The sequence below is a fragment of the Anser brachyrhynchus genome, assembly GCF_964034855.1.
Source record: "Anser brachyrhynchus genome assembly, chromosome: 2".
In the NCBI taxonomy this organism is placed as follows: Eukaryota; Metazoa; Chordata; class Aves; order Anseriformes; family Anatidae; genus Anser; species Anser brachyrhynchus.
This window is the reverse complement of record NC_137695.1, coordinates 143,984,853-144,056,941: the sequence shown is the minus strand read 5'-3', so window position 1 is coordinate 144,056,941 and position 72,089 is coordinate 143,984,853.

The window sequence follows — 72,089 nt, the reverse complement described above, 5'->3', positions numbered from 1 at the left end:
CTTTAGGTCATCATTACGTAGCTGTGAATATATTTTGGCCCAGCTACAAGAATATGGCTTGCTAAAGGCACTTTTAATCCTAAACAGGAGGCAAAGAGGCAGATAACTAATGTTACAGATCCTCAGTCTGCTTAATTTTTTTCTACATTCCCATGATGCTCAGAACAGTGTGACTCCACAAACTTCAGTGTAAGCAATAGGAAAAATTTGAGCATTTCATCAGCGCCACTAATTACAGCATCAAATTAACATTATATTCATGCTAGTACACAGATCAAACTTCTGCTTGTAGAGCAAACTATGAGGTGAATAGCAGGTTAATATCAACTACAGTAGTCTAAATATTTGATTATGTAATGGAGCAAGATAGTGCTCATCTTGGATTTAAAATAATTCTTGCAAAGGTAAGGCTGAAATCAAAATAAAGGAACATCCAAGATTGCTTAAAAATATTTAATTTACACATTTATTACCTTTTCTTAGGTGGGGTCAGGACGTGTACATTGAAAAATATCTGTGATGAACAAGTGCATATTAGCACTTATTCAAATGAATAATATTCTTGAATTGATAGTCATCTACCCTTTGCTGTCAGGGACTATGGTTCAGAATACATAGTCTGGTTTCAAGACCCTGCTTTCCCTAATGATACTGTTTTTGGAGAGTTTGGGAAAGTGCCTCAAGTAAAAATAGTTACAAAGTAGTAGAACAGTATTTTTCTAGTTATTTCTACAGCTTGGAAGTGCAGTCTCTCTGCTTGAAACAGGTAAGTGAGAGGATTGTTCTACTATCATACGTACTTCCATACTTCCTGAGATGGTGAAAAATATCAGACAGGTCTATTAAAAGGAGTACCTTTCTTGCCTAATGACCACTCCATCTACAGTAAAGGGACAACCATCTTTTCTCACTCTCTTTTCCAAGGTCCTATAATAAATCTCTTATCTCAATTATTTATTTCAGTTATAGAATGTGCAACTAAATTTTGCTCAGAATTCACTTTTTTTTTTTTTTTTTGTAGTTTCTTCAATTAGTCTCAAAGTCAACTATTAGTCATTACATATGGGTGAGCTTCATTGGCTTCTTTAATTCTGAATATAGGCCTGTGAGTCACAGTATTTCTGCATATCGTCTTGTCCTAGAAGGACTAGAATTAGCTCTCCACCAGTTTGGGAAGTTCAGCTGATCATCAGTGTTCATTGCTAAGAAATATTTATTTTTCCTTAAAACAAACTATATGAAAGGTTATTGGGTTACAGATTGAAAGTTCTTAGAGCGAAAACCAATCCATATCATGTTTTAAAATTCATAAAGAGCCCATGGATTTCAAAGCTTCCATCTTTTCCAATGTCTGTCTTTCTTTCCTCGTGTTTTTCCTCTTAAATCCATTCTACAGCCTTTTTTTGAAGCTCACTCCAGGGAGTTTCAATGTTAAAAGTTAATGTCCATTGCCTGAGGATTCTCACTGTCTCAGCCAAGTCGACTCTCTAAAATAAAAAAGGCGCTGATCTCTTCTTTCTGGTGACCAATGAGAGGACTCAGGGGAATAGATTGAAGCTGCGACAGGGGAGGGTCAGGCATGATCTTATGAAAAATTTCTTCATTGAGAAAGTGACTGGGCACTGAAACAGGCTCCCCAGGGAAGCGGTCACAGCCGCGAGCCTGCCGGAGTTCAAGAAGTATTTGTACAATATTCTTAGACATATGGTTTGATTTTTGGGTGGTCCCTTGTGGAACCAGGAGTTGGACTCAATGGTCCTCATGGATGCCTTCCAACTCAGTCTATTCTATGATTCTATGAGTCTATGATACTAAATTGACTATTCAATTCTAAAGGGACATTCAGTTTCTGGTTAAATAGTTAGGTTCATCTTTTTCTCTATTTGCCTGTGGCAAAATTTTATTCCATTCCTTTCCCATTAAAAAGCATTTGGAAAGTTGGGAAAACAAGCAAACAAACAAAAATATGTAGTAAATACAAAACCAATTTAAATATTTTCTTATTGTCTACATTTCCTTCAGGTGTTCACAAGATATAAATAAATCATATGTGTGTGTGTTTATAAAATTTGAAAATATATATATATAACATATATAGAGAGAAATATCTTCCATAATGTATCTTTTCCTTGACTTTTGATGCTTAGGAGCAGAAGTGTATATTCAAAAGATAAAATGAAGTGTTAAGTGAGAATACAATAGCAAGCAGTTCATGCTGGCTGCTTTCCATGCAAGTTAGTAAAGAAGGTAAACCCTTTTTTAACATGGAGCAAATACACAACTCTCCTCTGCATGGTCCCTATAACTACATCTGTACTACTAAATTAAGTGTGCAAAGGCATATTCCCAGACACAAAGGCCAGTGGGTCCAGACCAGTGAGCATATATTCTAATAAACTTTCTCAGCCTCCAAAGACAGTTGGGGATAACTCTTTGACTACTCTAACTTCTGAAATGTGCCTGAGAAGCATTTGGGGGAGTGCTAGATTTAACAGTCCCAAAGTCCTAAATGTCAAGGATGTTGTGGTTTAACCCGGCTGGAAGTTAAGCATCACAGAGCTGTTTGCTCATCCTCTCCCCTACCTCTCTGGAATGGGGGAGAGAATCAGAAAGAAATGAAAGCCTGTGGTTTGAGATAAAGACAGTTTATTAGGACAGAAAAGAAAGGAAAATAATAATAATAATGATAACAGTACTACTGATAATAGTGTGTAATAATAACAAGTGATGCACAATGCAATTGCTCACCACCCGCTGACCAATGCCCAGCTTATCCCTGAGCAGCCATTCCCCCCGACGCTGGCCAGCCACCCCATATTAATTATATTAATTGTTCAGCATGGCATCAGATGGTATGGAATAACACTTTGGACAGTTTGGGTCAGCTGTCCTGGGTCTGTCCCCTCCCAGGTCCTGATGCACCCCCAGCCTCCTCGCTAGCAGGACAGTGTGAGAAGCCAAAAAGTCATGGGCTTAGTGTAAGCACTGCTCTGCAACAATTAAAACATCAGTGTGATATCAACATTATTCTCATCCTAAATCCCAAACACAGCACCCTACCAGCTACTAGGAGGAAAATTATCTCTATCCTAGCTGAAACCAGGACAAAGGACTATTCTGATCATTCAGTAGTACAGAAAAAAATAAAATAAAATAAAATAAAATAAATAAAATAAAATAAAATAAAATAAAATAAAATAAAATAAAATAAAATAAAATAAATAAAATAAAATAAAATAAAATAAAATAAAATAAAATAACGATGCCCAATTCTGTTTAATTCACTAATCCTGACATATCTCAGGGACAACGTGGTGCCACCTAGGTTCCCCCAAATTGTGCTACAACTCAAGCCATGTCTGAGCCACTGAACCCAGAAACAACATGCACTAAGGGAAGAACATGTTAGTAATGTTGACACTTGCCTGTTTAGCTTGGATCATCAACCTTGGCAACATGACGCTCCATGAATTCATCATATAGGCTGTTTTGAGACTGATTTACAAAGGAAAGCCTCAGCAGGAATAACCATACTTGGAGCTAGATAAAACAGCATGAAGGTAAGCAAAAGTAGAGAGTGAAATTATCTATTCCTAGTTTTTTATTTGTACTAGTAAGTTATCTCATGATGTTCATTAACCAATTAGGAACTTCACTTGGGCTCTCAAGGAGGCCATACTACTCTACAAATTATGCAACTGGCAGGGTTTTTCTCCTATTTTATTTTATTTTTATATATATTTTGCTCTGATATAGCATAAGCCTTACAAAAAGAAGACAGAAACGTTTCCAGATTTACACAAAGTATTTAGAACAATTTACACAAAGCACAGGGATTTATATATATGCATTTATACACACATACATGTGTATGTGTATGTATGTTTTTATACATATTCATAAGGTAAACATCATTGTCAGAACCCTCTCTGTATTAAAAGAAACGAACAAACCCACAGATATTAAAATACTAAATTCTATTGCAAAGGAGTATTTATATTGAGACAGAGAAGAACTCTGATACAGTACAATCACTGAAGGGCTTTTTTGTTTGTTTGTTTTTCAATATTCCTCATTTCAAATATAACAAATGTAGCTGGAATCATCAGTAGCTCTAGAACTGTGATGACTTCCATGTCAGGATCCTAAGATCACCAGTGGGCCTAAGTGTCCCTGGTTAGCCTCCCCATGGTTCTCCTTATTCTGCCCGGGACCCCATTTCAACCCTAAGGGCCATCAGCCCCTGCCACAGTAAGATGGTAGCAGGGCTGATCTCCAGCTTCCCACCACCATGTCCTTCCTGGCCATGGGCATCACTGAGTCAGGCCCACCTTCAGGTCCACATCTTGACTTGTTCCTGTACCTGTCCCAGCTGTCCCTTGGCTGCCCCACTCCAACTGGTGCAGTCGGATGGGCCATGTCTACCAGGCCATGCCCTGCCCAGGGAGCCCCCATAGCTGCCCTTGCCAGGCCCCCAGTGAGGTACCAGTCCACCCAGGAACCTGATATATAGCCCTTTTGTACATATATCCCTTGTAGAAAAGAACTGGATCCTACTAGCCTGTATATAAAATGATAAATAGGGTGACCATTGCTGTATAAGGAAACAAACCAGGTACCAAACAGAGATGTGTGTATTGCATGATTCTTAAGGTGATTCTGGCATTAGTAATTACATTTATTTAGAAATGTCCCCAGGCACTGAGGCTGATTGCCACCAAAAGGCCTGAATTTATGATCATAGAGTATGGACTCCACCAAAGGCTGGCTGCATGCAGCCTGCCTAATAAGAATGGTCCTTTGAATGGCCTGACTCCTGAGCTGCTTCTGGGAAGCTTCTCTTATATATGTAAAGCAGCTGAATATTTCTCATGTTACAACACATGAAAAGAATGAGGTATATGTATCACTGTACATCTCTACCTTTCTCGTTACACATAAAGGACTATAACTGAGAATAATTTAAAAACTAGGTCAACCTTCCACCCCAACACAGGCATACAGAACATATAGTCCTGAATTGGATTAATGAGTGACCTAGTTGAGCCTTGTAGATAATACTATGTTGAACATTCATATTTATATGTAAGTTAAGAAATTAAAAACTTCCTACAAAATTGGAAGTATGCATAATGAATTCCTTCATTTATTGTTATATAGTATATTGTTAAATAAAGGTACCAATAACTTACTGGATAATAAATTTAAAAAAAATATTATTTCTATAACTAACTACTGACACTAGTACTTATTGAATAGCAACACCAAATCAATATGAAAACACCCATTTCTGCAAAATGTGACCATCATACTTGGTGGCATTGTAGCTAAATTTGCAACTCTTTCGTTAGCTGAGCTATTAAACCTCGTGAATGCATTATACTATGTTTTAACACCTGTATACTCTACTATATTTTAACACCTGTAAGCTGATACAGAGATCTCCATTTAGTTTTTGAATTTACTTTTGGATGTACAAGTAGTGCCATCATTTATTAATAAAATAATAGTATTGGAGGCATGGTCATTTGCATCTGCACTGGCTAACCATAAATGAATAAACAAATAAATTCGGAATGAAACAACTTTAAGAAAGGCTTAAACCTTTGTGTTGGCTGATATCTGCTATTTCATTTACATCCATGTATATCCAGTTATTAATAGATTTCTAGATAAATATTTTAGCTCTGACAAATTAAAGTTAAGGATCACATAATATATTTAAAATATATCGTTTGATTACTCTGAAAATATAAAGAAAAAAAACTTAAAATGCCAAATAGTATATATCATGTCACTCAGTTGTATACCTCAAACACTACTTACATAGGTCCTCAGAAAGAAAGTCTTATTCATCTGACTGAGTTTATATACTCAGTTAAATTTCTTATGTTAATAGAATCATCTGTTTAATTGATACGGAGAAATAAGATTTTCTAGAAATCACTGTAGATTTTCTGAAACCTTCAATATTCAGAACAGCAATTCCCAAACTTACTTGTTAGAACCAGACTTCAAGAAAAACACTATAAAGGTCTGAATCCTGATCCCTGATCCTCAGGGATCTTCCCTTAGTCTGTCAGAATAATCCTTTTGGGAGAAGACAACAGTATTACCAAAATAGACAAGATGTTCCCCAAGTCCTGTCTGTAGTGGTACCTTCTCCAATATAATTAAATGGCAATTTATTCTTCTTTTTCTTCCCATCCCTCTCTTCTGTTTCTCACAGCTTGTCTCACCTCTGATCTTTTAACTGCAATCATTACTGAGGAGAACTAACTGAAGACAGATAGACCCCAGAAGCAGAATCAGTTCTCAGGAATACCATACATTACCCTAACAAAGTGTTATCTTCTCCGTCTACCCAGTTACCAGTGTGGGGATGGTTATGCTCTTCCTGAAAAATAAATAAATAAATAAAATAAAATAAAATAAAATAAAATAAAATAAAATAAAATAAAATAAAATAAAATAAAATAAAATAAATAAAATAAAATAAAATAAAATAAAATAAAATAAAATAAAATAAAATAAAATAAAATAAAATAAAAATTGATGAACTTGGCCTGTGAGTTTCATTCAGCTCACTCTGCTCACTTCCCAACCCCTACAAGATTTTCTTACATGTAACTTCTACAAAGTCCTTCAACAGTCACATAGACAAAGGATATACCGGTTTGATTTCTCTTTAGCATTGGGAAAGACTGCTGGTTACACTGTAAATAGCTTTTTTAGGTTATACGTAAATCCTTTTTGTTTTTCCACTGTGCTTGTATTACCTAAGGAGTTAGAAGTTTCTAGAAGAAAATATTCCTCTGAAGCTTGCTAACAGTTAAGCTTGGATCCAAAATTTTGAGTTGCTTTTTTCAGTTGGTGATTATTTAAGTGTGCAAATTATTGAATCTAAATTATTAAGGAGAGTTTAGCAGACTTTCCTTCCTTCCTTCCTTCCTTCCTTCCTTCCTTCCTTCCTTCCTTCCTTCCTTCCTTCCTTCCTTCCTTCCTATCTATCTATCTATCTATCTATCTATCTATCTATCTATCTATCTATCTATTTTGTCTAGGAGCATATGACAGGAAAAAAAAAATTGGATGAGGATGATAAAAAGGAAGAGAAAATACATTTGAAAGATCCTGGGCAACCAGCTCTAGGTGGCCCTACCTGAGCAGGGGTGTTGGACCAGATGGCCTCCAGAGGTCCCTTCCAACCTCAACTATTCTGTGATTCTGTGATTCTGTTATTCTGTGATTCTGTGATATGAGGGTTGAGGGAACCAATGATAAAGTAAGAAATACCTCCTTTTGCTTTAAAAGTAGCAGGTCTCTCAAACTTAATAATACAATAGAGTGAAGGAATGGTCTTTTTTTCTGAAATGGAGAGACATAAATTTGATGAATGGATCACTCAGTAAATAAGAAATTGGCTGGATGGTCACAGTCAAAGAGTTGTGGTCAATGGCTCAATGTCCAGGTGAAGAATAATGTTGAGTGCTATCCCTCAGGGGTCTGTATTTGGTCTGATATTTAACATTTTTGTCAGTGACATGGACAGTGGGATTGAATGCACTCACAGCTAGTCTGTGGATGACAACAAGCCGAGTGGCATAGTTGAAGTGCTACAGGGAACAGATGCCATCCAGAGGGACCTTCACAGGCTTGAGGAGTGGGCCCATGTGAACTTCATAAAGTTCAGCAAGGTCAAGTGGAAGATCCTGCACCTGGCAGAAAGTCAATCGTATTCTGGGATGCATCAAAAGAAGTGTAGCTAGAAGGTTGAGGGAGGTGACTCTCTCTACTCTGTTGTACTCTCTTGTGAGACCCTTCAGCTCTGGAGCCACCATTACAAGAAAGACATGGACTTGTTGGAACATATCCAGAGGAGGACCACAAAGGTGATCAAAGGGCTAGAACATCTCTCCTATGAAGACAGGCAGAGAGAGTTAGGGTTGTTTATCCTGGCGAAGAGAAAGCTCCGGGGAGACTTTATAGCAGACTTTCAGTACTTAAGAAGGACTTATAGGAAAGGTCAAGGTGGAAATCTTCGTCACAGAGTATAGTGACAGGACAAGGAGTGATGGTTTTAAAAGATTTTTAGATTAGATATTAGGAAGAAATTCTTTACTATGAGGGTGGTGAGGCACTGGAACAGGTTGCCCAGAGAAGCTGTGGGTGTCCCCTCCCTGGAAGTGTTTGAGGCCAGGTTGGATGGGACTTTGGGCAACCTGAATTAGCAGGAGGTGTGCCTAACCATGACAGGGGGTTGGAACTAGATGAGCTTTAAGTTTCCTTCCAACCCAAACTATTCTATGATTTTATGACTGGTGTAGCCCTTCCACAATTTATAAAGAACATGGGACTCGCACAGTTTAAAATTGTTGAGAACCCCTTGAAATTTAAAGTCTTATTTCCAGTATAGAAAGAATACAAGACCCTTCCATTAATAATCATTCTTCTTATCTTCTAAATGATAGAATATGTGTGCTAGTATTCAACATCTCCTCTGACAATTCAACATCTCCAGCTGACAATGTCTGATAAGCCGGTACTCAATTTGAAAACCAGGTGTGAGAAACAAAGCTGTGTTTTTGCAATAGAAGTTGTTTTTGAAGTGGAAAATCCACTAACCTTGCATATTCAAAAATGATTGTGCAGGCATGACAGTAGCATAGTGGTGGGGAGTATGTTAAGCAGATAAGGGGAAGGTCCCACTGTCCCAAAATATGGAGAATAGCTAAGAAAAACAGGATGAGCAGTACGAAATGAGTAAAAACAAAAATCGTGGGCCCTCTAGTCAAAAAAGAAGAAGAAAAAAAAAAAAGGAGAAAACTGTTGGTCAAATAAAATTATACATATATGGTGTAGAAGGGCTTCGAGTAGGTTGTGAACCTGTAGTACTCAGCCAATGAGGAAACAAGGGAGAAATCAAGTGTCAGGTAATAGGGAATATAAGGTTATGATAAACTTTTACTGTGCACTCCTGCTTGCAGGACACCTGTCATTGCAATCGCAAATAAAGTAACTCCACAGAAGACCACATCTGAGAAAATTATTGAGATTTTCCTCACACAGGACAGAGAGAGTACATCGAATTATTACTGGAAATCCTGGTTGATAGCTAGAGGACTGAACAAACATGGAAAATAAATCATGATAGTGGTCTCACAAAGTCAAAGTTGAAGCACATTTAAAATATTTACAGAAAATGTATCTCAGTACACATTTCCAAAGTTAGATGCTATTCAAAACATTGTTCCCGAGGTCAGCATGTTTCCCAACAAAATTCACATTTTACAACTTAAAATGACATATGACGTTTATACAAAGTCTGTCCCTCTCTCCCTATATATATACATATTATTCTTTTTTCATGTCAAGAAGTATTCCTGAAGAATGCCAAAGAAAGAATTTGCTTACAAATTCTTTAGGAAAAGTTACAAATTAATCTGTTAATTCTTATAGTTATTATAAAGACTCATCAAATTTCTCAGCATCTCACTGTTTTCATTAATGAGCATAAAGTTACTTAGCAGTCAAAGCAATTTCATATTTACAGTAATAAATGATTTTTCAAAATCTCTGGTAACTATGAAAAGTTGAAATATGCAACGTACAATAAAAGACAAGGAAAACAGAAACAGAAAAAAAAAAACACAGCAAATATGACTACTCAGAAAGTAGTCTGCTTGTTAACTAAAACTGTCTATTTATTTTTATTATCTGGAATTTTCATTACGTAATACTACAGATAAGGTTATGCACATCAGGTGTATTGGGCTTACATGGCAAGGTTTTGGCAGCTGGGGATCTGAAGGTATGTCCTTTGTGAGAAAAGTTCATAAATTGCCCCCTGTTAGAAAAGAGGTTCCAGCCTCCTCAAAAAGAGACCCACAGCTGGACAAAGCTGAGCCAATGAGTGATACTGGTTGCATCTCTGTGAGAGCATATTTAAGAATGGAGAAATAAAAATACGATGCAACAGTAGCTGGGAGAGAAAAGTGAGAAAATGCAGTGAGAAACAAGCCTGCAGACACCAAGTTCAGTGAGGAAGAAGAAGGGGCGAGGTGTTCCAGGTGCCCAAGCAGAAGTTCCCCTGCAGTTCATGTAGAGGCCCATGGTGGAGCAGGCTGTCCCCCTGCAGCCCACGGGGTACCATGGTGGAGCAGATCAATACGCTGTAGCCCATGGAGAGCCCCTACAGGAGCAGGTGATCTGGTGGGGGACCCATGCTGGAACACTTTGCTCCTGATGGATGGACCCCATGGTATGAACCCATATTGGAGCAGTTCTTGAAGAGCTGCTATCTGTGGGAAACCCATGTAGGATCAATTCAGGAAGGACTGTATCCCATGGGAGGGACTCCATGACTGAGCAGGGGAAAAGAGTGACCATGAAGAAGCGGCAGAGACAAAGATTTATGGACTGACGACAACACACACTGTTCTAGTCTGTTATCACAGGCAATAAATTACAGTAATCTCCCTTATGCTGAGTCTCTTTTTCCAATTACAGTAATTGATAAGTGATCTCCCTGTCCTTATCTCAACCCATGAGGTTTTCATCTTATATTTTCTCCCCCTGTTCTGTTGAGGAAGTGAGTGAGAGTGGTGAGAGTGGCATAGTAGAGCTTTGCAACCTATCAGTGTAAACACACCACATTAGGAAATGTGGCTTTCATGTATTTCCTTTTTTTTTTTTTTTTTTAAAATGTCACTTTGAGACGGAAACATCTGGTCTATTATTTCAATTTGAAGTTGATTTTTTTGTTCTAAAAAGCTAAAATTAAAATGTTTCACTAAAAATGAAAATAAATTGATTTTTTTGTATACTTTTATTACTCTAGACTCTTTATTAAAACATTTTTTATTTTTTTAATAAGCTCCATTTTAGTTTACCTAATTTGTGACTTCAATGCATATTATTGAAAAATTCATGTTAAATACAATCAGAAATAATACGGAACATAGTAGTAAAACTGTAAAGAGATGTTCCAGACATCTTGTGTTGTGAAATAAGACCCTACAGTACACTGTGACTCTTTCATGATATTCATATGCATTAAAATACAACAACTACAACAACAACAACAAAAACACACAGAAACTAAAGGTAGATTTAGCTAATGTTAGGCCTCAGAATACAAAATTCAGTCACAACAGAATATTAATGATATCAAGAAATTAACCAAATACTTTATGATCAGATTGGAACTTTCTTTCATTAAAAAGAAAATAAAAAAGATCCTGTAATCAGACAGTGTGCCTGAAATCTGATCTATCTCTAAACATATAATACTAGCTACCGTAGAGGGAGTGGACCATTTCGAAAAGGTAGGACAACTTCAGCATTCTTACATGAGAAAACATGTTTTTCAACATGTGAGTATCTAATACCAATAAAAACTTTCAGAAACATGATCAAAAATAAAGAGCTCAAAGATGTGGTTTCCACAGCGATAAAAAATATGGTATCTTCCAAGTTCCAATATCTCAAAAATAATAATAATAAATCATTATTACACTCTCTTGTATTTTGCAGCCTTGTTTTGTAATTATGTGCATTCATACACAAGAATGAAATACTTCCTAAAATAGAGGATTTCAGGGCCCAGAAATTTTCCTTATTTAACATTTGGAGGTAGCTTGTGAAAGTGGCAAATACCTGTCTTCTGTACTTAGAAAAGGCAAAATGTTAAATGATAAATTTCAAGTATATTAAAATGTCAAAAAATATGATTAATCAGAAATTTCACAATCTGACTTTTTTTTTGGGGGGGGGGATTAAAGATAAATAAAGAAAAAAAAAGGAAAATAAAAGAAAACAATCAAATCAGAAATATGTGTTACAGATCAGCAACAATTCTTCTCATCCATACCTAACTGTGACCCATTCTGAATACATTTCAAAGTCACATCCAAACATGTTGTATAAGAAGCTGAACCTTGTATTTTGATATGTGTTCATACTGACAGATCTTTTCCCACTAGATTTTTAGCATACTTTATCTAGAGTTTAAATTTGTCCTCAGAAGTTCCTTTTTATCTTCGTAAGAGAAATACCATATTTGATTGATATGACTTAGACTTTTTAATGCAGTACCATAAATAACCCATAAATTTATGAATTGCAGTCAAACAAATTGAGGTTTAGGAAGAGTTAATTCAGGGTATTGAAATTCATCAAAGACCAAGTGGCAGTGCTGTAGCCAGGGAAATACTTTATCTTTTTAGTATTTTCCTTGCTAATGCTGTTGGTAATTAATAGTAAGAAGGAATCCAGAAAAGGCTCTATGGTATGAACATACAAACCCCAAGTTAATGCAGTCTTCATTCCCCATATAAACAAAGAAGTTACAAGTGGCCTTGGTGGAAGCTTGCACCAAATAACTGAAGTAGCAAAGTAAGTGTAGCTGGGACCACTGGTGCTACCCATACACTGCATTCTCTACTCACCTGAGCCAGCCTCAGGTCAGCCCAAACACACAAGCCATTCACAGTTTGGATACAAGCCCATGCTGAACTACAGGCATTGTATGAGCTTTGAGGAAGGAGAATATGAACCTGCGAACATATTATTATATGATCCAGGTATGTCTTTACCTACAGTGTAGTAAACAGGTGATACATGAAAGTAGGTTTCTTCCAGAAGGAAGCCAAGTGACACCTGGAACAGAAGACAAAGGAGTTTTGTATGTGGTTTGTGTATAACATGGGTACTGGCACCACAAGTGCCCCCCAGTTTTACATAAAGAGTCAGGGTTGGTCTCGCTGGGCTTTGTCAGCTGACTGTGGGACCCAAATTCTGTTTCTTAGGTCAGGTGTCAAAATAACTATTTTTTTTTTTTTTTTTTTGTAAATGCTCACTAGTCTAATGTTGGAAAAATCAGTTTCATAATACAGTGTAGATTTATGGATATCAGTGTCTCATGCTAACTCATGCTAACTCATGCTAACTCATGTTAAAAAAAAAACATTTTTCCTGACTTAATTTAAACTAAAGAATTCCTCCTAATACCATAGATGTAGTTCATAAAGATGTGGAACGCCTTGTGCGTTTAAATCAAGATTCCATTTTTTTTTTTCTGCTGTAGTCCAAAATTAATTGGGAATATTGAACCATTTAATCAGTTGACTGCTATATGAGATTTATTCCCTTTCTGTTTTATTGTTTTTCTAAATCTGTCCCCTTCAGGCAGACAGCTGGATTTTTATTTCAGTTCTTTTCTGAATTGTTCTTTGAAATACCACTATTATTCATCAAAATCTTTAATTAGGGACAATTTGTTTTTCATATGCATATTTATCAGTTAAACAATTATTAAGTCTGTGTGACCCTTACATTTTACTCACTGTACAAGAACAAACTCATGACAATGATAACTCTGCATAATGCAAATGAGTCAGCATATATTCTGTGGATTCTTATTCCACTCTACCCAGACAATCCTCTTTCTATTTCCAGGCTTACATTTCAGCCTGTGTAGAGAGTGTAGATTCCTCAATTTGAAGGAAAAATTAATAATTTAAAAAATCAGAGGTCAATTTTTTTCTTGAAGATTGTTTTATTTTTTTCATCTAAGATATATTTTGTAGAAATCTGTTTTCAGAATATAGTTAAAATTCCCTTGCACTGTCATTGTACACTTCAAAACAAATATATTTTTATTATTATTATTCACCTGAACATGTCAGTTTGAAACTTCATACAATAATCAGGTTTTGTTGGGATTCTTTGAAATCAAGAAGTCATCTATCTATTAATCCAACAACTTGGTGACTCTTGGAGATACAAGGGACAAAGGAGGTATCTAATGAAACAATTTAGAGTAAATCTACACTGTTGCCATCTCTGTGACTATAGTAGGACACAGCTTGAATGTTACTGTCATTTTTGCAATGACAGCATGCTGCTCAGTCAAGTGCTATTTAATCCTGTTCTGTACAATGAACAAACAAACAAACAAACAAACAGAAAAAACACCTTAGAGCCAGGAAACATCACCTTAGTCCTTGACTCCTTTGCATATTCCTTGCATTACCCTGGGCAGGTTTGGTTAGGGTCAGCCCAACAGGAAATGGAGTTATAATTTATACCTCAGAAACCAAATTGCAATTGCATTCAATGGGAAGCTAAGCATCTAAATGGACAGTAGGAACTTAAACATTTGGATGGACATGAGTTTAACCTGCTGTGATTTGGTTGCTTTTTGATAAAATGCAAACAATGATGGAGTTTGCTAGAGACTTTTCAGCAACATTTCTCTCATGAAAAGTTTTGATTTATCACCATTTCATTGAATTTTATCAAATAATTTTTCCAAGTCCAAAATATGTTTTGGATGGGGGGGGGGGGGGGGGGGACAAACAAACAAACAAATAGAATTATTTTGAGAGGGACCTGGACACGTTGGATCATTGGGCAGAGTCTAATGGGATGAGGTTCAATCTGGCTAAGTGTCGGGTCCTGCAATTTGGTCACAACAACCCCATGAAACAATACCGACTTGGGGCAGAGTGCCTTGCAAGCTGTTCAGAGGAAAAGGATCTGGTGTTGGTCGAACAGGAAAAGGATCTGGTGTTGGTCAATGCTCACCTGAACATGAGCCAACAGTGTGCCCAGGTGGTCAAGAAGGCCAATGGCATCCTGTATCAGAAATAGTGTAGCCAGCTGGGCGGGGTACAAGATTGTTCCCCTGTACTCAGGTCTGGTGAGGCTGCACCTTGAGTACTGTGTTCAGTTTTGGGCCCCTCACTACAAGAAAGACATCGAGGCCCTGGAGTGTGCCCAGAGAAGAGCTACGAAGTTGGTGAAGGGCCTGGAACACAAATCCTATGAGGAGCAGCTGAGGGAACTGCGGTTGTTTAGTCTGGAGAAGGGGAGGTTCATGGAAGACCTTATTGCTCTCTACAACTTCCTGCAAGGAAGCTGTGGGGAGCTGGAGGTTGGTCTCTTCTCACAGATAACTAGTGATAGGACTAGAGGGAATAGCCTCAAGTTGCACCATGGGAGGTTTAGGTTGGAAATTAGGAGACATATCTTCTCAGAAAGAGTAGTCAGACATTGGAATGGGTTGCCCAAGGAGGTGGTGGAGTCACTGTCCCTGGGGGTGTTTAAGGAAAGGCTGGACGTGGTGCTTAGGGACATGGTTTGGTGGGTGGCATTGGCAGTAGGGTGATGGTTGGACCAGATGATCTTGGAAGTCTTTTCCACCCTTAATGATTCTATGATATTCTATGTTCAGCCTGCAGAAGAAAAGGCTCCAGGGAGACCTTATTGTGGCCATTCAATACTTAAAGGGGTCTTATAAAAAAAGATGGAGAAGTACTCTTTACTCCGGTAGATAACACAAGGGGGAATGGTCTAATGCTAAGATTAGATATTAGGAATAATTTCTTCAGTGTAAGGGTAATGAGGCAGTGGAACAAGTTGCCCAGAGAAGTTGGGAATGCACCATCCCTGGAGTTGTTCAGTGCCAGGTTGGATGGGGCCTTGGCCAGTCTGATCTAGTGGGTGGTATCCTTGCCTATGGCACGGGGCTTAGAACTAGATGATCTTTAATGTTCCTTCCAATCCAAGCCATTCTATAATTCTATAATTCTACGATTCTATAATTCTATACTTTATAATACCTCATGACAGTTCTTTTAGTTTTTTGATACACAACATAGAATCATAGAATCATTAAGTTTGGAACATCTTATTGCCTTTATAATAAAATTTTAAATGGAGTATTGTCACATCAGGTCAAACCCAAGAAACAATGGCTTAAATATCTAAATTAGCCTAAATGTCTAAGCTAGCTTCTCATTATTAGGATTGTAAAAAAATTAAAATTGTTGATAAGTTCCAGTATGGATCATGTTCTGATGCTGTCCGTCTATTGAGAGTTCTGCTCTGAGATGTACTGAATGATCTGCAGAAATCTCTTCCTAGGAAACGTTCTGCAATTCTAAAATTCTTCACTTTTTTCCCCATACTTCTTTCTTTTTTCAATGTAAACATCCAAATAAAGGGTAAAATAAAGGGTAAAAAAGTGCATTTCCTTAAAATAAAATAAAATAAAATAAATAAAATAAAATAAAATAAAATAAAATAAAATAAAATAAAATAAAATAAAATAAAATAAAATAAAATAAAATAAAATAAAATAAAATAAAATAAAATAAAATAAAATAAATCAAGGCAATGTAAAGATAAATTCTTCTCCTTAAGCTAGTGGGCAGAGGTAGGATGTAACATGATGATTAGCACCTCCACACTGATTTTATTTGAACAACAACAAAAAAAGCAAAATAATTAATTTCATTAGAATGATAACGTGCAGCCAACAATTAGAATGCTTGCCTTCCTGTGTGGTTCCCAGCCATCCTGCCAGATAGCAACACTCTCTTCCATATTCTGGATTTTTCATTGACTGAACTCTAGAACTTATGGGAATTAGAAACCACATCATTATAATTAATACTCTGTTTACATTAAACTTGAACTTTCCTACCATTTCATTAAATTTGGGTTTATTGCTATCATGGATTTTCTTCCCATTTATCATGCAGTACCTCTGCCTAGGCTGCACTTTGAGAAGGAGGATTTTGGCTTTATTTTTACTCTGAAATTATTATTATTATTATTTTTATTTTTTCAAAGTGATCTCAGTACTCTTGAAAATAAGTAGTCCCTTACTCACATAGCAGTTTCATATTGGCAAATATGAAAGATCCACAAAACAACCAAAAGCTTTTGGATCTACCACATGGTACAATCATAAAATTGTGGTGATTACTTTCCCTCCTTCCTTAAGATTTCTTCACATTAGCTCTTTTCACAAGGTCTTCTTTCTCTCCAATGTCTACCTTTCACTTTTGACTTTACAGATACTCCTTTTCATGTTCAGACTTGATTCAAAGTTCATTAAAATATTTTGAAAGGTTTCTCTTTTTCATTTATTTACTACAGCAGCATGTATCAAAAGTCATTCCTGCCACATCAGCACAAGAAACCTGCAGAAAATGGTTGAAGTTGTATAATGTCTACCTCAGCAGGTGAGATAAAACTTTTCTATATTTAACACGATGTCCAGTCTTCAAATCAGTGATCTGTCATTGAAAACAAAGCAATTATCTTTATTTTGAAAAAGATTATATTTATAAACAATGAAGTCCATAAACTTTTAACTACCATTATGAAAGGTAGAGGCCCTTGCTTTTTATAAAGCAAAAATACTCTGAGAAAGAAAAGCTGAGAGGGAGGTCACAACACAGAAGGTTATTCTTAACTCTACTTTTCAACTCTAATCTCTTGAGGAACATCTTTGTATGTCTATATGGATTATGCAAGGAGATGTCACCTTTCCTGAACATTGCTGTATTTTCACACTTTTCAGTCTGTGCCGTCTGAAGAGAACATAACTTATTTGGAGTATTAAACTCACATATATGCTCAGAAATCTCCTTGATAAAATTGCAGAACAGCAAGGAATGCCCACAAGAGCAGACAGTTATCTAGCCAAGGAATCTGCAGCACTTAAAAAAATAACAACAACAACAAAAAATAATAATTTAACACTCTCTTGAGGATTTCCTTGCTTATTGGTCTTATATGGCAAGGTCTTGGTAGTAGTGGGGTGCAGGGGTGGCATCTGTGAGAAAAGACCAGAAGCTGCCCTGCCTTAGACAAATCCAGTTTCAGATGGCTCAAAAAGGGACACACTGCTGGCCAAAGCTGAGCAAATGAGTGATGCTGGTTGTGCCTCTGTGATAACACATTTACAAAATGATAAACAAATGCTGTGCAGCAGCTGTGAGAGGGAGGAGCGAGAAAATGTGATAGAAACAGCTCTGTAAACACCATGGACATGGAAGAAAGGAGGTGCTCCAGGTGCTGGAGCAAAGGTTCACGAGCAGACTGTGGAGAGGAATACAGTGGCACAAGTTGTCCCCCTGCAGCCTATGGAGGACTGTATCAGAGCAGATATACACAGTGCAGCCTGTGGAGGACCCCATGTGGCAGCAAGTGGATGTGCCCTGAAAGAAGCTGCAGCCCATAGAAAGCTCACAGAGCTGCAGGCTCCTGGCAGGAAATGGAGGAGACCCATGCTGGAGCAATCCATTCCTGAAGAATTGCACCCTGAGGAATGGTCCCTTGCTGGAATGCTTCTTGAAGAACAGCAGCCCATGTGAAGTCCACAATGAAGCAGTTTGTCAAGGGCTGTATCCTGTGGCAGAGACCCCGTCCTATGTGGCACTGGAGGGAAACTGTGAGGAGGAAGGAGAAGCAGAGACAAAGTATTATAAGTTGATTTTCAAGGACCCAGAAGGGTACAGGTGGACTTTTGGCATAGATGCCTTGGAGACAGAGGAAATCAAACAGCTGTATACCTTGCTCAGTCTCTTAGAACACCCTTCTGTTGTGGGGTTACTGAAGGTCAAAGAACAGAAGGTACTGATCGCTACCACAGTGGTGCACTGGTGGCAATATTGCACCAACCAAGACTCCCTGATTCCAATCAATAAGCTGATTTGTTGATTGGAGACACAAGGAATGATCAGCAAGACTCGTTCATCCTTTATTAGTCCCATATGGCCAGTGCAAAAGTCTAATGGGACTGGAGACTAACAGTGGACAACTGCGGCCTGAATGAAGTCGTGCCAGTGCCAAGTGCTGCCATGTTGAACGTGCTAGAACTTCGATATGAAGTGGAGCCGAAGACAGTCAAGTGGTATGCCACAGTTGATATTACTAATGCATTTTTCTCAATTCCTTTGGAAGCAGAGTGCACAAAACAATTTGCTTTTACTTGAAGGGGTGTCCAATATACCTGGAATCGACTGCCCCAAGATGGAAACACAGCCCTACCATTTGCCATTGACTGATCCAGACTGCACTGGAACAAGAAGAAGCTCCTGAACACTTGTAATACATTGATGACATCACCATGCAGGGCAACACAGAAGAAATTTTTGAGAAAGGGAATAAAATATCCCAAATCCTTCTGAAGGATGGTTTTGCAATAAAACAAAGTAAGGCAAGGGACTCATTTATGGAACACCCTCATAGATAACTGGGCCAAAGAGTACGGCACTGAGTGAGCATGTCACATCCCCTAACATGCACCAGCCTCCAGGAAAACTGAACAATACAATGGACTGTTAAAGACTACACTGAGAGCGATGGTACATTCAAACATTGGGATATATATTTAGCAAAAGCCACCAAGTGTGTTATATCAATAACTACTTTTTTTTTTCTTTTTCCAAAAAATACGCTAATCAGAACTATCATTCCATTATAGGTATCCATTATATCTGTTGATCCATTGTCTGCTTAGCTTAGGCTACAGAATGAATGATCTTTTTCACACTAAGTCGACATGAATGAGCTAGAAAAGGAAGCTGCTTTTTTTTCTTTCTTTCTTTCTTTCTTTCTTTCTTTCTTTCTTTCTTTCTTTCTTTCTTTCTTTCTTTCTTTCTTTCTTTTTCTTTCTTTCTTTCTTTCTTTCTTTCTTTCTTTGCTAATACCAGGAACACATTATGATTAAGAGAAGAAATATTTCTAGTGATAAGCCATCTGTGAGGAAATTATTACTACATAATTACTACATAACTGGAGCAATTGAAATACCATTCTTCTTTCATTCTTACTTTTTAAAAAAATGAAAGCAAAACGATTCTACAATTGTATTTATTTTGTATGATTTAACATATGTCTCTAGAGTACTTTGTATCCTGGTTGATTCAATCACTGGCATATACATTTCCTCGACTTCTGCTGGAGAAACAACAGAAAGCAAATTGAATGTTTTAAAAACACAGACAAATAATAGGATTCTGATGGATAGAATTTTCCAAGCTGATCAGTATAGATTTATTCATTCTTTGTACTCTCCCTGTGGTTGGTTAACCCTAGTCAGTAGCTAAGCACCCACAGAGATGCATGCATACTTTCCCACACCCCCTGTCACAGGACAGGAGAGAGAATACGAAAAACAAAAACAAGAAAAATTGTAAAATGAGATAAAAAAATAATAATAATAAAAATAAATGTTGTGGTTTAACCCAGCTGGCAGCTAAACACCACACAGCCGTTCGCTCACCCTCCCCCCTCCCTCTCTGGGATGGGGGAGAGAAACGGGAAAGTGAAGCCTGTGAGTTGAGATAAAGACAGTTTATTAAGACAGGAATATAATAATAACAATAATAATAATAATAGTGATAATGATAATAGTATTAATAATAATAATGTGTATGAAACAAGTGATGCACAATGCAATTGCTCACCACCCGCTGACCGATGCCCAGCCTATTCCCGAGCAGCCGGCCCCCCCACCCCGGCCAGCCACCCCTATATATTGTTTAGCATGACGTCAGATGGTATGGAATACCCCTTTGGCCAGTTTGGGTCAGCTGTCCTGGGTCTGTCCCCTCCCAGCTCCTGCTGCACCCCCAGCCTGCTCGCTGGCAGGACAGAGCGAGAAGCCGAAAAGTCCTTGGCCTGGTGTAAACACTGCTCTGCAACAATTAAAACATCAGCATGTTATCAGCGCTCTTCTCATCCTAATCCAAAACATAGCACCCTACCAGCTACTATGAGGAAAAATTAACTGTGTCCTAACTGGAACCAGGACAATAAATGAAGTAAAAAAGAATAAATAATAAATGAACTTACTCTGAACTTACAGCTGGCACCACAGTCTAAGGGTGCCCACTCCCCCAGCCTGACTCCCATAGCTGGCACCAATCTTCAATCGCTCACATACAGGTCTCTCCAGTAGCTGGCATGTAGTCCTTGCAGCACCCAGACACTTGGAATAGAGTATGAATATGCAGAGAGTTAATAAAAGATTTTGAAGAATAAAAGGATGGTTAGAGTTGGAAGGGACCCCTGAAGGACATCTGAATCAACCCCTTCTCAAGCATGGCCACAAAAAGTAGTTTGCCCAGGACCATATACAGATGACTTTTGAATATCTTCTAGGAGGGACACTCCACAGCCTCTCTGGGCAAGCTGTTCTAGAGTTCCATCTTCTGTACAGTGAAGTGTTTCTGATGTTTAGACAGAACCTTCTGTGTTACAGTTTGTACCCATTGCCTTTTATCCTGGCAGTAGGCAACACTGAAAATATTATGGATTAATCTTCTTTGCACTCTCCCTTCAGGTGTCAATACACATTGATAAGAATCCCCCTGAGCCTCCTTTAATCCAGGATGAACAGGTCCAGCTCTCTCAGCATCTCATAGCAGAGGTACTACAGTCCCTTGATCATCTTTGTGGCCCTCTGCTGGACTCTTTCCAGCATGTCCAGTTCTCTCGTATGGGGGCTCAGAACTGGACACAGTACTCCAGGTGTGGCCTCACCAATGCTGAGTAGTGAGGAAGGATCACTTATCTTGCTTATGTCCTTCTGGCAATATTTTGTCTAATGAGCTCAAGAATACTATTAGCTTTCTTAGAGGCATTTGCACGTTACTGACTCATGTTCAGCTTGGTGTTTACCCAGATTCTTAGGGCCTTTTCTGCCAGACTGCTTTCCAGCTTGGCAGCCCCCAGCATGCGTTGGTGTCTGGAGTTGTTCCACCCCAGGTGCAGAACTTTACACTTCTCCTTGTTGAACTTCATGAGACTTTTGAGATTCCAGCATTCCTCCTGGTCTAGGGTCTCCCCTCTCTCACAGTCTTGTCTATCACCTGCAAAGTCCAGGTTGTTCTTGGAACTGGTGCCTATAGTTTGATAGTCCACCAGTTAGTGAGACTGAGGGCATTAAATCCCAATTTAGAAATCCTCAGTCAGATAACCCTGTTGGAATAATATTCCTACATCCTCGTATGTTCTCATAAATTAGTGTTACCCAACAGACTTGTTTTCCATCACTGCCTGCCTTATTATATTTGTTGTCTTGGAAAAGGTCCTTGACCAGATAGCCTTAAAAGAGCAGACGTTCTCCTGCATACCCTTACACTGAAGACTGAAAAAATTAAAACAGTACAAGTTACGAAGAAATCAACAATAAAAACAACAATAAAAACAACATCTAAAAGTTAGAAAATGTTAGAAAATACATGAGCAGACTGGATTTTGGAAATTAAAATAAGTCTGATATAGGAGTATTGAAGTCCTCAAGTATGCAGAAAACATCTTCAAAAAACTAAAGAATTTTCTTAGTATTTTTCTTCTAGAAACTGACAAATGAACAACTAAAAATTATCCATATATTTTTCTTCATGTATTTTGTAGGTACTGAACTGGTTAGTGATGGAATTCTGGCTATTCCTTTGAAGATACATATTATACCATAAAAATGATGTTATAAAACATTTTTGCAAGGTTAGGAAAAAACAGATATATCTGAAATAATAATATATAATTATCCCTTAATGAAACACATACTATAAACATTAATTTCCTATTACCACATTTAAATATACTGATAAATATCAGAAGTATTTTTTCCTCTTAATGTTTTAATATCTGACTACTTTCTCTTCCTGTCAAGTTATTCTAAAAAAATCATTGTGGACATTAATCTCCACAAATTTTATCCCAGTTGTAAAAAAAAATCCTTTATATAGATTAGCTGATTTAATAGAAATGTATCCATAAGCAATGTTTGAAGGTAGCTAGCAAGCCTGAAGTCAGTCTCTCTTCTGACATTAAAAGTTTTATTCATTCATTTATTTATTTATTTATTTATTTTCTCTGAAAGGGAAAACATGAAGTAGGATTTTTGTATATCAGATGAAACTTTATGTCTCTAAAAGTAACTACTAATTTCTATAGAACTTCTTTTCCAAACAGTGTTTTGATAGATATCCAAGAGAAGAAGGAGCAGAGGCTTGGCTCACACATAACCAGGCTCTACTTCAGCAATTTAGAACAATACTTAATAATGCTGACAGCTATGCTGCTATTTCTTTTTGGATGACTAATGGAACCACAGACTCTTAAATGATATAAATGGGCAAAGATGTAACATTTTTAAGATGAAAACATTAGTAAATTTCATAGAAAATGTGACCCAAAATAGAATCCAATTAATTTCCTTGACAGAGAATTATGCCATTGTGTTTACCTGAACTGTTTACTGCAACTCTGCTCATTTATTTGCTAAAAAATACCTCTGGCTATGAACTTAGGCAGTATATTTGCCTGTAACTTCAATGCATATTCTAGATATTTAAGCTCTGCACATTCAAAGTTAAATTACTGCCATAAGTTAAATTAGTTATTATTAGTTAGTTATTATTAGTTAATACTGCCAAAGTTAAATTACTGCCTTATGAAAAATCACAAAGATTTTAATAGAAAACAGTAAGATTTCTTCAGCCAGCCTATGGAATTTGTGACGGAAGTTCATGAATAGCAGTTTTACAGTGTGCTTTAAAAGACTTCTAGAAATTGCCCATTAAATTCAGCATGACTTTGTATTTCACATGAAATCTGTCATGTGATTTTCAGTGTTATTTTTTTCCTAAGTAATAATTAGTGTTTACATTAAATCTAGTTTTTCACATATATAGAGTCTTATGTTGCAAGAAACTTTATACAAAAATCATATTTGAAATGATTACTTATTTACTCAGTTTTTCATGAAGTGTTGTAAATATTGGATTGGTATATACTTAGCTGATTATTGCAGCAGTCATTAATAAAATCAGGATAAAGCTCTTAAAGAATAAATATAATTGATCTATTCAAATTCTCTGTTTTGTTTCATAACAAAAAAAAAAGTGAACTATGATTTTGCTGTGTACTAGGCTACACACAAAATAAACTTCAAATTCTCATTTTCTATCTAGAGTCTTGACAAGAAATATATGGATGTTTTCCATACATCTAAGTAGTTTTTACCTACTAGGACTGTATTGAAACCTGGACAAGCTGAATCTACACAAACTGTTACCACAGTATTTTCACTGATATAATATTGAACCAAGACCAACCGTGTTTAATAAAAATCAAGGTTTTATTTTTGTGGTAAAGCAAATTTACCTGGGAATGTACAACAGTAATGTCGACTGAGTTCCAGTGAACATAAAAAATTTCTAACATTCATTAATTTGTGGGAGAGATGTAAATGCATTGATTAACTATGCTAACAAGGTAGCTGGAAATATGATGTTCAAACATATGTAAAAATAATTTTGGTCTTACTGAATTCCTTACAGCAAAGATCATCTTTCTGTTCTGCACCTGTAAACTGCTCAGCACAGTAGTAATTTTATGAGTTACTAAAAAGTTACTAAAATAAAGATAAGGACAACAATCATTTTAGGGTAATGTATTGATGCCCATTGAACATTATTATAAATTAATAAGAAATGCATGGATGAATTACTTTTTATAACTTATATATAGTTCAAATAGACATTTTTTAGAATCCAAAAATACTGGTATGTAGTATTTCGATAAACAGTGGTACCTCTTTTATCCACTAATATGAAGTAATGGTGATGCCTTTCTTGTGATATAATTCCATTTATTGCATTATCACTACAGAGTAATTGAAATTACTCTGCACATAAGAGTATAACTGAAAGTCTGATAGCATTTATCCTAATCCAAACCGAGTTTCAGTTGCATTAGAAAGTCTGTAAATGTAACAGGATTGGATTTACTAGCAGATGATGAACTAGGATCTGTTTTCAACCAAGCACCCGAAACAGCTGACCTGAGTCCCACAGCAGCACTCAGAAGAAACAGTGAGTGACAGTGGTGGAAGACTCTGCTGCAGGGGCTGCCTACAATCTGGGGAGCTTTGCTGCTTGCCCAGTCTCATATCCAGAACATTTTGGAGAGGCTGCTGAGGCTTCTTGGGCCCTCAAACCTTCCCCCACTGCTGTTCTTCAACGTGGGCATCAACTACATGTTCTGGGGAACCATGGATCCCATTGAACATGATTACATGGCTCTGGGGGTGAGGGTCAGTGGTATGGGGAACCATGTAGTTTTCTCTTAAGTCCTGCCAGTGAAGAAGAAGGGCTTGAGGACTGAAAAGATCCTGGACATCAACACCTACTTGTACAGTTTGTGCTGACCAGAAAGACCGAGGTCAGCACAGCTTTTGCTGACCATGGCTTTTACATCCATGGGACTTTCTTTGAGGATCAAGGGTTATTAGGAAGTGAAAGGATCCAACTGACCAAGTGGGACAAAAGAATTTTTTGACTACAGTCTCATAAACATGGAGATGAAAGCTTTGAAGTAGAACTGATGGGGAAGGAAGGTGATGATGTCCAGCACATGTATTCCAGATAAGAAAGAAAAAGCAGATGAGATGAGACCTGCAAACAGAATAAAAACGCCTTATGCCTAGCAGCACTGGTCCTTCTGGGAGACTTCAACCACCCTGATATCTGCCAGAAAGACAAAACAGCAGAGCACAAGCAATCCAGAAGATTTCTGGAGTGCACTGATGACAACTTCCTAGTTGCAATCAAGGAGCCAACCAGGGAGGTGCTCTGCTGTACCTCTTACTTATAAACAAGGAAGAAACTGGTGGGTGTGTGAAGGTGTGGTGCAGTGTTGGCAATGTTGGCAATAACATGGTGGATTTAAGTATTCCAAGAAGAGAGAACATGGGAAATAGCAGGATCACAACCCTGGACCTCAGAAGAGAAGACTGACACATTCAGGCATCTCCCTGGAAGAATTTCATTAGCCCTGGAGAGAGGACAGCTCCAGTTGAGATGGTTGACATTCAACGATCACCTCCTTAAAGCTCAGAAATGATCCAAGTTGGCGTGGATGAAGTCAGGCAAAGGCAGCAAGAGTATGCCAAGTATGTTCATACAAATATGGATGAACAAGTTGCTTCTACAAAACTTAAATAAAAAAGATGAAGCAAGCAAGAGGTAGAAACAGGGTCTAGTCACCTGTGTGGAATTTAGAAATATTGTCTGAGCATGCAGGTATGGGGTTAGGAAAACCAAAGCCTACCTGGATCTGAATCTGGCAAGGCACATGAAGGGGAAAAGGGAAGGCTTCTATCAGCAGCAAAAGGAAGACTAGGGCAAATATGGGTCAGCTGCTGAATAGGTCTGGGGACCTAGTGACAAGGAGCATAAAAATCACCTAAATCACCTAAATCAAATGCCTTCTATACTTCTATCAAATGCCTTCAAATGTCTTCAATGATGAGCTCAGCCTTCTGCTGTCCTTGACCCCTGAGACTATTGGGAAAGTCTGGAGCAAAGAAGACACATTATACTCAGTGGTGGAGGATCATCTTAGAGAACATTTAAACCAACTGAACATCAGGTCAAGGAGACCTGATGGGATGCACCCACAAATGCTGTGGGAGCTGGCTGATGTCACTGTGACACCATTCTTGGTTATTCTTAAAAGGTCATGCAGAGTGAGAAATTCTAAGTTTCTAACCAGTGTGTATAAATAGCTGATGGGAGGGAATGAAGAAAAAGAAACTACATTTTTCTCAGTAGTTCCCCATGACAGGACAAGAGGCAAAGGACACAAACTTAAATACAGGAAATTCCACTTAGACTTAAGGAAAAAATCTGTACTTTGTTCATGGCTAAATCCTGGAACAGGCTACCCAGAGAAGGTGTGGAGTCTCCATCCTTTGGAGATATTTCAAGCCAGACTGGACAAAGCCCTGAGTAACCTGCTCTAGTGAGAAGTTGGATTAGGCAATTTCCAGAGGTGCTTCTCAACCACAAAGAGTTTGCTATTTTATGAAAATTCATATTGAAGGTTTTAGATTGCTCTCCTTTTGTATTGTATGGAATTCCATTACTTCCTGTGAAATTAAGATTGTCCCAAATAGGCCTACTGTGGCACTTCATTTAGCCTGCAAAGCAAGTGTGTTCCAAATTCATGAACATTAAAACCTATGCCACAGAGTAATAAGGGTTTATTCTACCTGACCTCCCTCAAGAACTCTAACATAGAACAAGATCATAAATATGCACAGCATGGCAGATGTCAAGCCTTATGAAGACATAAATATTCATCAACATATGGAATTCTTAGCTACCCACTGAGACTGTTTACATTTGAACAAGGAAATCAGAGCATTCTGCCCACATGCTTAAAACATAATTCATAATTTGAGAAATAATTATCACGCAAGAAAAGCTTTATGGCTGTTAAAATATTAATCCCTGTGGGATAATTCAATCTTCTCATTGTAATGAAGTGTTATTTGAAATAAAACTAGAAAAGATGTTGAGGAGAAAGGTACTTCAACTTTGAAAGTAGGTTTCAGGTAATTGTAAAGGTTCTTAAAAGTTATCTGTGTTCTTTAAAAGAAAAAAAAAAGTTCTTGAAAAGAGAAGTTTAAAATGGTTAAGAGGAAATTAGGCTAAGCTAAGAGTCAGCATTCTTAAAATCCATTCCTATCTCAGTTACAATACTGAATACAAGCAAAACAAAGTCATAGTCCATATGTCCATAAAGAGATAGCTTTATGATTGCTTGTCATCCCCTGCTTTAGAGTCTGAGATGTATCCAACAATTGTAGATCAACTCTAAGCTGATTTCTGTTCTGAATTTAAAGCTATTTGTGACCAATTATGTTAGGGACAATTTGATCCAGAGAACTCCCTCACAAATTTTCTTTTGTCTGTTTTAGGCACTCCTTTGGATTATATTTAATCAGTTTTAATAGGTTTTATCCATAGTGGTAAATTATCTAAAGTTGTATCCAAAGTTGTTAAAAACAAAAACAAAAACAGGACAAAAGAAAACAAGAAGACTAAGGTTCCAGGCTCTGGAAGTTAATCATCTGCTAAATTATCTTAAATTTACATAGCAGTCCCTTGCAGAATTTTGAGTCAGATCACCTAAAACTCTCCAAAATTATATATGAGCACAGCACATGTTAGCAGACACTCCCAGTAGAAAGTTTACATGTGGCCACTTGGTTTCAGAAGATAGGAGAATTTAACAATAAGTGTGCCTATAAACTTGTATGTTTGGTCTCAGTGCAAAAGAATAGCCCTGGTATGTGAAATATATGTGAATTGGTATGAGGGTCATACAGATGACCCTCGTCTAAAAGCAATCCTCCAAATTCCATCCCAGAGTTCCTGCCCTCTCTCTAGTACCGGTAGAGGTGACCATCTGACTTCAAAATGTGTTAGTTTAGGGAGCTAAAATATTAGAAGATTGTATAAATTATTTCTAGGTTATTTTTCCTTCTGGATTTTTCTTTGAATCATCTGACTTTAAAGGACAATGACCAAAGTTCAGAAAAAGTAGTGGAAATGTTTGTGGGAACTGCAGATGGAGAAACTGGGCCACCAATTTTAACATCAGCTACTTTGTAGACTTGTTCAGCTGCCAGGTGAAATTGCATTCCCATTTTTTTGTTTGTTTGTTTTTGTCCACTTCATAACAAAAATGAAGTGAAAATGAATTGAAACTGTACCTGTATTCTTGGCAGTTATGACACAGCTTCCATGACTACTTTCTTCAGGTTTTAGACCACTTATAGAAAAATCTCTAATCAGCCAGCCTGGAGCTTGATGCCTTGGGCACTTAAAGGTTAATTCTTTTCTTGCCTATTCAAGCACCTGGTTGACTGATTCATTTCTTGTTATGTGTAGTAAGAAATTTACATTGCATATTGCATAAGATGTTAGCTAATCCTAACACATTACATAACGTCTAGTGTGTGCATTCATGAGTAACAAACTAATTTCCTCAGTTTACTGCAAATTTTAGTGTTTCCTCTCACAACAGTTCTGTTTACTATAACTAGTGTGAACTATGAGTGCACAAACCTTCCAAGAATAGGCCCCTGAAAAATGTGTACGTTGTTAGTTATAGTCATAGTCTAACTCTTTCCAGACTCTGTTGGTTTCCAGACTTGAGTCTCAGACATGTCTCAAGACACTCAGACTTGCATCTTTGCTGTTTGACTAGTATTAATAAACAGTATCTCTTCTTTTCTCCACATAGTTTTAGATTTTCCGTATAGTTCTGTGCACTAAGTAATCAGTACCCTTATGAGAAATATCCCAAAGAAACAGAAGGGGTAGTAATGCATGCAGTACTGAAAAATGTCTTCTAAATATAGACAAGAGCCAACAGATGAGATTTGAAGGAAAGTATTTTTACTTAAACTTAGCCTGCAACATAAGTAAATCCTCCAGTAAAAAACTTTATTTATTTATATTTTGTTTTGGTTTTCAGAAATAGAAGAGAAACCTAGATCAAATTTTCTTTAGGAGATGTCCAGCCTTATTTCATCTCTTGTTCTTCCAAAGGGTTTGGAAATATACCCATGCTTCAGAAGACTTAAATATTCTCAGAGGCAAACAATTTATCTATTTATCCATCCTGCAGCAATGAAATCTCTTAGCAGAGAGGAATGTATCATTGTTGCTGTATGACTGGCATGTTAAAAGGTTTTTGGAGTGGAATATGCCAGAGTACATCATACTTTTAAGTGATATATGTCAGCTGCAGAATATATTTAAGGGTTCACTGGCAGCAACAGAACGAAATCTAATGCTGCAGGACGGAGAAGGAACACAGATTTTTACCTGTAGGCAACATTATGTAGAAGACAATTTTAGATTGGACAAAGAAAATGACCCATTTAGCAGAAGCCTTTTACATAAGATAATTTTTTGAACATTTAAACCAAAGATATCTTAGAATCAAGTGAGATATGTTTGATTAGGAATCTGAAACCTAACCCCACCATAAAAAAAATAACTAGCAATTTGTCTTTTTCTCTGAAACTTTTATCATGTGAGCATACATTGCTATGCTTACTAAATGTGGCTTTCTACTAATGGCTACAAACACAGTACATAGAATTAATGTTCACCTGGCAAAGATATATGCAGGTCTCTATTTCATCTTGTAAATGGGGTTCTTATTACCTGTTTATCTGCCTCCACATAAGTTAGTGGTTGTGATTTTTATTCTGTCTAGAAACACTTGATACAGTTTTGGACACTAGTCAAACAATTTTTATCTTTTTTTTTTTTTATCACATTCAGACTGGAATATATGATTACAGATTATTTCTGCTGTTTAAATATCTTGCTGATTTTAATATAAAAAGCTCACAATAATGAAAAACTTATAATCACTATATTCAGACAATTTCAAATTTTCTTAAAATATATTCATGTATATCTTCTAGACAGATTTTGAATTTAATATAAAACTAGAATACAGAAGAAGGTTTTACATACATAAAAATCTTCTAAGTTCCTTTTATTTTCCATGGCACTTTTAAATCATTTATATGTTCATGTATAAGGCTTCTTGTTCTATGATGATGATGAAAACTTGTTAATAAGCAGAAAGTTAATTTGTAGAGGATCTGTCTGAAGTCCTTAGAATAGTAACAAAAATGTCCCCAGAATATAAATTAGAACAATCTCTATTTGCTTCTACTTTTGATCTCCAGCCCAAGGCCAAGAAGATTTCTTGTATTCAGATCATTAGAGTTATACAGTAAATCTAGTACTCTGTGGACCATGTATTTAATAATAAGCATTTGACCTCCAAGGATGAAAAATAACCTTGCCATGAATAGACAAAGATTAACCAACTGGAAATACAATAAAGAAAAGTGGAAAGAAAAAACAACAACAACAACAAAAAAACAACACAACACCTGCTTTATCACTTATGCAGATTTTTGAATACTCTTTAACTTAACAACAGTTGGTAGAAATGCTGGGAATAACTACAATGCCATACAGGTTGAATTATTTTAAGCACCAGTGCTTGAAAATAACAGTATAAATGTAGTTCAGCTGCAGTTTTTACCTAGATTGCTTTTCTCAGATTTGCTGAAATGTATAATGGTTAAACATTCTTCTTGTGACTTTACAGATCCCTGCTATATGCTCTCAGATAAATACATAATAGTTTTTGTTGTTGGTGTTGTTGTTGTTTTTTCTCTAACTGTGGTTGAAATTGTCTTGATGTTTTCACTTATTGTTAGCATAACGGAAAAAGAATTATGAAATGAAGTGTTATTCTAAAGTCATATTCTGACATTAAATGATCTGTTTAGTGTTTTTTAATCCATTAATACACTGATTCATTTAAACCTCTATTATCGAGTGCATAGCATAGTCATAAGAAACATGCAGATGCTTCATTTTGGACCTGCATTTTTGTTAAATCCTCACGCATCTTTCAGAGACCACATATGGACGAGTGCCATCTCATTCACCTCAGCATAAGGAGTTCAAACAAGAAAAATAGATGTTAACTAAAGTAAGAATTTTACCTGAAATGAAATATGAGCAATGTACAGGACAATGAACATGTCAGCTATTGATGGATTTCATAGGCTGTGGAGTCCATGCACACTGCCTTAGTGCACTGAGCAGAAACACCAGCATTATGAGATTCTTTCTGAAGTTACAAATGTTGCAAATGCAAGAACAGAATTCTGCAAAGTAATGATAAATTAGTTATATGTGGGGCTGATGAGTAACTAGATGGTTAAAATAATGAAAAGTTGAATGGCTCCATTTTGATTCCTTGAAAGTTGTTTGGTGTTAAGGGCCAGAATTTTATTACTTCAAAAATTATAAAAACCTCACACCCAAAGAAAAAAAAAATCTAAAAAAAATCAATTAGTTTATTGTTTTCAAAACATTCTGCCTAAGGCACTTCTGTCAAGCAGAAAAATACATTTCCCTTCTAACACAGCCAGAAAAATTTGGCAGGTGTAAGACGACGAAAGGGACTCAGAAGAATAAATAATATTTTCTAAATCTTGCTACAAGTTACTAGCTGGTGTTTCAGAGCTTTCTATTATTTATTATTATTATCTTTTAAACTGAATACAACAAATTTGTTAGTTTATAAATAAATTTGTCTCTACATTAAAATTCTCATGTCTTTCTTTGTGCTTACTTGCCCACAGCCCTCTATGAAAACATCTCTCCCCCAGACTTTTGTGCTTGTAGGAAAACAAAGTGAAAAACTTCCATAAAAACACAGACCTGCATGCATGCATACCCACACTACAACACACACTTTATTTACACTACCAGCTCCACATGTAGGCTGCATATATATAATTTTATATATTTGGAAATTGATTATTGTAAAACATGTACTTAGCAAATATTTTAATATATCAAGCAAAGTACTCAGAAAGTAATAAATCACTTTCCCTAAAATTGTATTTAGATATATGAAGTCAAGTTTATTTATATAACTCTCATAGCAAGGACTGAAGAATTCAAAATTTCCCTTAATTCTAGGTCCAAATAATATATGTTAAGTAAATTTAATCATTAACAAGATTTATGTGAAAAAAAAAACAACAACATGAAAATAGGTAATTTAAAAGCAACATAGGACAGCAGACAACAAGACTGAAAAAAAATCAATGGGAAATTTTAAATATTCTCTTAAACATCAGATTAAACTATTATTGCAAATAGTGTTTACATAGGAACAAACACAAATATAAAGTTAATTTAGAGTAATTCCTCGGACTATTGGCAAGCTCTGTTAATAATGTACTTATTACTTCTACAGTCATTTCATCTGGTATGAGATTAACTTTCTTAATAGTAACCCGTGGAGGACTATGTTTTAGATTTATGACCAAAACAGTCACAGGCGGATGTTTTATCTATTGCTGAGCAGTGTTTACACAGCACCAAGGCCTTCTGTTTCTCACATCACCCTGCCAGTGACGAATCTGGGGGTGCACAAGAAGCATGAATGGGCACAGACAGGACAGCTGATCCCAACTCACCAAATGGATATTCCATACCATATAATGTCATGCTCAGCAATAAAAGCTGTGGAAAAGAAGGAGCAGGGGGACATTCAGAGTTTTGGTGTTTGTCTTCCCAAGTAATCATTATGCATGATGGAGTCCTTTCATTTAAATGGCTGAACTTCTGCCTGCCACTGGCAAGTAGGTAACAAATTCCTTATTTTGTTTTGTTTGTGAGCACAGCTTTAGCTTTACCTATTAAACTATCTTTATCTCAACCTACAGGTTTTCTCACTTTTGCCCCTCTGATTCTCTTCCCCTTCCCACTGTGGGGGGAGTGAGTGAACAGCTAAGTAGTGCTGAGCTGCCTACTGGGGTTAATCCAAAACATCTTAGTTGGCTGTATTATGCTTTTAAAGTTTAAAATGCTCATATCTTCCACAAACAAGAACAGAAACTTCCTTTTCTCCAGTTTCTAAACGGGATAAGATGAAAACAAATATCTACATTAATACACACACACAAAAAGTATTGGTTATTAGAAAATATGTATCAAAATATAAGAATATGCCAGATAAATATAACTAACACAGTGATGCCTATTCTGAATAAGCAACTTAAAGTATTTAGCAGTAAGATGCATTGTGCATTATGAATATGATTGCAGCACTGAATTTCAAACATGGAATATACTATTACATATTAGGAACTCTTGGAAAAATCTTCCAAAAGTCTTGCAAAATAGTTTCCTTCTCATCTCACCCCATTAATTCTTGTTCTGTTTCAGTATGTCTCAAAGGGTACATTCCCAATTTTATGGCATTAGTTTTTGAAGTAGGAGAAGGAATATGAAGGTTTGGTGCATTTTTTTAGACACAGAATACAATGTGTTCAGGCCATGAAATTTTAACACACACACACACAAAAAGGAATTAATACTTTCTTAAACTCTAGAAATGTTTAAAAACATAATTTTTATTTATTTTATTCTTTATAAAATAATATTTTACCTCAATTACAGCCTTTTATATCCTCCATTTTAGTACCGGAGGAACTTTAATAAAGAGTACATCACAATCTATTATTTTGTGGGAGCAGTAATTTGGTCATTTACATCAAATTTATATAATTTACAGCATATACATAAAAATGTTAATTACGTAGTGTTTTAATGACAATAAAAACAACTAAGCCTTAAAAAATATGGTATAGAAATGGGAATTATGTGACCCATTTCGTTGATTTGGCAATGTATAGACCACATAAATATGTTGAAAAAGTAAAGATAGCAAAAATGTGTACATTTCATACCACAGGCAGCAAATTAAATGTTATTTAATAATGGATCTTCAATTTTTAATGCAGCAATTACACTGTAACTGTTGAATTTACAGTTTTTTATTTTAAAATACACACCTGAAATCAGTGCAGAATTATTGAAGTTTTCAGATCTTCTTCAGATTCTAGTTCCCTTAGCTCCAGCCTACTGTACTATATATGAAGTTCCTCTAGAACCAAGGAAATCATCAGTCTATAAATGACTTTCAGTAGAAGGGTAATGAAATAAATTACTATCCTTATTCCAAAAACAAACAAAAAGACTACTATACAGCACTAGCATACTATTTAAACCAATGCTTGATAACCTACATTTCTTTCTGTATTTTTTTCTTTTAAAGAAAAAAATCTTATTTTTTCTTAAAAAGAGAAAAGTGTTTCAATATATCACCGTTATAGGACATGATTTTTATTATCATTGCCTCACTTATTTCATGTGATAGAGTAATGGTCTAAATAAGTCTGTGAAATATGAACAAAATATTGTCCATTTGCCATTTCATTATTCCTCATATCGGTACGCCTATTTTCATTTTAAAACCTTTGTTGACACTAAAATTATCACCCAATGATGGGACTACAGGTAAATGAATATATTTAACACATCTTTAACACTGAAAGTAACCAGAGAAAGAGATTCAAATTGGAACTTTTAATTGAAGTCAGATAAGAAGTAACATTAGAATGGAATTCACTGAGTTGAAAGGAACCAGCTGAAAAGTTTCAGTTACCATATCAAAGATCCTGTTGACCATAATCTTATTTTTATGTAGGCTTACCCATGAACTCTGAAAGCTCCTAAGATAGGAATTCACAGCTAACCTTATGGAAGAAGTTTCTCTGTTATGAGACAAAAGAAAAGTTGCCTAAGGAATCTCTCAGGTACCTCTGGAATCAAGTTTCACATAGCTCGGGCCAATTTGGTGATTCCCAAGAGTAAATTTCTGTTCTTCCTTCCAGGAGTCTCCACTGCTTTCTGCTCCTAGACTTATCCTATTTTCTTCTTTTGCACCAACTCCAGCTCTCATTTTTTTCTGTTTTAAGTAAGCCAAACAACCAGATAAATAAAAAGCAGAACAAAAGTAATTAGCTTCTGACCAAGTTAGCAATCTGAATTGGCTTTACTGAACAGATTAGAATTTGTACTGAAGGGAAAGAAAGATTGCACCTGGGTCAGGGCAATTCCAAGCACAAATACAGGCCAGGTGGAGAATGGCTCGAGAACAGCCCTGAGGAAAAGCATTTGATGAAAAACTCGACATGAGTGGGTAATATGTGTTTGCAACCCAGAAAGCCAATAGTATCCTAGGCTACATCAAAAGAAGCATGACCAGAAGGTCAAGGGAGGTGATTCTCCAACTTCAATCTGCTTTTGGGAGACCCCACCTGGAGTACTTCATTCAGTTATAGGTTCCTCAACATAAGAAGAACATGGACCTGCTAGTGAGACTACTAGGCTCCTCTTCTTAAGAAACTATTAAAACTACATATCTTGAACAGGGGATATCACTCTTGTCAAAGTGAAAATTGCATATAAGTTTTTAAAGAAATAATTAAAAGTATTGGTCTGATGAAATTTTAAGGGAGTCTTAAATATTTTAGAGAACTTCTAGATGAGTTCCATTCTCTTGCAATTTGGAAGTGAAAGATTATATTAATAATAGCTGTAAATGTGGCTTGATTTAGTAATGTTTTTTAGATCTCCCATGAAAACACAGAATATCTGATCTTATATTTCAAGAATAAAAAATCCTCTTTTATGCTTCATATATCCAGAATTCCTCCTATCCTCACCTGAAATAAGCATAACAGAAAATTCTGTTTCCCGTTTACATTTCAATGGTGCTTCATAAAAAATAGTACCTCGTTAAAACTCATATTACAAGTATTTGCAATACCTGAACAAGTCTACGCTCCTATAAATTCAGAGAGAAAGTTCAATTATGGCAGTAAAATATCCAAGTACGCGCCATTTGCAAAAGCCTCAGGAGACCCAAAGGAAAGAATAAGGTAAGATCACAAGATAGTGACATCTAAGAAAGAAGGAACTCAGATCTAAAACAGAGATACCTATTGAAGATCAGATAATAAAACTTGGGTGAATATAGCAGGCAGTTCTGCTGAGCTTTTCTTTAAGTCTACATTCATTTGCTCTAACCTTGTTCACAATCATTTGAAAAACGTATTTCCTTCCTACAGATATTTAGATGATATTTTTTACTTGAATTAGCTGTCATTGAATACAGTTTTCAGAGTGTTAGATAAAGCACTTACAGTTGAGGGCTCTGCTCAAGATATACATTGCACTTAAGGACACTGTTCTTAGCATAGAGAGAGACAAAATAAGCAGAATGAATATAATTGGACCATTGCACTTAGAAGGATTCATTTGTATAGGTTGGTAATTCAGTTCCAAATGCATGAAAACCCAATTGTATTTTGTGTGTAATAGAACATGGCAATTGCCTAAAGAAAGTGAAGAAATCTTTGTTTTCTGAACATATTTTATTTCTTGAATAGTTTTTTTTTTGTTTTTCTGTTTTTTTTTTGTCATAGATATAAGAAAATTCAAACTTAATCACTAATACTACTATATAAAATACATAGCTTTTTTTTTTTTTTCTATGGGATTTAAATGGTCAGCAAACAGCATTGCCAAGCCTAACACTTTACAGAAAATTTCTTGTCATGCTTTGTTGCTATTTTTCTCTGGGAAATGCTAAATCCCTTCCAGATTTAGATTAATTTAAATATGATTCCATAACAAGACATGGTGCAAAAATTCATCTTGATAGTTCTCTTAAGGACCCTAACTGGTTCATGTGTTATGCTGTGTTGACAGTGTCTGTGGTCTGGAAGAGAAAAGTTTTCTGAAAAGATAGCTATCTTCTCTGAAACTGTAAGTAAAATACATATCATGTAATTTACACCATCAACAATGAAGTCAGACAACCAGAAACAATTCACACAACTGACTTTAGATAATTATCTTCAGTTGATTCATGGCAAAGTACCCCAATTTCAAAGAAGCTATGATTTAATTTTAGACATCTTATTTGAAATAATCTGGATAGTGATCTGTAAAAAAGACGGTTTCAAAACTCAAAATGTGAACTCTGCAAATGAAAATTAATAAATAAACAAATAACTCTTTAAATTTGAACAAATATATATATATATATATATTTTTTTTTTCAAATGTCTTATATAAAGTTCCAGAGCAAATACAGAGCAGGACTGGATTTTTTTTTTAACAGTCATAATTAAAAAATAAATAAAAATCTAGCTCTCAGAGACCGTAACTTCAACCTCCAAAGTTTTCTTTCTTTGATCTCAAATAAAACGCCAGGATGCCGTTGGCCTTCTCGGTCACTTGAGCACGCTGCTGGCTCATAATCAGCTGGCTATTGACCAATAAATACCCCCAGATCCATTTCTGCCAGGCAGCTTTCCAGCTGTTCTTCCCTTAGCCTGTTGAATTGCATGGGGTTGTTGTGCCCCAAGTACAGGGCCCGGCACCTAACCTTGTTGAACTTCATACAGTTGGCTTTAGCCCATCAGTCCAGCCTATCCAGGTCCCTTTGTAGAGCACTCCTACCTTCAAGCAGATCAACACTCGCGCCTAACTTGGTGTTGTCTGCAAATTCACTGAGGTTGCACTTGATCCCCTCATCCAGATCATTGATAAAGATATTGAAAAGAACTGGCCCCAGTACTGAGCCCTGGCAGGACACCACTAGTGGTGCATTTAATTCCATTCACCGCAACTCTTTGGGCCTGGTCACCCAGCCAGTTTTTAATCCAACAAACCGTATACACATCCAAGCCTTGAGCAGCCAGCTTCTTCAGAAGCATGCTATGGGAAGTGGTGTCAAAAGCCTTACTGAAGTCTAGGTAGACCACACCCACAGCCTTTCCCTCATCCACTGAGTGTATCACCTCATCATAGAAGATCAGGTTGATCAAGCAGGACATTCCTTTGATAAACCCATGCTGACTGTGCCTGATCACCTGGTTGTCGTGTAAGTGCTGCATGATGGCACTCAAGACAATCTGCTCTGTGAGCTTTCCTAGCACAGAGGTCAGACTGACGGGACTGTAGTTTCCTGGATCCTCCTCCTGGACCTTCCTGTAGGTGGGCATCACGTTTGCTAGCCGCTAGTCACCTGGGACCTCCCCTGATAGCCAGGACTGCTGATAAATGTTGGGAAGTGGCTTGGCAAGCACTTCCGCCAGCTCCCTCAGATGGATTCCATCTGGCAAAATGTCCAGTGGAGTACCATCCCCAGTTGGCTCACTCACCAGCTGTGCCAGGAAGTTATCTTTAACACACTCTAGAAACCTCCCAGACTGTTTTCTCTCTTCTGTGTTATATTTCCATCAGATATCTGGTAAGTTGAAGTCCCCCATGAGAACTAGGGCTATTGAATGGAAGACTTCTCCCAGCCTGTTTGTAGAACATTTTGTCTGCTTCTTCAGCCTGGTTAGGTGGACATCTGCCTCATTGGTCTTCTCCCTGTTTCCTACCCATAAACATTAAACCCTGTCATCACCATTACTATTCTCAAGGCAATCCAAATGCTCCCCAACATACAGGGCTAACCCCACTGCCTCTCCTTCCTAGCCTATCCCTTCTGAAGAGTTTGTAACCATCTGTAGCAGAATTCCAGTCATATGAGCCATCCTACCAGGTTTCGGTAATAGCAACCTTGTCATAGCCCTCCTGCTTTGCAGTGGCCTTCAGCTCCTCTTGTTTGTTGCCCATACTGTGAGCATTGGTGTAGATGTACTTCAGTTGCGCTAGCAATCCTGTCATCATTTTGTCGGGAGAAGCCCTAAATCCTGCAGGCACTTTTGTTATTTACAACCCATCAAATGTCCCTTGTGCCTTTAGTGCTGCATGGCTCTTCATCCCCATCAGAAGTCCGATGGACTTTGCTGGTACACCGTCCCTTAACCATTACTATACCACCCCCAGGCTTGTCTCCGTCAAGCCTGGTTTTATCCCTTTCCCCTTTCAAATCTTGTTTAAAGACCTATCAATGAGCCCTACTAACTCCTGAACAAAGATCCTTTTTCCCCCTTAGAGACAGGTGAACCAGCAGGCCTGGTGTTTTGTAAAATGATCTGTGATTAAAAAAAAAAAAAAAGTTCTGCTGGTGACACCAGGCTTGGAACCAGATAGTGATTTGGTGGCTCTTCCTATTCCTCACCTCATCAATCCCTGCAACTGGAGGGATAGAGGAAAACAACACCTGTGCTGCTGACCCCTTAAATAGTTGTCCCAAGGCCCTTAAGTCTCTTTTAATTGCCCTTGGACTTCGTCTTGAAGCTTCATCACTACTGCCTACCTGAAAGATCAGTAATGGGTAATGGTCCGAGGGCTGAACCAGGGAAGGATGCTTTTTCTTTACATCCCTAGTCTGGTCCCCAGGAAGGCAGCAGACATCCCTATGCAATGGGGCCAGTTAGCAGAACTTCGTTCCCTTCAGAACGGAGTCTCCCACAACAACACGTCTTTTTTTTTTTTTTTTTGGTGGGAGCTGTTTTAATGCAGGACACAGGTCAACATGACCTCAGATATACCATGTTCCTCAATATTGTTCAGAACAATCTGCAAAGCTTCATACCTATCATGCACAGGCACCTGGGAAGGTGTGGAAGTCCCTGAGGGGACATGCCTGCTCTGCCAGGCTGGGATTGTTGCCAACGCCCTATATCGTCTAGGTCAGTGCTTTCAGCTGAATGGAGAGAGAAACACCTCTATTGGGTGTCCCTTCTTCCTATTGGGCCTCTCTCAGGGAAGGTAGGGAGTGAATCCAGTAGTCTTTCCACCTCTCAGACTCGCAGATACTTAAGGAGTAACTTTAATTGCCATAGTACACATTAAAATGTTAAGTGAAAATAAATAAATAAAACAATTTTAAATATGTAATGACTTAAAAGAGTGGTAGATCAACTTTTTTGAGAAATACTTGTTTTCAAGACCTATATGATGTTACCAACTTGTCTTTATTTTTTCTTTAATTTTCTAACACAAACTGGCATAGCATGTGGATTTTTCCACTTGTTTTATTTCTCTGTAGCTTGTATTCTCTTTCTTTTATGAATTTTATCTTTGTTGACAGCTATGCTTCCCTCTGTGGTTTGTCTCTACCTTGTAAAGAAAAACATTTGGTTCTGTAGTTAAGTCACCGGGCATTTATAAGAGGGCAAAAGAGCAGAGATATCTTACTCCATCTTCCCCAGTGTTATGGATTTCCTTCATAAAGGTGATTGTTGGTTTAGATGTTTTTTGTTTGCTTGCTTGCTTGCTTGCTTGTTTTCCTAGACTATTCCTTTGTTATTTTTCTTGCAGTTTGAAAATCCATTCAAAATTATTTTCAGTTTGTATTTGGCTTAAACCTCCAGTACCTTAATACAGAGGAAAATGATAAAAGCTAAACTCTAGCAGAAGCATCAACAGAAAAAATGGATTTAACTAGACCTTTGAAAATAGTGAGATTATCATTCTTTGCATCCATAGAAGCATCTTAAGTACTATTCAAGAAATGAATCTCTTAAAGAAAAATTCTTTTGTCTCAACAACTGGGTGAATTCACATGAATGAGACAAAAATGGAATTGCAAATAACCTTGCAAATGAAATCTGTCAGTTCATTTAACTGTCACTTCTGATCATTTTATAAGTTTATTTGTGAACATTCAGTATTTCAGTTTCAATTTATAACAATCACAGGCAATGGAAGGAACCACAGGGAAGAGTACTAGTCTTCCCATAACTTTGTGTGAGATTAAAATAAGAACAGAAAAATAAAACAAGAGGTCAGTCTTTCTTAGTGTGTGTGTTACAGGCTAGCACTCATCACTTAAAACAAAGAAACACACAAAAACAAGCAAGCATTTTTCAAATAAATTGATAAGCAGGTTAAGACTGAACAATATTTATACAACTGAGTAATGCCAATATTGCTGATCATAGACATTATTTACCAGGTATTCATGACAAGCAACCATATAGTTGTTATATTTTTAGACTATAGGAAACAAATGTAAATAATGAATATATTCGCTATGTCACAATCAAAGACAACTATTTAACCTGTAAATAGAGCACTCAGTTAATCTGTTTTATATCACTCACACACATTGATCATCAGTTACTAGTACTTATAATGATTATTTCTAATACTACATATGAAACAAAAAGGATGGTATACTTGTGCATCATCAAAGATCAGAGATCTTTTAGATCATCGCTGTGCTTTGCTAACAGTCATATTTAATGACTGACTTATGGTCTGAGGATTGGGTACTGTTGGGGTACTGTTGTTCCTGTTTTGAGGACTGAGATTCATATTTCATGGGATATTTTTACACATAGGTGTAGCATTTCTGAAATGCATATTTTGCCATCTAATTTAAATAACAAGTAATAAAATTAAATATAATGCACATAATATAATCTACTGATTACCAGAATGGAAAGACTAAACATTGTTCTTTCTATCAATTAAATAACAATAATAACAACTTATCCACCTACTTTTTTCTTTGTGACAGACATATTCACTGACTCATAAGAGTATTTAACAACAGTCAGTGCTAATTTTAGTATGTAGTATAGTAAAGTAAGGAAATTGATTAACAAATTGTTAATCTGTATCTGCAGTAAAGGTTTCTTCTGAAAATTGTTGAATGTTAAGTTCTGTAGTTTTCTAAATATGTTATTCAATCTATTCTTTGAGCCTAAGGCAGAGCCTGTCAGGCCTTGGGACATGAGCAGTCCCCACAGCAACTTCCCCCTCTCTCTGGGGAGCTTCATTCCCATGACTGCCCCTGAGCAAAGCCATTCTAGTGAAGGTAACCAGGTTCAGCCAAGAGTCCATGTAGTCAAATGAGTCCAAAATGCTGAGAAAGGTCCAAGGTTAAATCAGGGGTTTAAGTTTGCCAGGTAGGGTCCATATTAGGATCAGCAAGGTTCATGGGCAGGCACAATGAGCCCTGTAACACAGCTCACACAAAGATGTGGTCCTAAGCCTAAAAACAGCTCCTGAGCAGCTCCTCTGATGTGGTTACTCACAGCTCATCTCCCAGCAGGTTGATCCAGGTTATAGCTGTACCATATTAAAGTTGGCTTTGAGCACAGGCAGCAAAACACAGACTGTAAGTGAAATAGGTTGCAGTGCTTATTGGACAGATGGAGTGCACTACTGGCAAAAGTCAGTTAAGTCCTTACAAGCAATAAGGTTCTTGAGAGACATGCTTCTTTCTCACTGCCTAGCCAAGAGTCTCAATCCCTAACAGGAGGAAGAATGCTCTCTTTTCTAGCCTCTCTTGTCTATGCAGATTGTGCATCTGCTCCAGACAGACAGTATTTCTCTGGTGAAGTAAAAAGGGATTTGGGAAATTCTCTCTATACAATTAAGCTGTGTGTCTGCATGAATATCTCACTACTAGAAAGAAAAAAAAAATGAAAAAAATGCAATTTTTATAGCGCACAAAAGCAACGGCCTAAGAGCAGTTACCCTGGGATAACAGGTAAGTACTGAATAATGTTTTAATAGACAGTCATTGATAATAATTGTGAGACGTGTGTTATTTAATATTACATTCTGTAAAAAAAAAAAAAAAAGTTATTTTAATTCTTATAGTATTAAAAAAAGAAGTAGCCTTTGTAAATTATCTATACACATAGTACTTTGATACGGAGATGTAACTGTTCTTTCTCTAGGATGCTGTAGGTTGTAGGGGAGGGGTTAGTAATTAAAATAAATAAATAGTGTTTTTGCAATTCTTTTAATATACTTTAGAACATTATACAATGTTTTCATAAAGTTATGACAAATGTATCCTTAAAAAAAAAAAAGTTCGATCCTCTTCCTTTTCAGTTTGTTTGAAACATATTTAATAATAGCAGTTCATGCATGAGTTATGATTTGCAAGTTTCTATTGCACTGTATCAATGTGACTGCTATATTTAAATATCTAATATGAACCAATGACTCACGAGTTTGTTAAATCATTATACCTCATATTTCTTTTTGTTCTGATTCTCATTATCTCAATGTTTTCAATGATGTGTTCTAAGGCAAGAACGTTGCAAATGCTCATTTTTTGTAACCTTGACTTCTATTTAATAAATGAGTGTTGCTGTCATTCCTTAAATATGTATTCAATTGTTATGTTCTAAAAATATGTGAAATTATAATAAGTGAAGATAAAACATTTCTTTTTGTAGGGTTGTGATAAGTTTTTGCTTATTATTATGGAAATTTTCCTTCTCCAGTTTGAAATTAAAGGGCACACCCCAATCCTTAGGCACATCTATGTGAAGAAAGGTTTTTCACTCACTATTCTGTTTTTGCCTTGGGCAAAAGGGAAAGAATGAAGCAAGCTCTACAGACAACATATTTTTATGAGTACTTTGTGCGGTTTGGGGCACCACAATATAAGGATATAATACTATTGGACACTGGTCAAAAGGAGGGCTATGAAGATGGTGAAGGGTCTAGAAGCCAAGACTTATGTGGACCAGATTAAGTCATTTGCTTATTTCAGCCTAGAGGAGACTGAGAGGACACCTCATGGCAGCCTACAGCTTCCTCATGGCGGGGAGTGGAGGGAGAGGCACTGATTTCTCTCTGGTGACCAGTGATATGACCTGAGGGAAAGGCGTGAAGCTCTGTCAGGGGAGGTTCATGTTGGACATTAGGATTCTTCACTGAGAAGGTGTCTAGATACTGCAACAGGAACCCCAGAGGAAAGCACCAAGCCTGCTGGAGTTCAAGAAGCATTTGGACAACACTCAGACACGCAGTCTGCCTTTCGGTTGGTCCTGTGTGGAGCGAGAAGTTGGGCTAGAGGATCCCTGTGCACTTGTAGCCCAGAAGCCAACTGTATCCTGGGCTGTATTAAAAGAAGCGTGGCCAGCAGGTTGAAGGACGTGATTCTCCTCCTCTATTCTGCTCTTGTGAGATATCACTTCTCACAGGAGTACTGTGTTCAGCTCTGGGGCCCCCAGCACAAGAAGGACATGGACCTATTAGAACAAGTCCAGAGGAGGGCCACAAAGATGATTAAGGGGCTGGAGCACCTCTCCGAGGAATAAAGGCTGAGAGTTAGGGTTGTTCAGCCAGGAGAAGAGAAGGCTGTAGGGAGACCTTATAGCGGCTTTCCAGTACCTGAAAGGGGACTACAGGAAAGCTGGAGAGAGACTCTTTGTCAGAGAGTGTAGTGATAGGACAAGAAGCAATGGCTTTAAACTAAAAGAGGGTAGATTTAGAATAGATATCAGGAAAAAATTATTTGCTCTGAGGGTGGTACCCTGAGCTGGTGGAAGGGGATGGGGAGCAGGATGTGGCCCTCACTATCCACGAGGAAATGGTTGCCGACCTGCTACAGCACTTGGATGTACGCAAGTCGATGGGGCCGGATGGGATCCACCCGAGGGTACTGAGAGAACTGGTGGAGGAGCTGGCCAAGCCACTTTCCATCATTTATTGGCAGTCCTGGCTATCAGGGGAGGTCCCAGTCGACTGGCGGCTAGCAAATGTGATGCCCATCTACAAGAACGGCCAGAGGGTAGACCCGGGGAACTATAGGCCTGTTAGTTTGACCTCAGTGCCAGGGAAGCTCATGGAGCAGATTATCTTGAGTGTCATCACACGGCACTTGCAGAGCAACCAGGCGATCAGGCCCAGTCAGCATGGGTTTATGAAAGGTAGGTCCTGCTTGACGAACCTGATCTCCTTCTATGACCAAGTGACGCGCTTGGTGGATGAGGGGAAGGCTGTGGATGTGATCTACCTTGACTTCAGTAAGGCTTCTGACACCGTTTCCCACAACATTCTCCTCAAGAAACTGGCTGCTCGTGGCTTGGACCGGCGTACACTTTGTTGGGTTAAAAACTGGCTGGATGGCCAGGCCCAAAGAGTTGTGGTGAATGGAGCCAAATCCAGTTGGAGGCCGGTTACTAGTGGAGTCCCCCAGGGCTCAGTGCTGGGGCCGGTCCTCTTTAATATCTTTATCGATGACCTGGATGAGGGGATAGAGTGCACCCTCAGTAAGTTTGCAGACGACACCAAGTTAGGTGTGTGTGTCGATCTGCTCGAGGGAAGGAAGGCTCTGCAGGAGGATCTGGATAGGCTGGACCGATGGGCTGAAGCCAACTGTATGAAGTTCAACAAGGCCAAGTGCCGGGTCCTGCACCTGGGGCGTAACAACCCCAAGCAGAGCTACAGGCTGGGAGATGAGTGGTTGGAAAGCTGCCTGGCAGAGAAGGACCTGGGAGTACTGGTTGATAGTCGGCTGAATATGAGCCAGCAGTGTGCTCAGGTGGCCAAGAAGGCCAACAGCATCCTGGCTTGTATAAGAAGCAGTGTGGCCAGCAGGTCTAGGGAGGTGAGTGTCCCCCTGTACTCGGCTCTGGTGAGGCCGCACCTCGAGTATTGTGTTCAGTTTTGGGCCCCTCGCTACAAGAAGGACATGGAGGTACTTGAGAGAGTCCAGAGAAGGGCAATGAAGCTGGTGAGGGGTCTGGAGAGCAAGTCTTGTGAGGAGCGGCTGAGGGAGCTGGGGTTGTTTGCCTGGAGAAGAGGAGGCTCAGGGGAGACCTCATCGCTCTCTACAGGTACCTTAAAGGAGGTTGTAGTGAGGTGGGGGTTGGTCTATTCTCCCACGTGCCTGGTGACAGGACGAGGGGAAATGGGCTAAAGTTGCGCCAGGGGAGGTTTAGGTTGGATATTAGGAAGAACTTCTTTACTGAAAGGGTTGTTAGGCATCGGAATGGACTGCCCAGGGAGGTGGTTGAGTAACCATCCCTGGAGGTCTTTAAAAGACGTTTAGATGTAGCCCTTAGCGATATGGTTTAGTGGAGGTCTTGTTAGTGTTAGGACAGAGGTTGGACTAAATGATCTTGGAGGTCTCTTCCAACTTAGACGATTCTGTGATTCTGTGATTCTGTGGTGAGTCACTGGAACAGGTTGCCCAGAGACGTTGTGGATGTCCCATCCCTGGAAGTGTTCCTTTAAAACTTAGTTTGCTAGGAGGACCTAAATTTATTCTTTGCTTTGTTGATACCATACTGGCATCTTGTGCATGCTCAACTCTAGTTCTTGCTTAATGAACTATTTGCTTCACTCCAAAGTGAGTAAAAAGAGCAAAAAGTAAAGAAAATATGTTGTATGGACAAATATATAACTAGACATATAACTAGTTGTCAGTCATATAAAGAGAAATCATCTAAGCTGACAGGAAGGGGATGTCCATTGCAATTTATTCATAGGTACAATTTTATAAAATATTGATCTGAACTCCTTCTAGCGTTAGGCTATTATAGTTCTATTTAGGTTAGAAGCTGTATCTGTGGGATACAGAGAGAAATTCAGTAAAAGTTCATCCTGCCTACACCAATGAGAAAACAAGATCTACATGAAAATTTACTGAATATAAAGTTACTTGGTATACTCTGCTTTCTTCGTGTAATCTCAGTTCCCTTCTCTGTGAATTAGTGACTCAGAGGTCAGATAGGTGATACCGATGGGACTCTGATAGCCATAATATTTTCAGTGCTACTAATTCTAGACTTTGCTAGTTCTACTTCCTCATACTGACCAGTTGGAGCTAGGCAATTCTTATTGTTTGAGGGTGGGACAATATAAGATTGTGTAAGACAGGGAACCAAAAAATAGATGCTTCTTTCTGGATGTGCAGTAAGTTAATCGGTAGTGGCTAAATTCAGTTACCAACTTTATATGTCAAAATGTCTGTTTTCATCAGTATTTGAGAATTAATTATGATCTGTAGCTGTTAGCATATCAGAGTCCTCAAATAAAGCTAACAAACTCAGGATTCAGTAATGCATTTTTAGCCTGAAATATCATGCCTGAAATGAACTGAGCATCAGTTTTGTTTTATCAGAGTTATTTAACATGTTGCCTTGAAATGTTTCTATTAAGCTGGTTAGTATCTCAAACATTCTTCAAGCTAACACCGTAATTTAAGTTTTACAGTAACAAGGAAAAAAGTCTTCAGCTCTTATTTAATCCTCCCCCCAAACAAACAAACAAACAAAACCCACTACAAATAAAACACCACAAATGAAGGTGAGATGCAGTTACTGGTCACAGAACGTAGCACAACACAATTTTATCTCTGAAAATCTTGGTATCATATAGCAATATCCTTCAATTTCAGTAAATGATTACTGTCACAGAGTGCTGGAGCAGGATGTTCACAAATGCACTGTGTAAAAGTGTAAAGTCTAGATGAGTCCATAGTATTCACTTAGTCATGCACTTCGTATGCAAACACAAAGATGTAGAACACATCATGCTTTTCCTTCTGACAGTGGCCTTATTATCTGTACATCATATAAAATAATGGGCTTCCAGTCCAAACACAGTCAAACCCTTCCATGAGCATTGCTTTCACTGGAATCATATTTAATTTGTAATTAAATTGCCTTGAAACTTTTTATTATCATAGTCTGTCCATTCAATGATAAATTATGTATAGACTAAGATCTGAAATGAAGGTGTAGGTTGTCACACTTATGCTCTATCAAGCCGAGTAGCTATCTCAGTATTGATGCATTACACAGCAAGATCTAGACTATGAAACATGCTTACTGAGGAATGCTGCTATCTCATTAATGATTACATGTACAACCAAAGTTTCTACAGAACAATAAGATTATTAAACATAATGGTGAACTGAACATGCAGTTCCATTAGAATCAGCTAAATTGATCAAAGTTAAAAATTAAGCCAGGTACATGTATGATACATCTGCATAGGGTCTGTTTTCCCAAGCAAGAGCCTACTTTTTCATTAACAAATGTGTATGTACACACACACATGCACATGTAAATACATAAGTACACAAAAACACAGTGCATAGCTCTATAATATCAATAGCTAATTAAAGCTAAGGTGGGCTTAAAAATTTGCAGTCAAATTAATATTACTTTATTTGTATTGTGATTTTTTAATTGATGTGGGGAAATCAAGGAGCCAATTTGTATTTATCCTTCTTAGCTTTCACCTGAACTACTTATTTTCCCAAACCTGGGTTAAGTAAACTATCTGAAGGACATGAAATTATTCCATTTTCCACTGTAGCCAAAATTCAGAATACTCTAGTTCTTCCTTCCAGTATAGTTTCAGAAGACTGCCTACTTTGATAGTATTACTATCAGATACTCTGTGATACTCTGATAGTATTGAAAGGGGAAGAAGTTGATCCTTCTTCCAAATTACTCCCCTACAATAAAGTTAAAATTAATCTTTCTTGTACTCTTCCAAAGACAAACCATGCTTTATAACTATTGCCTGGAGTCAGAATATTTCCTATCACAGGTACTACTGAAACGTGATTCCTGGAATATGTAACTATATTCCCCTTATTATTGCTTAGAGGAAATATGCATAAGACCCTACAATTGATGTGTAGTTGTTACATACAAAGCATTTGTTAAAAAAAAAAAAAAAAAAAAAAAAGGATCTGGGGAGTGGGGAGTGGAGGGGTATACTTTAAAAAGCTGTGTGCCAGTGTGTATGTGTATACATTTGTATTACTCAAGCTTATTGCCAAGATAAAATGAATAAAGAATTTAACTCCATCAGAAATGACTAAGTGATATTTATACATACAAATTTTACTTATATGAATGAATAAACTGTTCTCAGAGTGGTCAAGTCAAATATACAATATTTAAGTGGTAGAAACACTTCACTTGGATTATCATTGTGATCTTTTAACGGCAGCTCAAACTTTTAGGAATATATTTCTTCAGTCTGTGATCATTTCCTGAATAATATTCTTTTTTCTCATTGTGTTTTACTAAATGGTAATATATAATATATAGAATAAATGGTATATATATATTATAATATATATATAAACTGTAATATATAATTGACTTTTTACCACTTACAGTACAATGTATGCATTTAAAATGTCAGTCCAAAAAAGACTAATATAAGAATGTTGCTAGCTTGATTCATTCTATCTATGTAGAACTATGTAGGCTTACTATCACTTTAACCTTAACAGATATAAATGAATTGAGTATTTTATCACTGATCATATAATTTATCATTTTAATATGAAATCCTGGTGGGGCTTGAAATGGAAATTGCACCTATGCTGTAAAAGAGTAGTAGTTTAATACCTGCAAAGATGAGAGGGATTCTATTTAAGTCGCAAAACAGTAACAAAATAGTCAGATATTTACAGATATCTTTTTTTTTTGGGGGGGGGGGTTGTTTGTTTGTTTGTTTGTTTGTTTGTTAAACCAGTTCTATAAATGATACGGCATCAGTCCAGGGCAGTAAAAAAATCATAACTAATCTTTCATTTTCTGAATACTGATTCATTTTCCTCTTACTGTACTTCCAATATTTCATTGAATCATAGAACGGCTTGGGTTGGAAGGGACCTTAAAGATCATCTAACTCTAACCCCCCTGCCATAGGCAGGGGTGCCACCCACTAGATCAGGTTGGACAAGGCCCCATCCTGCCTGGCCTTGAACGCCTCCAGAGATGGGGCATCCACAGCTTCTCTGGGCAACCTGTGCCAGTGCCTCATTACCCTTACAGTGAAGAATTTCCTCCTAACCTTTAATCCAAATCTTCTCTCTTTTAGTTTAAACCATTCCCCCTTGTCTTATCATTATCTACCTGAGTAAAGAGTCCTTCTCCATCCTTTCTATAAGACCCCTTTAAATATTGAAAGGTTGCAATGAGGTCTTCCCAGAGCCTTCTCTTCTGTAGGCTGAACAGCCCCAGCTATCTCAGCCTTTCTTTGTAGGAGACGTGCTCCAGCCCCTTGATCATCTTTGTGGCCCTCCTCTGGACTCACTAGAACAGAATCACATCTTTCTTGTGCCGGAGGACAAAAATCTGGTCTCACGAAGGCCGAGAAGACAGGGACAATCACCTCCCTAGACCTTCTGGACACTCCTTTGTTGATGCAGCCCAGGACACAGTTGGCCTTCTGGGCTGCAAGCGCGCATTGCTGGCTCATGCTGAGCCTTTCGTCCAGCAGAACCCCCAAATCTCTCCACAGGACTGCTCTCAATGAGTTCTTCTCCCAGTCTGTACTCCTATCTGGGATTGCTCCAACCTGGGTGCAGCACCTTGCACTTGGACTTGTTGAACCTTATTAGGTTCACATTGGCCCACTTCTTCAGCCTGTCCGGGTCCCTTTGAAAGGCACCATGTCAAAGGCCTTACAGAAATCCAGGTAGATGACATTGGTCAGTCTACCCTTATCAACTGATGCAGTCACTCCATTGTAGAAGGCCACCTGATTGCTCAGGCACAATTTGCCTGACCAATCCATGACATATATATTCCATGACGTAGTTCCTATCTTCCTACTGTCTTGCAAGGTTGACTATATTATATTACTATCTTGCAAGGCTGATGATCTTTCAGTGAAAAAAAATCAGTTTTTTCCTATTCTTCAGTATGAAATATATCATTAGAGAAGTCAGAACAAAACTCCGATTTTCTATGTCATACGTATGGCGTTTTTCTGTTACTTTTTCCAATACCAGGTAATTCCAAATTAAATTAAAGCCATTCATTCAGCCAGAATTTTGTGTAGATGTTACTGAGATTGAAGGACTTAATCCTAGATAAAAAAAAAATCTGGAACATCTGAAAGTTTGAACAGATGTGGAAAACTGTGCACATTTGCCTAGAAACAGACAAAAAAAGAAAAGAAAAGAAACAAAAAAGAGAATTAGGGGATGCACAAAAATTCAGATTCTAGCTGTTGTAATACGACAAAGAAATAAAATATTGTACAAATTACATCTGCATAAATTTCCGATCCTATGGTTCCCAAATAATATACCGTTTAGAATGTCTTGAATTTTCTTTGGGTTTTTGTGTGTTTTTTGAATTTCAGTCACAAGTGACAATTATGCCATAGTTTTCATTAATAAATCATTAGCATGATCTACACAAAGGTATGTTATTGTGAGGAAAAATATAATACAGCAATATAATTTTAATTAATATAATTTGGGGAAGATTAATCAGCCTCTCAGTCTTTCCTGTAATCCTCTACCATGTACTTACTAACATTCAAATTACTTTATTGAACAATGCTTTTATAAAAAGTCTTAGTCATTCACATTCATTTCAAACAGAATCCACAACTGACGGATAGAATTCACGCTTCACAGACATTTCCTGCCATTGTTGCACTTCTCAAATCTGATCATTTGATTCAGAATGCATCACTGTGTACCAGTATACCAGCACTGAAACATTGTATGTATTATTACTGTACATCCATTTCTCTGTTGGAACACAACAAACTGACTTCTATTGAAAGACTAGGCTCATATAACAATTAACATATTCGATATAATATTTAGTATTTTATCCTTTAAAAAACTATTGCTTATGCTTTGCTATCTTCTATAATATATTACTTTTATGGAAATTGATATAATACTATTTGTCACTGAGACAGTTTCCTTTTATTTTCTCTGTGTTCAGATAATTATTGTGTTAATTAATATTAAATAAATAAATCATGAGGACTAAGTTCAAATAACTGTTTTCTAAGACTTTTTTTTAAATTTTATTTGAGAAAATATCTATGAATGTCTTCATTCTGTTGTGTTTTATAGATGTGGAGAAAATCATGAATCAGCATAGTTAATGATAAACTAGTTTAGCACCAAGTTCTACAAGTCAATATTGGTTACATTAGAGATACTGTGAGTAGAAATAACTTTGAAAGAATTTGTCTTGGTGCAGTTCTGGAATAGCGTGTTTCTGAAGCAACTCATACGGATGTAATTCATGCCACTTGCAATAAGAACTGAGTGTCCTGAGTCACTGAATGAAATGAAATGAAATTTTCACACTGCCAAGAAAAGCTGACAAAATTTATTTATTTATTTATTTATTTATTTATTTATTTATTTTTGATCCACCAAGTGCTCATATAGCTTTGTATGCTACTTATAAGATTATGGATCTCATATGTCTCTGAACCACAAATCTCTCTGCCTACAATATGGACCCACAGGTGTTCTGCCATTTCCTCAATTGGAAGTTGGTGCACAAGATCATAAGGTAACTTGCTCTATTGACAATGTTTTTTGTATTTGCTACTCTAATTCACAGTTCTAAAGTCATTCCCTGCTTTACTTCTCTCAGCCCCAAATTTTGTTACATCTTCTGCCTGCTAACTTCTTCTCTCTTGTAATATCATTATAATATCTGGTGCACACTCCATAGATTACACATTTATGGATATATTTGCCTTTGCAAGTGGCTCACATGCCCTATCTGAAAACCTGGTCAGGCTGGACATGCAACTGTTTCTTCAAAAATTAAATGGGATATTTTTTCCATTTCTAAGGCTAAAGGAGGACAGACATACCTGAGCATGCTAATGGGAAGTCATGAAGAGAGACACTTTTATTATTTCTGCCTGTCTTTCAGACTTGTCTACCTAACTCAGAGTGGCAGAGAACACTCTCTAAGGTTGGGATTTGAAATGTACTAGATTTCCTACAACAGAAATTAATGTTGTCCCATCATGATGGTAGTACAGCTGTCACAAACCTGTACTTTCTAAGAGCGTGATAAATAAATAAATAAATAAATGAAAGCACAACTGTCCAGATACTGCATATTTATTTTATGTGTGATGTCTGAGCAGTATGGATTCTATTGCTCATCAAAGAAAGTTCTTTTAATAAAAAAAAAAAAATTCCTTTCCTCTTGTTTGAATTTCCTTTCCTCGTTTGATTTTCAATGAACTTGTGATAGATAACTTGACCATCCCAACTGACCATATTTAAAGATAAATGGTGCATTTCTGTAAGTTTGTGATATTTTTTTTTTTTGTGTCTGTGCAAAATTGTGATAGACAGTTTTTCCAGTTTTCCTTTGTTTTCAACAAATGTATGTAATATGTGCTTGAGGCTATCAGACTTTGAAAATTCACAGATTCACAGATTTCTCTAGGTTGGAAGAGACCTCAAGATCATCGAGTCCAACCTCCGACCTAACACTAAGTACTCCACTAAACCATATCCCTAAGCTCTACATCTAAACGTCTTTTAAAGACCTCCAGGGATGGTGACTCCACCACCTCCCTGGGCAGCCCGTTCCAATGCTTAATAACCCTTTCGGTAAAGAAGTACTTCCTAACATCCAACCTAAAACTCCCCTGTCGCAACTTTAGCCCATTCCCCCTCGTCCTGTCACCAGGCACGTGGGAGAATAGACCAACCCCCACCTCTCTACAGCCTCCTTTCAGGTAACTGTAGAGAGCGATGAGGTCTCCCCTGAGCCTCCTCTTCTCCAGGCTGAACAAGCCCAGCTCCCTCAGCCGCTCCTCGTAAGACTTGTTCTCCAGACCCCTCACAAGCTTGGTCGCCCTTCTCTGGACTCGCTCGAGCACGTCCATGTCCTTCCTGTAGCAAGGGGCCCAAAACTGAACACAGTACTCGAGGTGCGGCCTCACCAGAGCCGAGTACAGGGGCACAATCACTCCCCTCGACCTGCTGGCCACACTGCTTCTTATACAGGCCAGGATGCCGTTGGCCTTCTTGGCCACCTGAGCACACTGCTGGCTCATATTCAGCCGACTATCCACCAATACTCCCAGGTCCTTCTCGGCCAGGCAGCTTTCCAGCCACTCATCTCCCAGCCTGTAGCTCTGCTTGGGGTTGTTGCAGCCCAGGTGCAGGACCCGGCACTTGGCCTTGTTGAACTTCATGCAGTTGACCCCAGCCCATCGCTCCAGCCTATCCAGATCCTCCTGCAGAGCCTTCCTGCCCTCGAGCAGATCGACACACGCACTTAGCTTGGTGTCATCTGCAAACTTACTGAGGGTGCACTGGACGCCCTCATCCAGATCATCAATAAAGATATTAAAGAGGACCGGCCCCAGTACCGAGCCCTGGGGGACTCCACTAGTGACCGGCCTCCAACCAGATTTGACTCCATTCACCACAACTCTCTGGGCCCGGCCATCCAGCCAGTTTCTAACCCAGCGAAGCGTACGCCAGTCCAAGCCCCGAGCAGCCAGTTTCTTGAGGAGAATGTTGTGGGGAACGGTGTCAAAAGCCTTACTGAGGTCAAGGTAGACCACGTCCACAGCCTTTCCCTCATCCACCAAGCGCGTCACTTGGTCATAGAAGGAGATCAGGTTCGTCAAGCAGGACCTGCCTTTCATAAACCCATGCTGACTGGGCCTGATCGCCTGCTTGCCCTGCAAGTGCCGCGTGATGACCCTCAAGATAATCTGCTCCATGAGCTTCCCCGGCACTGAGGTCAAACTGACAGGCCTAATGGCAGCAACTGTTCCTGAAATGTGAATGCTGACTCTGGAAAAGGACCAGTACTGTATAACCTGTTAGAAGACAGAAAAATGTTACACAGGGTATATTTATATCATAGTTCAGATTAGAAATGAAAGAACTTGATTTGTTTCACAGAAAGTTTAACTGCAAGTGCAACTAATGTGTTCCAAGCTATAATGACCTTCCAAGTTTAATTTCAGCTACAGCTACTTCAGAGGAATTCCTCTGCTTATGCATCTATGCAAATACACATACTTATAAAAATAAATATATATATGTATATTTACATACATATATTTACATACATTTTACTTACATATAAGTATGTGTATATATTATGCATATATATACATACACCATATCTATACATAGCTTAGATGTTGGTCCTTAACACCTATTTCACTGCTCAAGTCTACTCCTACAAAGCTGCACCAAGGGAGATTCAGACTGGACATAAGGAAAAAAATTCTTTACGAGTGTGGTCAAACACTGGAACATGTTTCCTAGCGAGGTGGTTGATGCCCCATTCCTGCCAATATTCAAGAGATGTTTGGACAATGCCCTCTTATAATATGCTTTAAGTTTTGGTTAGCCCTGAAGAGGTCAGGCAGTTGGACTAGATAATCTTTGAAGGTTCCTTCCAACCAAACAATTCCATTCCATTCCATTCCATTCCATTCCATTCCATTCCATTCCATTCCATTCCATTCCATTCCATTCCATTCCATTCCATTCCATTCCATTCCATTCCATTCCATTTTACAGGGCTAATGGAAGGTACTTATTGTTAATGTACGTACAGACAAGAGTATTCAAATGTCTCTCTGGGAACCTGTTACTAAACTTCCTTCAGTGACAGAATTTTTTTTTTGTAAAGGCTTAGTGTCTGAAAATGAAATACTATAGAATATTTTCCCTGTATTTTTTATATCAAAATTAATTATTACTACAGTGTTTGAACCACTCTTACACAGTGTCTCTGGATGCATGATAACGTCATATGGTACTGATATTTCATATATAATTTGGATACTGAGTACAGTATCCAAAATTTAAAAGAAATATTGTAGTAAATTATTCAAATAATTAAGCACAGTCAGAAAATAATGGCGTGTTCCTTTGATGTGTTATATGAAGTCTAAATTCAACTTTAATTTTATTTAAATATTTATCTTTCTTTTTTACAATCAAAGTGGACTCTTGCAGGATGATCAAATTGTTGTAGTGCCTTCAGTATTTAAAATGTCTGCTACTGCATCTCCAAATTCCTGCTGCATTTATGTTCTTTCCCACCTGGGCTATTCTAGACCAGGGTGATTGTAAATAACTCTACTGCCGAAAAAGAAAATCTCCAAAAACACAGATACAGCTCTTAATTCTTTCTCAAAAATAAATAAACAAACAAATAAATAAATAAATAAATTGAATGCAACTTCCACCTGTGTTCTCAGTGGGTCCTGCCGGTCCTCAGGCTTCTCCAAGGATGGTTTTAAATCTTCCTGCAAACTCAAGGACATAAAATATGAATTGCTCAACCTTTCTTTCTTCAAAAATGCGATAAATCCTGAAGCCTCAAGAAGAAGAAAAAAAAAAAAAAGTGTGGTTACTCTAAGTAAACAAAGTAACACAAAAGTCCTATCACAATCCCAAAGGCACCTCATAGCTCTCTTACATGACGGAGAAGGAAAGAAAGAACCTTGCCACTTCTTAAACTTCAACAGGAAGAGAGAGAGGAAATATTTTCATGCATCAAACTGAACTAGTTGATTTTTACAGCATAATAAATATGTCACTGAGAGCATCAAGGGAAAAAATGGCAGTGATCCAGACATGCCAGGACACAAGGTTAGAGGAAAACTTCAGATTAGTCTCTTTAATAGATATGGACACACTACCCAGTAGGGGAATGAAATTGGAAAAGCTATCTTCCTGAGCATGACATTGAGGCTAAAAGTTTTGGAGGATAAGCAAAGGTAGGAAGACAATAAGATTAAAGTCTGTAGTTCTGGTTGTGCAAACACAATTTACCAGTATGAACTACAGATCACAAATTACATTTTACCAAAGCAGAATATTTAGCAATTACAAAATTTAGTAAAAGATAACAATACACAAGCAAAAAGCATGCAGAAACATGCAGGAGTAAATGAAAGCATTGCACTTAGTTCTAAATAAGTTGTACTTACTTCTAATAGACTAATATATTTTAACTTTCAGGGCTTGAAAACAGCTATAGAATTTACTAATGTGATAAATCATAGAAATAATTTAATTCTACTGTTCTGTTGTTGGATCCTAATGTATCTGGAAGCCTGTCAGAGAAGAACGGTCCAATCCTATGACATCCTTCTGTCACTTGAAACATTTTCATAAGGGAATCCAAATTGAAAATACATTAATTCTTTAGGTGATCTGCAGTTTTACCCAGCTGATGCAATCTGCTGCCAGGCTGCAGACATAAATCTCTATCTATATTCTCTATTATGCAGTTTTGTAGATTTTAAATGATTATGAGGGAAGCATAAAAAATGAGACGGAGCTCAAACAGCTCTTATCCAAAGATCAAAGGAATTTCACTGTGCATTAAGAGAAAACAAACTTCAGGAACATGCATAGGTAAAACCTCATTGTAATGACAAAGACTTTATTGGATTTATCCTCTTAGAAAACTGAGTTCTGTTTTACATATCACTTATTTTTAAATATTATTTGTGTATAGAGTTAATTAAGATAAGGAAGCTAATCAGATCTGGCAGAAATTTTGCCCTCAATTTTGCCCCCCCTTTTAATATTTTTCCTCTAAAAATAAAAAAAAAATGTATTTCCATATAACCTTCGCTTTTTTTTTTTTTTTTTTTTTAAATTTACCACTATTTAGTGAAACTTAATGATTCAATTATTTGGATTATGTGAACTGGAATCCTCTGTCATCCTGGAATACAACGATCTTGGACCCAAATTTTTTATTATACAAATCTCTGCATAAACGAGGCTTTTTCTATTCACATACTATTTCTTTTGTGAACTTGTAATCATCTAATAATTCTTTTGACAGTCACAGAAACCACAAAATAGGAAGATCTTTAAGAAGTGGAAGATCCTTACAGAAATTTGGAACATTTGAAATAAAAATTATTTATCACAGGAAAGCTTGCAGTTATGCTATTCAATTTTGCCTCCTCCTTGTACTCAAAGGCACACAGAAATATCATCTGTCATTACATTACTGCATTGACAATAAAGTGTTTCAACAATAATCCAAGCTAGCTATTCAGTTACTTATTCAAAAACGTGCTATGATTCTTGAAGTGTACCACTTCTGTGGAATCTCCTGCTAAAACAAAATTAATATAATACACATCTTAATCTAATACTCATCAACCATTAGTTATAGCAAGAGCCATGCATCATTTGTACCCCCCTGTCCTGTGAATTAAATCTAAGAACCCTATGGAGTGTTGAAATGTGTTACGCATACAATAACAATGCAACAGTGGACATCATGTCAGTAGAAAGTTTTTGAAACAGAATTTTATTATTCTTATTTAATTATTTCTTCAATTACACAAATTTATTAAATCAAACTAAATCAAAATAATTGCAGGGCACTGTGTTTGATAGGTCAGTTGAAAGTTCTCATGCAGATGAGAACATAGACACTTCTTTGCAATGTATCTAGTGTTACTTAAATAGCACAAGATATTTTTTCATAGAAAGTTCAGTGAAATTAGGATTATATCATAAACTGGTTTGACCATTATACTTACAGCTATAGAGGTAATATAGATATATAGAGCTACAGCAATTTTATAGATTTTTTAAATACTTTTTTTAATAGCAGTCATTATGGTACATAATGTGTTGAAATTGACTACAAACTTCTCAGAAGGGATTGGCTAGAAAGGAGAGGCAGTGGGGTTAGCCCTGTATGTTAGGGAGTGTTTGGATTGTCTTGAGAATAATAATGATGATGACAGGGCTGAATGTTTTTGGGTAAGATATAGGGAGAAGGCCAATGAGGCAGATGTCCTCGTGGGCACCTGTTATAGACCACCTAACCAGGCCAAAGAGGCAGACAAAATATTCTACAAACAGCTGGGAGAAGTCTCACATTGCTAGCCCTTGCTCTCATGGGGGAATTCAACTTAACGGATGTCTACTAGAAATACGACACAGCGAAGAGGAAACAGTTCCTCAGTTCCTGGGAGGTTTCTAGAGTGTGTGGGAGATAACTTCCTGGCACAGACGGTGAGTAAGCCAACTAGGGATGGTGCCCCACTGGACCCTTTGCTTGTAAATAGAGAAGGACATGTGGGTGATGTGAAGGTTGGAGGCCATCTCAGGCACAGAGCTTTTGATTCTTGGAAAACTAAGGAAGGGGGTTAGCAGAACTCTAACCTTGGACTTCCAGAGGGCATACTTCAGCCTGTTAAGGAGACTTGTTGAAGGAGTCCCTTGGGAGGCAGTCCTGAAAGGCAAAGTAGTCCAGGAAGGCTGAACACTCTTCAAGAAAGAAATCCTAAAGGTGCAGGAGCAGGCCATCCCCACATGCTGAAAGATGAGCCAGCACAGAAGAAAAATGGCTGAACAGAGAGCTGTGGCTAGAGCTCAGGAAGAAGAAGAGGGTTTACGACCTTTGGAAGAAAGGGTGGGCTACTCAATGACATGACAATGAGGCTGACTTATATCACGTAACATCCTGGTTTATATCAGCAATAATGTGACCAGCAGGACTACAGAAGTGATTGTTCCTCTCTACTTGGCTCTGGTGAAGCCACATCTCAAATACTGTGTTCAGTTTAGGACCCCTCACTAAAAGAAGGACATCGAGATGCTGAAGTGTGTCCAGAGAAGGGCCATGAAGCTGGTGAAGGGTCTACAAAACAAGTCTTATGAGGAGCAGCTGAGGGAGCTGGGGTTGTTTAGCTTAGGGGAAGGAGGATCAGAAGAGAATTTATTATACTTTACAATTACCTTCTTTGATAATTAGCATTCTAGTGAGGTGGGGATTGGGCTCTTCTCTCAAGCACCAAGTGATGAGGGGAAATGGCCTCAAGTTGCACCAGGGGAGGTTTAGATTGGATATCAGGAGAAAATTCTTTACTGAAAGGGTTGTGCAGCATTAGAATAGGCTGCTTAGGGTAGTGGTTGAGTCACCATCCCTGGAGGTCTTGAAGAAGTGTGTAGAGGTAGAGCTTAGTAGCATGGTTTAGTGGTGGACTTGTCAGTACTAGGTTAAAGGTTGGACTAGATGATATTAGAGATCTTTTCCAACCTGAACGATTCTGAGATTCTGTGATAAATCACAGTAGTATGGGTATGCAATTAATGTAAATGTTTTTGCTTTTTTTTGGTAGAAAACAAATGACATATTCCACTTTAAACTGTATGTTTTAGGGATCAGACAAGGTTATGACAATATTCTTAAAGCAGTTATACAATAACAAAGGCTGTGAAGCACTGAAAGTGTCCAATCCACAGCATAGTTAAATAATATTGACAGAAACACCAGTGCAACAGAGCTGTCAAAAATCACTGTCATAAGAAGATGGATTAGGGATTTAGCAGAAAAGGAATTTATTCCAAATAGAAGCACCAATTTATCAGGTTCTGACAACACTGAGTCTGCAGAAAACACTATGAGGGTGGGCAGCCAAGGCAAATGAAAGAAAATAAGAACCAAAGGAAAGGAGAGGGAGAAGAAAAACAGACAAAACTCTTTGCACTAGAGTCTAAATACTACTCAGTTTGGACAAGTATTAGGAAATAGATATTAGCACATAAAAACAAGAGAAAAGAATAATTCTTTTATGTCACCACAAAGATGTCTCATAACCAGGACAACACAAGTTAATAAAGCAGATTATATTTTCATATTTCCATTCAAGGTGTTTTTGTTGTTGTTGTTTTGTTTGTTTGTTTTGTTTATAATCAGTTTCATGTGCATACTAGCATAAATTTAACATGTTTATCTTGGAATTTCACCTCTGAGAAACAATAGGCTATTCAGGAGTTTATAAAAATTATGTTGTTTTTTGACGGTCAGTTAGCAGGAATATGAAACTCCCCATTATTCATGGTTACATTATCTTTAATATTGCTAAAACATCCTAAACAACAGAAGTCAGTGCCACAGCACCTTGAAACCCATCTACTGTATTTAAGATCTCTTATCTTTAAACTAAAAATTTTAATAAAATTCATTATATATGCATAATTTAAAGCTGAAATATTTCATTTCGACAAAGGTTGCCTTTTCTTTTTTCACACATTTTTGTTCAGGGCTATAAGAACCTCTTTCTCTCCTGGAGTCTGATAGGCATATGCTACTACACAGAATATTAAGGTAAATGATACTGTATTACTTGATGCAGAGTGAACTAAGATAGGAAACTCTTTTTTGAATTAAGCAAAGGAACTCCAGCACTCCTCCTTAGTAATTCAGCATGTTTCTCAGAAATAACAGGAGACATACATATTTTAACAGAACTTTCACACCATTTGACAACAGTTTTTTTTTTCATCTATTTTCTATATTTATGAAAATGTGAAACTTTATTATTATTTTTAAATGTATTTATTCATGTTATTCATGTGTGGAAAAAGTTTGCATAAAGGTGTTTGCTGTCCTTTTCTCATTTTTAGATTTTTAAGCCTAGAACTGGAAAAATAATATCTAAAATGGAAGAAAACTTGACAAAATAGATAAATCCAGGTATCATCCATGTAGGCAGCAGATATATTAAATAACATTTCTCTGAATTAACTGAAGACTGAACAATCAGTGCACCACTTTGAACAAACTGAGACATCCAAGGACTGGTGAAATACCTGACAAAACCATGTCACCACCAAGAGTTCTGCAAAAGAAGTCTGTCTAGCTTTGTAGATGATGCATGAGGAACAGTACAGGAAAAGGACTGTTATGGAAAGGGTCAGTGATAAGCATCTGTGCATTTATCAGCACTGATTGTAATGCTGGTGTTTCTGATAGACAGACACCAACTCATAGCCTATGTTTGTGAGACATGTAGCTCTAAATTATGCTGCACTCATTCCAAATGCATTAAGGAGGGGATAAAGCTTCAAGTCATATCAATAATCCATGTCAGTGTTCACATTATTTTACATCAATTGTTGGGAATTTCCACTTACAAAGGGTAAAATGAGAATCAAAAATGACAGCAAAGTAGGTAAAGAAATAATCAGGGTCTAGACAATTCCATCTAGAAGGTAAATGAGGATAATCATATCTGAAGTAATTGTCTTCCTAGCCAATGACAAGTATTTAAGTGTGCAAACAAAGTGCATAGCATACCAAGGAAGAAGACTCAAAAAAAGGTAAAGATTTTAAATGGTTTATGTTCTTATGAGAGCGAAAAGAAGGTGATAGCCCATTGGCCACCTTATTGCAGGTGGATCCTAGGCCCCTTACTCAAGTCACAGGTCACTCACTCAGCTGATAGTCCAGCTTGAAGTTCTCTGGACAGACACACACACTCACACACTTGTCCCTCATGTATACCACATTCTTAAGTTCCCCTGTGAGTACCAGCACAGAACCCCCCTGTGGTGGTTTTATCATGCTGCATAGCTGAACTCCATCACAACCACTCTCTAACTCCCCCTCCTCAAATTAAAAAAAAACTATAATAATAATAATAAAAAAAAAAGTGGAGAAAATACAATGTAGAGGGCTCAAATGCTGAGATAAGGACAGGGAAATAAATCACTCAACAATTATTGTCATGGGCAGAACACAATCGGCACAGGGAGATCAATATAATTTATTGCCTATGACCAGCAGACTAGAATAGTAAGAAACTAAAAGCAAACTAAAAATACCTTACCCAAATCTACCCTCTTCTATCTCTTCCATCTTCTACCATGGGGTTCATCTGTCAGGAGCAGGCCCCACAGGCGGCAGCTCCCCCCAGACCCCCTGCTCATGCGTGGTCCTCTCTCCTCTCCACGGGCTGCAGCTCCGGCCCGGGGCCTGCCCCTGCAGGGGCCCTCCATGAGCCGCAGCCTCCTACAGGCCACATCCACCTGCTCCACCGGGGGCTCCTCCACGGGCTGCAGCGTGGAGATCTGCTCCGTGTGGGACTCATGGGCTGCAGGGGGACAGCCTGCTCCACCTGGGGCCTCTCCACAGGCCGCAGGGGAACTGCTGCTGCGAGCCTGGAGCACCTCCTGCCCTCCTGCTGCACTGACCTTGGGAGTTGCAGGGCTGTTTCTCACTCCTCTCTGCCAGCTGCTGCTGCATAGCAGGGTTTTTTTGTTTGTTTTTCCCTTTCTTAAATCTGCTCTCCCAGAGATGCAAACAACATTGTTTATTGGCTTGGCTCTAGCCAGTGGTGTGTCTCTTTGGAGCCAGCTGAAACTGGCCCTTATCTAACATCGGGCAGCTTCTGGATTCTTCTTATAGAGGTCACCCCTGCATCCCTTCTGGTACCAAGCCCTTGCAACATGAACCCAGTACACCCCCACTACCTGATACCTTGGTCTGGACCCAAGGTCCCTGCTACTTGCCAGTTAGTCCAGTTTAAAGTTTGCTAGGGAATGCACATGCATACCAGGTTTGTGGCACGTACAGACACGGCCCCACATGTTATAGAAGACCTCACTCACTCAACTAGCTAATGCTAGGATCCTACTCAGTCCAGCAGCTGACAACCATATGTGGAGGGTGCCCAGATGCTCAGTCTGACTTTAGGAGATGGCATCCAGTTCACTCACACACACAAAGGTCTCACCAGTAGCTCACATGTAGTACTTGCAGCACACATACACAGTGGAAAGAATGTGACTACAAAGAGACAGAGTTATGAGAAGATTTAATGAGCAAATATAAGAAGGCAGGGCAGACTGTGGTGATCCGGCACAGGGCTCAACCAGACAACCATACTGACAAGCCTTCTTTTACACACAAACATACCTTTTATACTGTTTTCTGTCACCCCTCTTTGTCCCTCCTGCTTTCTTATTATCCCTTGCGGCACTGAAAAAGGTCCTTCTACACAATCTTGCAGTTTGTGTAAGACAAACACAAGTAAACGGAAGAAGAGATTTGAATGAAGAATCCTAAGGTGAGTCGGTGATGTCATGAAAAATATCAGCCATAAGCACAGAGTTGAAAAAGGAAGGGAAGCAGGGAACAAAATGTCTACTTAAACAAAGCATGAGATCTTCACAGGACACAGTTGGCTGGTGGTTTGGTACTGAAGAGACGGTGATCTTACGTTTTGGATTAAAATAAGGTAATTTATTAGAAAGCATCAAAAATAAAGTCAGTGCTGCTAATTCTTATTGTTTTGTGGTTTGCACCATTATTTACTGTACAAGTAGTCTACTTCACTAAATAAAGGTGATGTCAGATGCTAATCTCTCTCTTTGCTTTTCTTTGGCCCATTTCTTTCACAAGTCTCTTCCGTCCTGATGAGATAAGAGGTAGCTGGCCAAGTTCAATGTTCTCATGCTGTGTGAGTATACATGGAGTATACAATTTGCCATTGTAATGAAATCAACATCAGTTTGGGGAGCTGTCTGTGTTCAGCAGTCTTTTCTTTCTGAAGGATGCAAAAAGTATCCTGACAGTGTAGCAATCAGTACATCAGCTCTTTAGTGCTCTAAAAACTTGCTCTGAAAATTCTGAAGCAAAAGAAATTAAAAAAAAAATAAATTACCTGCTCTAATCTCTGAAATATAAATCACATATTGCAAGGAAATACTTGTAGTTTTTTTTATTATTATTATTATTATTGAATGGCATTCTTTCAATTAAAAATAGACAGATTGTTTTTCTAATAACTGCCTTTTGTTTCTCATTATAAAGGGCTATTTGAAGTATAATGAGCTAGAATTGGGACACCTTCTTCCTCTACCAGCAAAAGGAAACTAAGAAGTCCCAAGAAGACTACCATGAAAATACAGAAGTTCATTGAAAAATCTGTTTTTCTTTCATTCGTGTCATTTTGTTTTCACAGGGAAAAAAAAAAAAATCTTTCTGTTCTGTGAGTTAAATTAACTTAATCATATCCATGTCAGTTTTGGTATCTTAGAATTAAACAGCAGAAAACAAAACAAAATAAATTACTGAAATTAAATTCCAGTGGGAGAAAAACATTAAAACTATTTGATGTGTTTGTGAGGATCTTATTTTTTTTTTATCCCCTTAATTCTTGAAGTGAAAGGAATTAAACTTTTGCCAGTGGAGCACATTTTACAAGCACATTTTACATTCTAAAAGAAAACACGTATGAATATCTTCCCTTCTTTCTCACCACCAACAGAACTGGCAATATGCCAATAATTATGAATACAGACCAGAACTAAATCAAAATCAGATATATTTCAAATCTGTAAACATGCAAAATCAAACCTTTCAGACAAGGACTTTTTTCAGAAGTTTGTCACAAGTACGTAAAATATCCATTTGTGAAATGACAGATGAAAAATTGATGAAGGTTTTAACAGTTCAATCGTTATTTTATTGTGCATCTGTTCATTTTCTCTGATTTGCTTTGTTCTTCCTGAAGCTGCAACACTGAAAGAAGAACCCTTGTTGTTAGTCATTGAGTTGAAAATCAGCAGCTCTTAGAATAACCTCTCCCTTAGTGAGGGACTAATATATCACTTATTTAGTCTGGCTTCTTCATATCATCATCTGTTTATAGGACCCAAATATACACAATTGTACAGTAAAAACAAACAAACAAACAAACAAACAATACAAAAGACAAAACCAAAAAACACATGTCCAGAGAGGCTTCTTAGTTCTAGCATCTCTGGCCCTCCCTAACATCATGAGCCTAAGCTGCTTCACAAGCCAGAGAATTAATAGTTTTGGAGTTCTGTGGAAAGCTCCAGCTGTTTTAATGGGATTTATTAGAAAGTATAAAGTTCATTGGGGTCCAATCCAAGTAAAATAACATGACAGCAAAATCCTTGATTATTTTGTTGTTGGTGGTGGGTTTTTTGTTTGTTTATTTGTTTGTTCATTTGTTTTACCCTGCCTAGTTTTTCCAAAAAAAGTGACCTGTGACCTTATGATAAATTTGGAATTCAGAATGGCAAATTGCGTATTAAGCATAAGGTAATGAAATAGACTATAGGAGAAACCTCAGGGCATGGAGGGTACAGTGACACTGATGGACTCTTCTCCAAGCTCTGACAGGTAACATTCAACCTGGCATCAGTGTAAGTTTAAGAGCAAGTTATATATTTTTCATGTTGAGTGAAAAGATGACAAGGTGGGGTTTAGGAGGAAAAAAAATAAAAAATGAAAAAAGAAAACAAGGAATTTTCTACTAACCTGCTACTAACTTCTCCTCGTGGGAGGAAAAAAAAAAAAAAAAGAAAAAAAAGAAAAAAAAAGGGGGGGGGGAGAACTTCAGCTCAATATAACTGACCTCTTAAGAAACGTATATCATTAGATTTATCTTATTTTTCTTTATGCTTCTTTTCTTCCCCTTAATATGTGACTGCCAGTCATCTCTGGACAGCTGGTGGAATTGCAGAATTCAGGTTGCAAATGTTACCCAGATTGCAACTTGCCTACAACAGAAGAACATGACATGAAAAATAAATGAATATAAGAAAGTTCACAACACTACTTCTGTGAAGTCTAGCATACTTTCATCTTCAGAACTTTTTCAAAATAAAATGGGAGCTTGAAACAATTTTATAATGTATGATTTCAAAATATATTTGACAATCTTTTTTTGATTGTGAAGTTTAAATATTTATGCTTTTGGTAGTTCTTCTTGCAAACTGATTATCAGTAGGAACTTACTGGTTCTGTACTATTATTCCAGGCCATGGTCTACGGTTTTCATGAATTTAGTTTGATGATTTTTGAATCAACAACGTGATTCTCTCTCATTAGAGCCAAATGAAAGACAGTGAAATTAAAGCTACTGATAAGTTAGCTTTACAGTTCTTTGTTCTCTTTTCTTACTTGAACAGTCAAGTATCTCTTCTCTCAATTGCTTTTGTGAGGACCTTTTGTAGAAAGGCTCAAGACATCGCTTAGAATTAATAGTTAAGATACAACTTTGAGAAAAAAGATAAGTTTAAACACTTAAAAATAAAACAAGTTATTCCTAGGTCAGTATTTCACATGCTCTGTCAAAGGTGCCTGGATGTAAAAAGTAGTGGGTGAAGTAGTGGGTGGTGGTTAATACTGAAAGCACAAAATAAAGCTTGAAGTTCAATCACTGGAAAATGATTTTGGTGTCTAGTTTGTATTCCAAACCTCAGAATGAAATGGGCACAAATGGATATAACATATATTTAACATATGGTTATGCATTTTTTATGACATGTTTTAACATAATTAGTATACTCAGATAATACAGTAATGAATTTAAAATGACAACTTATTCAAAAGAGAACCATCTTATGTCTAAATTACTACCTATAACAACAATTTGGTATTGTTCTGCAAAATCTTTAGGTGGTGTTTCATGTATGTGTGTACATCTTTAGACAAAGACTGTCACTTTTGTTAATTAAGAATTCATTCCCTTCTACACCAAAATATTGCAGACATTCATTCAATATTATGTTAAAAAATGATTTGGATTTACTTTTTATTCTATTTTAAATACTTTATATGGTGTTTTTTTTTCCTTTCTTTTTAGAAGAAACTAGTGTTTTTGCTTAACCACTTTCTTTTACTTTTTGTTTCAACCCAGTTTTAGAGGGGGAAAAAAAGCTTTTTAAGTCTTACTGGAAACATTTTTTTTTTTGGAGGCCCTTCAGTGAACTGAAAAATCCATTATTTGCTCATCACTTTTCTTCAGCTTTGTTTTGCTGACTTTTTATTTCTATTTATTTATTTATTTATTTATTTATTTTCACAGGTGTTTGTATCGGCTTCTAAGCAAAGATCGGAGGGAGGACAGGAAGTTAAGATTCTTTTCAACTTATGGTCTTATGGTAGCTAAAAGTCAGCTATCACTACTTTAGCTTCAAGTTCTTGAAACAGAATCATATCTGGTAAGTTGGAGAATTATGAATCTTCCCAGCTAACTGAGCTAGTTAAAGTTCTCTCACAATGTTTATGTTGTTACTCTTCAACTAGAAGTTTCTTATGCTCTCAGTTGTAAGCATTTCATTGGAGATTTGAATATTGATACCTAATATTGACAAGAGATGAGAAGCTGTATCCCATAATAACATTAACAAAAAAAAAAATAGTGCCTTGCTGTCTTGTTTCACATATCATTAGGTCACTTTTCAGGGGTCTATCAGGAAGGAAGGAAAAAGAAGAATGTTAGAATGAGTCTTAAGGCACAGATTTTCAAAGAAAATTAAGTTAAATGGAAGAAGGAATTAGAAGAGAATTCCCAATGAGAAGGAATTAGATGAAACAGTGCTACAAAACTACTAAAGTGCTGCTACTAAACTCCAATGTAGAAGTTAATTCTGCAGGTGCAAGTACACAAAGACAAGAAAATAGTTTTGTTGGTTTTGTTTCATCATTTTTCTGTTTTGTTTTTAATCAGATCTGCTGGTTAATTATGCCAAAGCAACTGAACAACTTTTTACTTGGGCAGACAATGACAGGAAAGGGGGAAATGGTTTTAAACTAAAAGAAAGAAATTCTTTATGCAGAGGGTCATGAGGCACTGGAACAGATTGTCCAGAGAAAATGTGGAAGCCCGATTCCTGAAGGTGTTCAAGACCAAATTGGACGAGGTCCTGGACAACCTGATCTAGTGGGTGGCATCCCTGCCCATGGCAGGGGAATAGAACTAGATGAGCTTTAAGTCCCTTCCAGCCCAAGCTGTTTTATGGTTCTATGCTATAGAATATCCTGAGTTGGAAGGGACCCACAAGGATCATCGAGTCCAATTCCTGTTTAATGTTTTACTTTAAAATTCTAAATACATATATATATCTAAATTATGTCTAACATATTCATAGCTGCAAAACTTTTATTATAATCTTTTTTTGGTTTTGTTTTGTTTTGTTTTGTTTTTCACCATACCAGGCATATTGAACTTGACGCCACAGTGAAAAAGAACAAGAAAAGGTAGTATAGTATCTATTTCGTGTTGTCATATGCCTATTGTTGTGCTTATTTGCTATGCAAACAAGCCACTGGTGATATTACAATGATTCTTTTAGTAACCTTTCCCATTAATATTTTCCCATCACTGCATGTCTTTTCTACATACAAGCTAGCACTTGCATTTTTCCTCTTGAATTCAAGTAACAATCTGAATTTCTGACAATATATGCATCTAGATTGTAGATAAATTTGTCAAGAAATAGATACAAATTAAGCAACCTTCCATTTTTCAGAAAGAAAGCTCATATTTCTCAGCTGAGGTAGAGAAAATGTTTACGTCTTTTGAATGTATATCCTTCAAAAATACAGTGTAAGAAAAAGGAATGCCACCTGGCCCTGTATATGGTTTATCAATTACATATCATTGATATCAATATGTATGCTAATCTACATTGTGAGACATATGTGTATGCCACTGAATATAACATATACCTTATGAAGCCTTAATCTGTTGCATTTATTGCAACATGTATTGCAACATGTATTGCAACATGCATTTATTGCATTATGTAGTTCTCCTCTGTCTAGTCACTGAAATGAAAGTTTCATTCTGTGGTGTCTCACTGAATTACTTAATTAATTCAGCCTATTCTAGTAAGTTTCAATGAATTTAGTGGAACTTCTGACTTGAAAATAAAGCAGTTGCATATGTGCAAGGTTAAGGTTGCAATGGTGATTTTTCTCTCTGTCAGCGCCATTCACTGAAGTTTTGAAGGCAGAATATGCTAGCAGTCTATGCATGTTCATAGACCATGGGTAAGATGCTTTGTTTGCTAGTGTATTTTATGGGCCGTCTTTGTATTTAAATGCTAATGCTTTCCGCCCTAGACTAGAGTAACTTACCAACAATAAGATAGAGTATACAGTAACCACTCCTTCATTTTTCTTGACTTCTTTACCTCATTAACGGACTGAAATGCTTGTTGGACTTAGCAATAAATCAGAAAGACATGATTTACAAATGGGGTATTTTTCATTTCAAAGTTTTTTGTTTGTTTGTTTTTAATGTAAGCAAAGTGATTCCACTATCTCTCATTTATAAACTCTTCTGATGTCACTCAGAAAACTATAAATGTTTTTTATAGACCATTTATATTATTATTTAATGATGGTATTATTTACCATCATTTATAGACCAGTGATAATTTTGTCTTAGTGATATCTCCATATATAGATTTATCTCATTGATAGCTTATTGGTAACCTCATTGAGAGTGATAACTCCGTACTGAACACCTGGATTCTTTGGGACTCTATCCAAAATTTGCAAGAAACCAATAGTTGCGGAAAAAAATCAGTAATTCAGTATGTTATTACACATCCGATAACAGCTGCTAGTTAGAAGAAAGCCAAATAGATATAAAAGAGAAAGCTATATTCTAGAGCAAGTGAGCTACTCAAAGCCTTAAAAGAGATTCTCTTGCCGGACAAAAAAAATATGAGCTCATAGTTTGAATGGCTCAAAAGAAACTCTGTCTGTGAAAGTGTAAACTGAAGTAGGGCAGTAAAACTAAGAACATATACCCACATGTGGCTGCTGAAACAGCTGAAAAGTACAATAACAATGCTGTGCTGTCTCTGTAGTCTGCTTTGTAATTAAAGTTTGAGGCTGAGTTGAAACCCAATGTTGTGCTACTCTGTAGTGACATCACTAAATATTTTCTTGTTAATTCAGTATTACAGCAGTTGTTAATTTTCTTGTTAATTCAGTACTACAGTACAATCTTGTCATTAGACTGAACTGTTTTTGTCAGGAAGTTTCAAAATTTAACTGTGTATTTCACATGCATGTCACAAAATATACATCTCTTTTATTGTACTGTTCATTCCAGCTTTTAAAAAAAATATTAATCAGTATGATCAACAAAAATGAGAAGGCTAAGTTGGCAATATAGACATTTCTATCATTATAATAATTTTTGCATGCATATCTTCAGCTTTGGACTCAGTAGAAAGCTAAGTCAACAAAAAGACATCTGTGGTCCTTAAGTTGGACTATGATACATATTTTACTAATAGACAAGATTTTTATTTTTTTTAATGCATATTTTAATCTAAGAAGAAGATCAAACATATCCTGACTACAAATAAAATGCAAAATCTAAAATAATTCTGCTGCTGTGAGGGCTATTAACCACTGGAATATCTTACCCAGGACATGCTGCAGATTTGACTCTGGTAAAACTGATGTACATCTATGAATGTTTTGTGTTATCATTTTCCTTTTTGGCCTTAAACATTATGAATCTAGTAAAATGTGATTAGAAAGACCACTGCAAACTGACAGTTTTCAGCCATTTGACCAGAGAACTACCAGACAACAATACTCCCAGAGAAATAATGAGCTGTAATTTACACAGAAGAAACCTTATGAGAATGTTATCATAGAAGAAAAGACCTGATTTAAAAGAGTGGGACTGTGAATACAGTGCAAAGAGCACAAATGATGGCATAATCTGTAAAAAGTGAATTTGAGCCGCAATTAATCAAGGGCACCCAGTAGGGTATTTCACACATTATCATCTTATTTTGTTCCATTTATGGAATACAGTGGAAATATGCATCAGGTTATACTACTCACAGTGGAATTAGCTATGAAACTACATAGATAAAACTTTTGGGAAAGAGGAATATTAAAACAAACAAACAATAATGATAACTTGTTTAACTCCTATACATTTTGCTTCTCTTGGTGCTTCCCTACAGAGCAGACTGTCATGAAATGACCCCGGTCTAGGTTTAAACATGGCAACAGAGACTACACAGAAAATCCAGTTTTGAGGTGATCTTGAGTTGCTTTACCCTTCTCAGAAAAATGCAGTATGGATTTCCCTTAAACACATATTTCTCTCTTCAATTTCTTTTTGGAAACTGAAGAAGAGAGAAACAGAGAGGCTGAATTCAAAGATTGAAATGATACGCTGACCACTTAAACTTTAATATTGAGAATTCAGATAGTGTAATCATTAATCCAACTTACTAAAGCTAATTTTACAAACGTTTGTTGGTTAGGCTCTGGAATCAATACTTATGCATTTTTGTTTGATACTCTTAATTTTCAGAAATTCTGACCCCTTAAAAACTGGTTAAAGCTAATGATAGAGAGCTTTAAGATCAATATCTGATTAGAAAATGTTCAAGGCATTTGGTGTCCTCATGGTTCATGGAAACATACCCCATTCCATTAAAAATCCACTTCAGAAGAACAGCATCAAGAGATGACAGAATATCTTTGCTGTATTTTTTTTAGAAAATGCAGAATTAGCAGCTTTTATGGCCAACATTTTAAATTTTAGTGAGGAGAAGATGCACACAACTACATATTGTTTATTAGTATTCTAACCTCTAAAGTCAACTGATAGTTTCTAAAGAAATTATAAACCCTCTTCTAAATAACTTGGAACATAGTTCTATTCCACTCATCATAAATTCCAGTTTCACCTGCCACATAGCTAATTTTGTCTTTTTAGTTCCTTTTAATCCTGTTGTCATGCATAAAATGTAATAAGCTAAATTAAGGTAAAAAGCAATTTGCTAGTTATAAACACCGAAAGAAAAAATAATAATAAATAAATAATAATAATAATAAAAGATTCAGAGATTTACTAACAAAAAATAAGTTAATTTAATGAAAATATTAAATTGTGTTTAACTGT